The sequence below is a fragment of the Nerophis lumbriciformis genome, linkage group LG19 (genome assembly GCF_033978685.3).
Source record: "Nerophis lumbriciformis linkage group LG19, RoL_Nlum_v2.1, whole genome shotgun sequence".
Taxonomy (NCBI): Eukaryota; Metazoa; Chordata; class Actinopteri; order Syngnathiformes; family Syngnathidae; genus Nerophis; species Nerophis lumbriciformis.
The window spans coordinates 5887197-5959285 of record NC_084566.2 but is presented as its reverse complement, the minus strand read 5'-3'; the positions used below and the strand labels follow the sequence as shown (position 1 = coordinate 5959285).

Here is a 72089-nt window from a genome sequence, read left to right as displayed (position 1 = left end):
ATGATATAAAAATCAAATTACAGGCTATTATGTAGTTCGATCATTTTCTTCGACTGCTGTATTAACATCACGTGTTTCATTTTGTGCACATGTAGCATCATCTACAAAGATACAAAGAACTGCTATTGCGACATCTAGTGGACACATTAAGAACAGCTCAAAACTTTCAGGTTCAATTTTATACTTTGCAAACTCATCCCGCAGGCCGGATAAAACCTGTTAGCGGGCCTTGTGTTTGACACCCCTGCCATAGTTCAACTAGGGGGCAGCACGGTGGTACAGGGGTTAGTACTTGTGCCTCATAATATGAAGGTGTTGGGTTCGATCCTGGGCTCTGGATCTGTGTGGAGTTTCGCCCGTGCGCAGCTGGGATAGGCTCCAGCACCCCCCCCCGCGACCCTGTAAGGGACAAGCGATAGAAAAAGGATGGATGGATATTTCAACTAAGAAGTTCTCTTTATGTATTTTTTGCTCCTGTAAAATAAAGTCGTTTCCCATAATGTTAATGAGTTTTTGAGTAATGGGTGGATAACTAACTGTGCTTGGAACGCCCCCCTTTCCATGGTGACCTTCTTGGTGTGACGTCATCTACAGAACTAGAGTCCATTTCCCGGCATACACAGTGCGGATGAAAGTCTCAAAAACTATTTTTGATCACTTAATTGCATGTTTGTGTTGCCCTGGTCCATGATTACTTCAAAATGGATATGACAGTTAACATTTTAAATACAATCGCCATTTCCGGACTTCCCTGCTCATCCGTCTCCACTTCCATATGGACACTATTTCCTCATGCTCTTTGAGCACCTTGTGGAGAACATCAGTAGAAGAGGACACAAAATAGAATACGAGCGGCTTACCTTCTTTCTCTATTGCTTTTGATCGCCAGGTCTCCTCTTCTTTCTTCGTTATTCCGCAGGTTCTGACTCATTCTTTTCTCTTGTTTTTTGGAATCACATATGGCTTAAGTCTGTCAATCAATCAATCAATCAATGTTTATTTATATAGCCCTAAATCACAAGTGTCTCAAAGGGCTACACAAGCCACAACGACATCCTGGGTACAGAGCCCACATAAGGGCAAGGAAAAACTCACCCCAGTGGAACGTCGATGTGAATGACTATGAGAAACCTTGGAGAGGACCGCATATGTGGGTAACCCCCCCCCCCCCTCTAGGGGAGACCGTGAGAGTCCAGACCATAGTGGATCCAACATAATAGTAAGAGTCCAGTCCATAGTGGGGCCAGCAGGACACCATCCCGAGCGGAGACGAGTCAGCAGAAAGTCTGAAAAATGTTTCCCAACTTCTTAACTTTTGACCAAAGTCACAATCATTCAAATTACACTTCTCTTTCTCTTGCTTGGTTCTTCACATTTTGCACGGGTCAATTTGATTGGAGAGGTCCATACTTTCCTAAAATTCCATCATTTGGAAATGTATGCAAGATGACCCCTTCTTTAGTTGTATTGCTACAGAGACAATGACATCTGGCAGACATATTTGGTCATTCCTTCAAATACTTTGAGAAAATAACATGATTCGGGATGAAGATGATACTTACTACGCAATACGAAATTGTCTCCAGTCTTTTGCAGGTGAGATCAGCCGGCTGATGCAGGCCCGCCCACATTTTGGAGCTAGAAATGGGCGATCCGAAATGTGCTGAAACTCGTTAGAAAACAAGCATTAAATCAATATTGTGTCTGTTTTGGGGGAGTTTTGCATGTAGATATCATTTTTATCCCACTTTCTCAGCGTTGCTACGCAACCTCATGTATAAGTTTATGTGTAGGGCATCTGAGTCTGAAAATGACATAATCACTGTGATAAAAAAAAAACCTTGGCCACAGTTCTGTTAGGTACTCATCTGGACTGTGGAACCATTGGCACACATGTTTGTATGTCAGAAACTGACATTTGGGCTTTATGTTTTATTGTTTTGTTTTTAATGTTTTGTATTGTGTGTTTATATGTTTAAAGGATCTTAAGGTCTGCAATAAATAAAGATTGCTTTTTAGGTCCAGAACCATTAATCATGTTGTCAGCATTAGAGGAGCCATTGAAATAGTAACTACAGTACACTGCTCATGTAAAGTGTTTAGTATAGTACGTTTATGTAAATAATACATACTGGGTAATTTGCATTCTTCTCCTCTTGGCCGAAATCTGAATTCAGTGGGCTTGTGGTTAGAGTGTCCGCCCTGAGATTGGTAGGTCGTGGGTTCAAACCCCGGCCGAGTCATACCAAAGACTATAAAAATGGGACTCATTGCCTCCCTGCTTGGCACTCAGCATCAAGGGTTGGAATTGGGGGTTAAATCAGCGTGGCCACCGCTGCTGCTCACTGCTCCCCTCACCTCCCAGGGGGTGGAACAAGGGGATGGGTCAAATGCAGAGGGTCATTTCACCACACCTAGTGTGTATGTGTGTGACTATCAGTGGTACTTTAACTTTTTTTTAACTACACTAACAGTAAAGATGAAGATTGAATATAATTGGATACAATTGGAAAATCCAGCATCGAACTGTTTTTTGTCCATGAAACAGTTATCATACACACAAGGAAAAATATGTGGATTTGTGGCCCCTTTAAATTTTAAATTGTACATACTGGTTAAAAGCTATTCAACATTGATATACCACGGTGTTAAATATAGCGTGTAATAGCATTTCAACGTATTTATCATATTTTGATCTATTTTCCCCATGTTTGCTGTTTCTTGCTATTTCAAGTCAACTCAGAAAATTCCAGGTCGTATGTCCCAAAATGGAATGGGCTCCTAAGAAAGAAGCAGAACATTGTACTGTCAGCTTACTGTAATTATCTTGGCCACCAGAGGGCCCCCAAGAGCAGTTTGAGCAGCAGGCTCCCTCTGTGACTGCATCAAATGGAGCTCCTGGTTGCTCCCTGGAGGTCAGTGCTGCTGGAGGTCCAGGTCACACTGGATGACTGAATGGATTGCACGGGTGATTCTGGCATCGGTGCTAAGCCACAACTATATATATTGTTAAGAAAATAAATAGATTTGTGTTTTTTGCAAACAAAAATATGCACAATGCAATGCAACTAACCCAAGTCAGATGAGTGAAATTATACACTTAATTAAAATGTACACTTTTAGGCTGAACTCTGAGGTAAATGCTTATGAGGTTAAAAGTTATTATCACATATCATTCGTTGTTCAATATTGACTCTGCTGACAATATTAAAATACTCAAAGTCTTTAATTTATATGCATTGCATCCGGGAAAGTATTCACAGCGCTTTACCTTTACCAAATGTTCTTATGTCACAGCCTTTGTCCTCAAAATTCTAGAAACAATACCCCATAATTAAAATATGAAAAGTTTTTTTTTTCTGCAAAATTAAAAAATTAAAAAATTAAAATACAAATAAAATTAAAAATTAAAAATTAAAAATTAAAAATTAAAAATTAAAAATTAAAAATTAAAAAAAAAAAGAAAAATTATAATAATAATTAAAACAATTTAAAAAATGTTTTTTTTTAATTCTGCAAAAATTGAAAAAAATAAAACAAAAGTAACATAAGTATTCACAGCCTTTGCTCAATACTTTGTTGATGTACTGTACCTTTGGCAGCAATTACAGCCTCAAGTTTTTTTTTTATACAATGCCATAAGCTATTTTTGGGCAGTTTTGCCCATTCCTCTTTGCAGCGCCTCTCAAGCTCCATCAGATTGGGTGGGAAGCGTTGGTTTATATTCAGGATGTCTCCGTACATTGCTGCATTCATCTCAGTCTAGTCAGGGAGGTTTAGTTAAATTTAAAGTACCCATGATTGTCACACACACACTAGGTGTGGCGAAATTATTCTCTGCATTTGACCCATCACCCTTGATCACCTCCTGGGAGGTGAGGGGAGCAGTGAGCAGCAGCGGTGGCCGCACCCGGGAATCATTTTTGGTGATTTAACCCCCAATTCCAACCCTTGATGCTGAGTGCCAAGCAGGGAGGTAATAGGTCCTATTTTTATAGTCTTTGGTATGACTCGGCCGGGGTTTGAACTCACGACCTACCGATCTCAGGGCGGACACTCTAACCATTAGGCCACTGATGACCAATAACCCAATGGTCACTCTGTCAGAGCTACAGCATTCCTCTGTGGAGATAGGAGAACCTTCCAGAAGGACAACCATCTCTGCAGCAATCCACCAATCAGGCCTGTATGCTATAGTGGCCGGACGGAAGCCATTTCTTAGTTAAAAAAAAAAAGTTTGACAAAATGCACCTGAAAGACTCTCAGACCTTGAGAAACAACATTCTCTGGTCTGATGAGACAAAGATTAACTTTTTGGCGTGAATGCCAGACATGATGTTTTGGAGGACACCAGGCAGGGCTCATCACCAGGTCAATACCATCCCTACACTGAAGCATGGTGGTGGCAGCATCATGCTGTGGGGATGTTTTTCAGCGGCAGGAACTGGGAGACTAGTCAGGATGGAAGGAAACATGAATGCAGCAATGTACAGAGACATCCTAGATGAAAATCAAAGCTTCCCACCAAAACCTGGTGGAGCTTGAGAGGTGCTGCAAAGACGAATGGGCAAAACTGCCCAAAGATAGATGTGCCAAGCTTGTGGCATCGTATTAAAAAAAAACTTGAGGCTGTAATTGCTGCCAAAGGTGCATCAACAAAGAATTGAGTAAAGGCAGTGAATATTTATGTACATGTGAATTTTCATTTTTAATAAATTGGCAAAAATTAAAAAACATACATAAAACTGTTTGCATTATTATGGGGCCATTGTCTGTAACATTTTAAGGGACAGAAATATCCATCCATCCATCCATTTTCTACCGCTTATTCCCTTTGGGGTCGCGGGGGCGCTGGAGCCTATCTCAACTACAATCGGGCGGAAGGCAGGGTACACCCTGGACAAGTCGCCACCTCATCGCAGGGCCAACACAGATAGACAGACAACATTCACACTCACATCCACACACTAGGGCCAAATTAGTGTTGCCAATCAACTTATCCCCAGGTGCATGAATTAATTTAATTTTGGAATAAGGCTGTGACATAACAAAATGTGGAAAAAGTGAATTTATGCTGGAATTTAGACGGTTTATACATTCTTTTAGCACAATGCTGTTAGTGTGTGTCCACCCCTGTTTCTGACAACGCTATTATACGCTCTTTACAAAAGCCATTCCACTGAATCAGTACACTTTGTTATAACAAAATAGATTCAATATTTATCTGTCTTTTTTCAACACTAAATTTGATAACACATATTGAAGTACTCAAATGTGTAATGGCCCATCCCAGGTGACTTAGTTAAATGTTTATACAAGATCCCTATGGCAGTGGTTCTCAAATGGGGGTACGCGTACCCCTGGGGGTACTTGAAGGTATGCCAAGGGGTACGTGAGATTTTTAAAAAATATTCTAAAAATAGCAACAATTCAAAAATCCTTTATAAATGTATTTATTGAATAATACTTCAACAAAATATGAATGTAAGTTCATAAACTGAACATCAAATCAAGTAGGCTATTCCATTCATTACAATGCAACAATGCAACAATGCAATATTCAGTGTTGACAGCTAGATTTTTTGTGGACATGTTCCATAAGATTTCTTTTTTTTGTGAAGAAATGTTTAGAATTAAGTTCATGAATCCAGATGAGTCTCTATTACAATCCCCAAAGAGGGCACTTTAAATTGATGATTACTTCTATGTGTAGAAATCTTTATTTATAGTTGAATCACTTGTTTATTTTTCAACAAGTTTTTTGTTACTTTTATATCTTTTTTTCCAAATAGTTCAAGAAAGACCACCGCAAATGAGCAATATTTTTGCACTGTTCTACAATGTACTAAATCAGAAACTGATGACATAGTGCTGTATTTTACTTCTTTATCTCTTTTTTTCAACCAAAAAGGCTTTGCTTTGATTAGGGGGTACTTAAATTTAAAAAAAATTCACAGGGGGTACATCGCTGAAAAAAGGTTGAGAACCACTGCCCTATGGCCATGATGACTCATTCAAGTAACAGGAGTGAAAATCTGGAGTGAGTTTTTAGCATAGATTTAGCAAATAAATGGAGTATAGACACATGCTTTTTAGGCTAATAGCATGTTGACATGAAACATGTTCCAGTGATTCAGTCACATTCACAATTATTATTCGGTAATAAGAACAAAGTCTGAATAATATGGCCTGTCTTATATTCAGGGACTAAAGATGTATACATGCAAACGACATCTCTGCAAATAAGTCAAAGCTTTTCTTCCTGTCGCTCATTTTTTTGCCTTTAAAATATTATGTTTAAAAACCATGTCTTCAAATGGAGCTGTCTTATATTTGGTGTCGTCTTACATTTGAGTTGTATGGTAATCATGATACAGTATTGGACAACCCACACTTATATTGAAAAAAGCATATTCTGTTTTGGTCCTAAATCAAGCATTTCAAGCATAAAACTGGCTAAATGAAGAAAAATCCACAGTATTGGTATTGGCCACTAGATAACACCAAACCACTCAGAGTGTGCTGTTAGGTATTGTGGCCACTGATGGGCTCAGCCTCAGGCAGCATGACTTTATTGGGTTAAAAGAGTGTAAGGCTGACCAAAGGGATGTAAGGATTATGTCATGACTCAAGGGCTCTCAAATTGTTGCAAAAGCTAAGTCTAGCTTTGAAAATATTAGATTTGTAATTAATGATTCCTACACCGATTCTGTTCATAGATTTTATGGACAGAATTTCTAGGCGCAGTCAAGGCGTTGAGGGGATCCGGTTTGGTGGCTGCAGGATTAGGTCTCTGATTTTTGCAGATGATGTGGTCCTGATGGCTTCATCTGGCCAGGACCTTCAGCTCTCACTGGATCGGTTCGCAGCCGAGCGTGAAGCGACTGGGATGAGAATCAGCACCTCCAAGTCCGAGTCCATGGTTCTCGCCCGGAAAAGGGTGGAGTGCCATCTCCGAGTGGGGGAGGAGACCCTGCCCCAAGTGGAAGAGTTCAAGTACCTAGGAGTCTTGTTCATGAGTGAGGGAAGAGTGGATCGTGAGATCGACAGGCGGATCGGTGCGGCGTCTTCAGGAATGCGGACGCTGTATCGATCCGTTGTGGTGAAGAAGGAGCTGAGCCGGAAGGCAAAGCTCTCAATTTACCGGTCGATCTATGTTCCCATCCTCACCTATGGTCATGAGCTTTGGGTTATGACCGAAAGGACAAGATCACGGGTACAAGCGGCCGACATGAGTTTCCTCCGCCGGGTGGTGGGGCTCTCCCTTAGAGATAGGGTGAGAAGCTCTGCCATCCGGGGGGAGCTCAAACTAAAGGGCGAGGAAAGTCTGGGCTTCCCTGCTTAGGCTGCTGCCCCTGCGACCCGACCTCGGATAAGCGGAAGAAGATGGATGGATGGATGGATTCCTACTTTGCGGAAATTAATTTATCGCGGTCATGTCCAAAACCAATTAAAAGCAATAAATGAGGGACGACTGTACAATACATATTAGGGGTTTTTTACTTACAATACAAGACCGATATTGGAACCTTGAGTGTTGGCGAATAAGCCGGAGTTCTTAGAACGCAAATTTCTGGCCGGGACATATGGTACAATACAATCAGCAAGATAGGATGGAGCTGAGCCGTTTACTATTTCATACGTACGTAGTAAAACCTTAAAGTCGCATCTTAAGTGCACAGGAAGCCAGTGCAGGTGAGCCAGTATAGATCAGTATGATCAAACTTTCTTGTTTTTGTTTATGTTTGGTGTTAAGTTCTGTATGTGATGGTTATATCCACACTATGTTGCTTTAACCAGACCAACATCAAGCTTCTTGTATATCAAGCTGTAGTTCTGCCCACTCTGCTCTACCAGGCTGATAGTTGGACCACCTACAGCAGACACCTGAAGGCTCTGGAGCAGTACCACCAGCGATGTCTCCGCAAGATCCTCAGGATCAGCTGGGAAGATAGGCGTACCAACATTAGTGTTCTGAAGGAAGCTAACATGCCCAGTATCACTACAACTGTCATTCGACACCAGCTGCGATGGACAGGCCATGTAATTCGCATGCCAGACAGTCGCTTTCCAAAACAGATGTTGTACGGACAACTGACGGAAGGACAACGCACCCAAGGGGGGCAGAAGAAGCGGTATAAAGATAACCTCAAAATCCACCTGAGGAAATACTGCTTCAACCTCAACACCTGGGAGGAGGCTGCCCACCAGAGGGTTTTGTGGAGCAGGATGGTCCATGAAGGCACAGCCCAATTAGAAAAGGACCTCCACCGTGCCGCGGAAACCAAGAGGCAACAAAGAAAGGAGAGATCCACTACCAAAACAGCTCCTCAGACCACCACCACAACCACCACGACAATCACGCACATATGCCCCCACTGCAATAGAGTCTGTGGATCACGGCTTGGCCTCTACAGCCACCTGAGGACTCACAGATGACCAGACTCACCAACAGGAGGACTATCATACTCGCTTCGAGTGATCACCAATGATGATGTTGCTTTAACCAGGTTATTAAACGTGTTGCTCGGAAAATAAAATCAATCAATTCCTTTATTGTCATTGTCATAATAACACTTAAGTCATACATGTCAACGAGATTTTGTTTGAGCTTTGTCCAGCGGCATAGAAACTGCAATGATGTGCAGGTTGACAATAGTTTACATTTTAGCATTGTCAGTAAGATCGCGATGAGAGGGACGTGGGGGTGGGAACAGTCAGATGTCTGATGGGTGTTACGTTGATGTTGCAGCAATGCAATGTCCAGAGCACAATTATTGAGGTGGTGAAGAGTGAGGTAATAAGATGGTCCGGGGCAGCAAAGGGGCAGGCTGTTCATTTAGCAGTCTCACAGCCTGGGGATACAGACTGTGAGACATTCTGGTGGTCCTGGCGCAAATCGATCTATACCTCCTTCCAGAGGGTAGCAGGTTGAAGAGGCCATGTGCTGGGTGGTATCTGTCCTTCAGGATATTGTGTACTCGCTTTAGGCAGCGAGTTGTGTACATGGCACTCATCTCTGGGAGTATCGTCCTTATAATTTCCCCCGCCGCTTTAACCACTCGCCTGTTGGTTCGCTTTAGTGCAGCTAGCAAACCACACTAAAAATCCGTAAGTGAGGACACTGCTGATGGCACAGTTGTAAAAGTTTACCATTGATTTCTGCGGAATGTTTGCGCATTTTAGTTTCCTCAAAAAAAAAAGACGTTGTTGGGCCTTTCCAACTGTAGAAGCAGTGTTAATGTCCCAGCCTAGATCTTCTGTTATGTTCACCCCTAAGAATTTGAAATGCTTGACCCTTTCTACGAGATTGTTATTAATTAAAAGTGGAGGGTGTTTGTTCTGCCCTTTCCTGCGGAAGTCTACAATTAGTTCTTTGGTTTTGTTAGTGTTAAGAACCAAGTTATTGTTAGCACACCATGAAGCCAGCTGTTGGACCTCTGCATTGTATGCTGTCTCATCATTATTACTGATGAGCCCAAAAGACCGACTTCCTTAAGCAAGCTGAAGTGTCCCAATATGGGATGAATTATTTATACTTCCTAAAACTAAATAGCAACTCCTTCAGACAATTGTGCTCATGCCTTGTGTGAAAGACCAAGTGTGCCATTAAGTGTTAGTGTCCCACCGTCCTCACTGCACAGCCATGCATGGTGCACTTGCTGCTACACGTGCCCAGCAGCACGTTTTACTGTTTACGCCTCGCCTTGAGAAATGATTGACCAGATGGTCCCAATGTCTCACTCAGCATGTGTGGTGGCGGGCCCTCTAAAACTGTGACTCCTTTGTGTGACATCACTGTCGCCCACGCAAAAAGCGTGCCTGTTTTTAAGACGACTGCAGAGTGATGCTGCAAGTCTAAATGCGGACTGAATAATATTTGAGGATGTGCCGTAGGCAGTGGGTGTAGCCTACGTGTCTTTGTTTTGGGGTGTGTGTGTGTGTGTGTGTGTGTGTGTGTGTGTGTGTGTGTGTGTGTGTGTGTGTGTGTGTGTGTGTGTGCGTGCATTTTGGTGTGGTCTACGCAAGGCAACATGCCAGCACTGCTCTGCATCACACTCAGCAAGTACAAACAGCAGGCTCCTAAAGAGAGGACGAGGAGGAGGAGACAATCATTTCTCATTGAACACAGCAGAATTTTAAGATTCCGAGCCGTGTTGTTTTGTGGTTCCTTTCACCTCAGAATGCAAGAAGCGTGGCCACAATCCAGTCATTGTTTCAACTTTACACAAAAAATACCATACTGTCTAGTGTTTTAAGCATCAAACACTGTGTTTACCCAGTGTGTGTGTGTGTGTGTGTGTGTGTGTGTGTGCTCGTATTTCTACCCTTCTTGAAACATCAACAAGGAAAAGTGCCTTCCATATGAGGACCGGTGAACAAGTTAGGACCGAAAATATGGTCCCAATACGAAAAACCATTGTATCTATTAGAGAATGTCTCATTTGACAGATTTCCTGGTGGTGAAATCTATCAAAATTAGGGTGGTCCCAAAAAGGAGGGATTTTTCAAATTGACCCTGTGTCGCTTTTAAAAGTGCTCCCCCTCTGGTCAACATATGAAATAACAAGTGTGTGTAAGACATTGAAATTCGCCCCCTTTGGCCAAAATTTATGAAAAAAAATTAAATAAATATGTATATAGAGCCCTGAGATGAGGTGGCGACTTGTCCAGGGTGTACCCCGCCTTCCGCCCGATTGTAGCTGAGATAGGCTCCAGCGCCCCGCGCGACCCCAAAGGGAATAAGCGGTAGAAAATGGATGGATGGATGTATATAGAGACATACTGTAATAACTTGAAGTAAACAATGAATATTAAAAACCAATTACAAACAAAAAAATTCAAAACAAGTAAATTAACTAAAAGCAGTCTTTTTCTCACAATGTGTCGACTTTTTTCTTATAAAATTGGGAACAATTTCTCGTATTCCTTCGGTTTCTGTATTATTGCAATATTTTCTCGTAAAATGATGACTTTTTTTATGTAAAATGATTACTTTTTAATGCAAAATGGTGACATTTGTCTTATGAAATTCTGACTTTTATCACAATATTGCAAATTTGTTGTTGTTCTTGTAAAAGAGTGACATTTTCTGAGTAAAATTATGACAAAAGTCATAATTCTACCAAGTAAAACTCTTGATTATTACTATAATATTGGAAAAATTAAAACATGTTCTCATAAAACTGTGACTTTTGTCAAGTAAAATTACGACTCTTTTCATAAAATTGCCAACATTTTAAGTTTTTCTTGTGAAATTGCGACTGTTATTGAATAAAATTCCAACCTTTATCATAATATTACGCACATTTTCAGCTTTTCTTGTATCATTTTGACTTGCGTTGAGTAAAATGACGACATTTATTATGATACTGCCAAAATTCAAAGTTTTTCTTGTGAAATTGTGACCTTTTTCTTGTGAAATTCCAACTCATTTTTCACAACAAGCTTTTTTATATGTGCATACAAATACAATACAAATCTTTATACATCTAGAAAGGGTGGTCCTAAAGAGGGAGGCATTTTACGCCGGTCTCAAGAAGGTAACAAATACAAGAATGTGTGTGTGTGTGTGTGTGTGTGTGTGGAGGCTGTCCAAAACTAGGTCAGACACTGAGTGACTGGAGAGAAGGAGCCAAGGGAATACAAAGCAATGAGATTCAAAGCACAAATTGCAAGATGAGTTAGTGTTGAGAAACATGGCAAGAAAAATAAGGCACTGTTATAAATATGTCATTAAATTCCAATTGCAGGCCTCCCGACACAAGGTTATTTGTAGCAATAACAACATTATTATTATTATCATTATTAGTACTATTTTTCCAGTGAGTTGCAAATACAGACATTATATCTCCATGGGGGGTTCATGGTGTGGCAGTGAAGCCACACAGCACTACAACGCCCCCATGTGGTGTTTAGTCAACATTGCACTACAACGCCCTCATGTGGTGTTTAGTCAACATTGCACTCATCACACTGAACACATAAAGATGTTTTTTAAAATAGTGACACTCCCTCCCAATGATGCCTTTTGCACTGTGCACCAGAAAAGGCTGAAAGGTAAAGAACACATTGCTACTGTGAATAATAATAATTATAATAATAATAATGAGCAGAGGATTTAATACAACCAGGAAGACTCGAGCACACAAGTCACCTGGGATAAATTCCATTCACCCTGGCTGGATTTTAGATAAAACTGTTAGCAATTTTTAAACAAATAAATGTTCTTGTATGACATTCTGACAATAAAATTGCATTTGTGTCCAAATTATTATTTTTTCTGAATTTAAAATATTCAAGTAATAAATGGTGAAAAATCATCATACATCCAAATTTGAAATTGTGATTAATCAGATTTTAAAAATGTAATTATTTGACAGCCCTAATTTATAGTCTATTTTTATCTAGGATTTAATATGTAAAACACAGAAAGAAACCACAGAAAAGGTAGAATGAACCAATTTCATGAACCTATGATGATTGTAATCTACATTTAACACACTTCCTTGTGGTTATGATGTTAGTTTATTTGGAACATGCATACTGTCACGATCAGCTTTGCCGGAGTAGGACGCCAACGCAGGCATGATACATACAATTACAATATGATACATTTCCAGTTTCTCATTTCAACATGTCCGAAAAGGGGTAGGAAGAAGCAGAGATTATTTGATCCTATCCCTTTTCGTATCATAGCAATTTCTAACACATTTGTTTGTACTCAATCTGCAGCACAACAAATAATAAACATGTGAATGAGTAAGTAAATACATAAATAAAGTAAATAGTTAAGTGAGTTATGAGTCACATGTGTTGTCACATGTGAGGTTCAAGATGTTTGTCAGGATTCTTCTTCCTTGTACTTTGTAAACACTTTGAACAGTTTCTTAAAGTGGATCATATTAGTATTGATTTATTTGCTTAATATATTCCATAATTTAAATCCCCATACTGATATATTAAAGGTTTTAAGTGTTGGACGTGCATACAGAAGTTTGTTTCTCTAAGGTTATATTTTTCCTCTTTTGTTGAGAAAAAGAGTTGTACATTCTTGGGTAGCAGATTATAGTTTGCTTTGTACATAATTTTAGTTGTTTGCAAATGCACCAAGTCATTGAATTTAATATTTTTCATTCAATGAATAAATGGTTTGAGTGTTATCTATAACCAACATTATGTATCATTGGAACTGACCGAATATTTGTAGTTATTTCCCCACATACATACATACATACATACATATATATATATATATATTTATATATATATAGTAATTTCTGGTCCGGAACATATTTTATGTATTCATTGTAGACATATTTATTGCCACCTTATGTTGCATATTTTTTTTTACATGAGATTTCCAGTTAATTTTATTATCTATTAGTGCTCCAAAAAATGTGATTTCTTTGACCCTTTCAATGTCTACTCCGTCTATTTGTATTTGTGTTTGAATTTCTTACCAAATAATATTATTTTAGTTTTACTGAGATTGAAAGATAGTCTGTTTTTGTCAAACCATCTATTTAATTTATTCTGTTATTATTTGTATTATCTTCTGTGTTTTTCTCTCCTTGACAAATCACAGTCGGGTCATCTGAAAATACTACTAACTTTAGGTCCTTTGTAACTTTACAAATGTGGTTTGAATAGAAATTGAACAATTTAGTCCCAGTATTGATTCTTTCGGTGCGCCTCAAGATATATTCAGCTCTGTAGATGTGTGAATGCCTAGTTTCACTAATTGCTTCATGTTAGTTCAGTAGCTTCTCGTCCAGTTCAAGACCAATTCTCTGATGCCATGAGATTCTAATTAGATGAGTGGTCCCCAACCATTGGTTCGAAAACCGGTACTGATCAGTGACACATTTGGTACCAGGCCGCACAGAAACATTAAATAATTTATTTAAAAAAAACAAATTTTCTCCAACTTAACTTCCGCCTGTCCTACTGGACACAGTGATAAGCTTGTTCATACATGTATAATAAAACTCTTGATAGGAAATCGCCATTTGTAATATTTGTTATGTTTTTTTACTTTGGACAATGCACATTAATGAACATATAAAATGTAAATGTGCCAGATAGTTTTTGTTCATCTGCAGGTTAATGGTGTATTCAACAAAGTCAATAAAAAGTTAAGTTAGACAGCACCAACATCAGCCAGAAACAGTACAATAAAATACACAAACTCTGATGTAATAATAATAAATAAAATAGAGACCCATTTAAAACAATAGGTTTCTATATGACCTCAGGACAGATTAAGAATAAAGTGAAAGTTAGACAGGACCCCAATAACAATGTCGCTACAGCTTGTTTATTATACACGTTATGGAACGTAAATTAAATTGTTGACGGTTTTTGAATGCATTTTAAAGCGATTTAGTGATAGAATTGATTGCTTCCATTAGCTGCATTGCTAGCCACCAAGAACGAGACGATTTTTAATATGTTAGAAAATGGAAAAAAAAACCATTTTGTTTTCTTGTCTCTCATCATGATTGTGAACGATAGGCAACATTCCAAAAAAAAAGTACAGTTCCCCTTCAACACAGCCATTCATTCATAAATACTTCAAACACATTGTAATAACATTGGTTTAGTTAATTTTTAACATGCTTGAAAAGGTTACAATGGGGTACATCACATACAATTGCACATTTCAACATGTCTAAAAGGAGCTTAGTCTTTGCCATATATTAGCAATTACTGATTTGCTCACTTCCTGTGTTTAATATGTACCAGATCACAATTTGTAATTGTAAGAGAAAATATTAAAACAAGTGTTATTGTAAATAAACTAGGTAGCTTAAATCAGTAATAAAATAATTGCAATGGAAAATGAAAAATATATATATTTTTGTAATTAAAATATAACAGTATAAGTTATTTGTCTTTTAATTAACTAACAACAATTAATGGAGTAAAAGTTGACAGAAATACATCCATCCAGCCATTTTTCTACCGCTTGTCCCCCTCGGGGGTTGCTGGAGCCTATCCCAGCTGCATTCGCACGCAAGGCGGGGTACACCCAGGACAAGTGGCCAACGCATCGCCAACACAGATAGACAACATTCACACACTAGGGCCAATTTAGTGTTGACAATCAACCTATCCTCAGGTGCATGTCTTTGGAGGTGGGAGGAACCCACAAATACCCCAAGCCCAGGGATCGTGCAATAATAGATTAGTACAGGATATATGATAAACATAAATTGGTTAAAAGCAAAAAAAGAACAGAATAAATAGTCAGTTCATGAATAAACTGGACATAAACATTGATAATAAAAAGTACAAGGCATTGTTGTGATGAAAGGCCATGTGTTATGTACTGGGAGGGAGTTGACGGCACAGACCACAAGGGGTAGTAACGCTCTATGTATTTATTATATATATATATATACACTCTATATATATAATAATCAAACAATACTATATTAAATCAACTAGAGAATTGAGTGTGACCAAAATCCAAGACTGTGTATGGTGTGAGACTATGTGTAGGAATTAATGAGTGTTACCAGGAGTGTTGAGCGAGAGGTGAGGGAGTCAAGGGGAGAAAGGCCGGCTCGAATGTCCGTGAGGCAGGCAGGAAGTCGGGGGCTAAGCGGGGCGTAGAAGGTCCGTGTCCAAGCTGGAGGTTGAGAATCCAAAAGGGGCAGCCAGAGAACCACAAGGGAACAACAGGGAGACGAGACGCACAGCTCGTCATGTGGAACGAAGGAAGACTACTAGAAGGACAACAATGGAAGACACAGGACCAATCAAACATGACGGGAGAGAGAGAGCAAGGCTGCATAGAGCTCGCATATCACTTACGGTACTCCAACAGATGAATTACGTTCTGGTGCCGGATATCAGGTTGAGCAAGCTTTTGAAGGCAGGACCTCTCATTAGCGGCAGGTGCGTTGCGTGCCGGTGATTGATTGCAGCTGCTGGCTGCAGCAGGACGGACACGCGCCTGGCGCGTTCCTGGAAGTGTATTCCTGGAGGTGCGCTCTACAGATGAGTGCGCATTTGCATGCGCCCGGGCCGTGACACCAAGTGTTAAAATGTCTTTATCTTTGTGAACTAGCTGTTGAATTCAAAGGCCAGGCAGTTATCAGAAGATCAACCTTTATTTATTGAAACTGCTTGCATACAAAATATATTGCACTATAACCAGACATGTAAACCCAGACACCTGAAATGCTAGTAGTATTTACAAAGGGAAAGAAACAAAAATGCCCAAAAGTGCTCACAAGATTTACAGCTTTTTAGACTACCCTGGTTAAAGTATGTACACATTTTCTATGCATCTGTTTTTTTTTTCTTCCTGACGCTCTGGTGTTAAAACAGACAACAAATGTGTCTAGTTTACTTCTGTTGCATTAATACATTGTGGAATGAGAGTAGAAGAACCATTTGCTGCAGCGACAAAAAGTCAACGTTGCGTCCTGCGCTGATTGCACATGAAACATGTGGTTAAATGCAACCTTGTGACAGAGGTGCATGGTCATATTTCAACACCAAATCATGTCATTATGCATCCGTTTTCTTAAAAATCATCTTTTAACATCGTCCACCCCAATGTTTACACGTTATCTCATGTTTGTAGATCAGTCATTTCTTCACATCTGAGACATTTTTTTTTTTAATCTAACCCAAAACTATCGAAATCGGCTTGCAGTGAGTCGCGGGTAAAAAAATGGACTCCCTAGAAATGTTGAAGGTACACTTAGTAGGTTGACACCATTGGCATACATTCATACAAACTAGCCTTTAGAGAACCGTTTTTAGTCCTACTGTCAATTGAATCTTTCAACCTTTTTGTACAAAATCGACTCCTTAAAACTGCAATGCATCGATAGGTGATAAAAGTCATATCCAGTTTACTTCATGGTGGTCCTGTGAAAACATTTGTTTTTATTAGGAAGTGGACAGCCATTGGACTTCCAATTCATGCTGCTACCTTTAGTTAAGTGGCATCATTTATGTACAATTGTTATGCAAAAACCTATCAATAGGAAATGACAGCTTTTGTTAAACTTCCAAGCTTAAACTGCTTTGAAAGTATCACCATTACTTTCAGTTTCTTCAGTTGACCGTGGTAACATGTACTCATCCTCAATATTGAATGCTATAAAACTCCTTTCTTTAAATTGAATCAATTTCCACAGATACTTCCCTCCAGTTCTTTACGATAAATGGGCAGCATGCAACAGTTTCCTCGCCGTCTCCTTAACATATTTTTTTCTTTGTAACTATGGTACAAACCTTTTTTGCAACACCATTTGTTAGTATTATCAACTAAAACAAAACAATGCACACAAATCTATTCAACTCATTCTGTTGCAGTAAAGCTGACATCAGGTTTTAAAAAGTGTATCATATATTAAGGCTGGAGTCCAACCGTACAGTAAATCAGTTGCAGCATAGCGACTTAAACCGTTCTCCTGGGTGTGAAAGAAGTGTTGGTAATGTCACTGTTATTGTGAACCGCAGTATTATTCCCCAGTGCTGGCTTGCTAGATCTAGATGTGGACAGCTATTCATCTATTAGAAAACTGGAGGAATATCTTTGTTACATTATTGATTCAGTTAAACACTATGTAATATTGGAATGGAAACCCAAGACATTTTTGGGAAATGAGTGGTTTGTATCGAGCAATTTTTTAACACAATAAGATTCTCAGTCATCCAGATCACGTTAATACACAAAGGTTGAATGGAGGCAACTAGACTTTTCTTGTTTGTTGGACAATCCACCTTTCATATTTACAGTATGTCCCCGGTGGGTAGTCGCAATAGTGTTGTGTCCTCCTTGAAACAGAGGTGGTTGTTTATTGTCTGCTTATATCTCTCCCCCAAAGATTGCTTGTATCCACACTACCGTGGAATGAGACAAATGGTTTTGCTACCAGCCAGGCCAATGACCTACTGGTAAGAAGGACGACCATTTGCCAGCCACGTTGTCAACACTATTGTGACACCATATCTAAAATTGAGAACTGAACAAGTAAGAAAAGTCCAATTGCCATATTGCTACAATTCCTGACAATATTTGAGTATTTAGCTGACTGGGAACGAGCGGAAACATTTGCTTGTCAAAGCCATAGTCACAAGTCACAAAGGGTTGACACCGGCTGGAATATTTGAGATTTTTAAGTCTGATCGATGGTAAATGGACTGCAACAATTGACAGTCTTTGGAACATTTTTTTTCAGTTTTTCCCCTATATTCTAACACACTTTTAAACATTTCACTATCAATGTCACTCAACCCTGCTATGGAGGATACTTTTTACAGCAAGTTTATTATCAAGAGATCTAGCATTCAACTGATATCAAACAGCAAAAAAGAGAGAAAATTAGGATAAGTGCACATTTGAAACAATATTACAAATATTTTTTCCTCAAACAAAAAAATGACATCATTATATACAGTATGCCACCCCCCTCTCTCTCTCTCTCTCTTGAAACAACACAATTTATTTGATGTTCTATGGATAGTAAAAAGGTTATTTCTACTAGAATCGCTTTTGGATGCTTTGCAGAAAAGGCTAATTGTAAAAATGCAGCTAGGCTGCGGTTAGAATGTAAAGGACTAGGGAGAAATAAACCACCATTATTCCATACTTCTGACAAAATAAGCACAGTGGCAAGGAAATACTGGCCTCAGAAAAAAAGCACTGCGAGTATTGAAATACATACCATGAGACCAGACACTAAGACTTGTGGGAGGAGAAAACCAGAAACTAGTGTTGCAAAGTTCTAAATATAAAATACCAAGCAGTCAGGTGCTTGTGAAAGAGCCAAACAATAGCATAAATCCAAGGCACAGAGATAGAAACATCCTATTAAAAGCCTCAGGAGCTGTGAATCTGACTCAACATTACAGGGGGCCGATAATGATGTTCCTCTTTTCCGACTTAGACAAGTTGTTACAATGTGGGAAACTCGTGTGAAACAATGTCAAAGCGTCATATCATACGGTCCATTCATTTGGACGTGAGCTTAGACAGTTGTAGATGCCTCTGAACGCTGTTTTAAACAATGGGCCATTTGTGACATCACAGATTGACGGATGTACTAATGTGAGCATTTCTAGTTCATGCTCTCTGCTCTGCTCTTTAACGCTGATGTCTGGAGCCTCCAGCGTTAGTCCTTCTCATTTTATGCTAACTCGCCTGCTCTGATGTCTTTAAAATATATACATCCATATTTATTTGTACCCAACATTTTACACGGGACTGTTTTGTCAACATGGTGCACTAAGTACAAGTTGGATAAGCCCCTAAACTCCAATGAAAGACAGCAACATTGTGACATTACTATTTTATAAAATATTATTTTTACCAACGTGCAGCATGTAGAGTAGGGTAAATGCTGTGTTTCTTTTATTATCTCTGAGTGGGCAGGTGTACCTAATGCTGTGACTGGCAAATCTATATATTGTTTATGAAGTTTACTTCTGAGCGTGACTTTAAAAAACATAGTGGTATTGTTCATCTTCAAGATATACAGTGTACATTTTGATGAGATAAATGATACTGGAAAGGATAGGGCATCGGACACAAAATATGGGTTATAAATGTGACTGTGAAGAATGATTTATGCAAAATGTATACCAAAGCATATTTGATAATATCTAGACCACAAGGAGGTGTGTTAAATGTACAGTAGAATGTTCATTGGTCCCCTTTAAGGATCCAAATGAGTTTATGCTGTGGCTTGAATCGGTTTAGTTAACTTTACGGTTAAACGTGCGCACACACATTCGCACACCAGGATTTGTTACATATGATATCAGAAGGAACATAGTAACTGACGGCTGAATAGCATCAGCCACCATGTCAAACAGAAAAAGTGGCATCCAAATTGATCGTTAATGATTGACGCCATAAGCATGTTGACACAATTTGTTCGACGTAATGACTGGTTGTAATTTACAATTCTAATGAACTATGTACACACATAAGATTCTAAACAGTTAAGCTAAATGTAAAATGAAGAATCAAAACAGGAATTCATGCCACTTTCATGATTGTGACAACTGTGCCGTGGACTTATGTTGGCTCATACACATTGGGAGACTGATTTGATCTACAAAAACAGGCCAACTGAACACACTTTTTGTTGGAATTGGGGACAAAACAATATGTGTGTGACTCTTGATGAGAGCCCCCAAAAAATACCTACTCCAACCTAAATCACAGAATGAGGGGTGGTTTATTCAACAAGGCTAATAGGACTAAGAACAGATCCTGGAGGTTAAGTCTAAAATATCTCCTGCTTTAACTCAGTAAAAGTTTTTTTCTACCCTGACATTATGAAATCCATGATTTGTTATGTTGGATTTCAGCCCTCTGATTTTCCCCAACACTGAAGTTCACAACTTCAGCTGTGTGCTGTTAACTGTTGTCCACAGAGAACAGAGGCCTACTGGTCTAAGCAGGGAAAATTAGTTGGGAAGTGTTCATGTTGCCCTGCCTAACAAAAGGAGCCTCACGTAAAATCACGCTCAGGTGGTGGAGCAAAGACAAGTGTGTGGATTAGATGTCCAACACTGGGTCTTAAACACACTCTTACCCTGCTGCAGGATGACAATCTGACAAAGAGTCATTTTGTTAGTATGTGTGTCACTTATTACAATTCTTTGCAAGTTTAATACAGTACAAGCAATTACAGAAGCTGAAATTGATGTGTCAAGTAAGATATTGCCCATACTTTACCACCTAACTCTTCCAGGGTTGAGGACAGAAGCCCCTTCCCTTGATCCCCAACATGTCAAACAGACTGCCCTCATTGTGCCCTAACCACATGGAAAATGTTCGAGTAAGTTGAAGTACAAGTACTAAACTTCAAGAAGCGGAGACAGTGAAGGCTCGCATGCACAGCGTCACCATCTTGCTTAATGCGCTAGTAAAGGAGAAGCGGTGCATTTAACTGAATGTTAGATGTGTTTTGATAGAAGGTTTGCTGGTCGGGAGGCTTCATTGTTTTCTCACTGCAAGAGAAAAACATCCATATTGTCCCGGACCAGCCCTCGACACTGCACTGACACTGTAGTGTGCAGTTCGCTGACAAAGGAGACCAGCAGCAGTCTTCACTACAATAAGCCTCCTATGATGGAATGGAACCTTCTGTCTAAAAAAAAAAAAGTGTGTTTAGGGGAGGGAGGAAGTAACTGTGGATGGTTAAAGACCGGTTGTGTTTTGTGTTATTGATGTGTTTGTGTGAGAGCATGTGTGTTCTTTCTGAGTATATGTGTCAAAGAGAGAAAGTCCTCCAGTGGCGTATCTACGACACTCCATTCACCAGTGGGGGAGCGTCCTGTTTCTCCTTCTTCATCCCTCGGTCTCTGATGGGCCGGTGGTGATTGCGTGGCGGGCCCTCACCGCTGGCACTGATGCCACCCTGTGATGAAGATGACCCTCCTCTCCCTCCTGAGGAATGCTGCACGCTGCGTTCATTGTTCCCATCCACACGAATCTGTGAGGGGAAGTAGGTTGTTTTTATATTCTGATTTTTTGCTTTGAACATTAAAACTTGGTATAGTCACCATTTACTGTACCTCACAAAAGTGACTAAACGCCTCACATTTTAGTAACCATTTATAATATATTTAAAGGACAATATTAAAGGTGCCATATGTAATAATTTCATGTAAAGTCATCATTAAATGGCTCTGATATGTCAAAAGGCATTACTAAATCAAGTCATTTTCGAATACCTTTATTACTGATAACGGTAATTCAGCCGGGATATGCTCATTTCAAAATTAGATTTACAGCCCCGAAATCTTGTTATTGTTTTCATTTGGATGCCCCGCCCTCCACCTTTTGACCAATTAGAAAGTCTGTGAGTGTATCACATCCAGGTTGCGAGTTACACACCGCCACCTTCGTCTGGCTACTGCCACTGGTAAAGTTACTAAACATGTCAGACCTTAGTAAATCTAAAAGGCGCCATTACAATTCTCAACTTATTCATGACAAAGCCAGGAACAAAACAAGGATTTGTAACGGGGATGCCTTTGAAAGATGGAGACATTGAGACTATGGTCTTGTCTAACGAAGCTATTATGTTTGTGCAACGAATGCTGAGTGTGATGCTCAGCTTCAAGTGTAATGCTTAGTTAGCATGCTAGCCCGGTATGACACATCGACATATAGGCTAACAGGGGATATATATGCCTGTTAGCCTGTATGTCGATGTGTCATACAACTGACGGGGCAAAATATATTTTCGACAAATACAATAGTGTCAGTGCCTATTTCGTTGTCAATATGCTGATACGCTGAGGAAATGCGTTCCAAACATTAGCACGACTAATTGCGGTTTCTGGCACTGTATGTGCATCAGGCACATATGGTGTGGTACTTGCTTGGCACAATATAATGCATTACATGTAAGGATTTTCTACTTTGTGTATTAACATGGTAATAGGCTATATGATTTATGCGTAACGTGGTTTATGCGTAACGTGGGTTGGCTCATAGAATTGCACTCTGCACTGAAAGATGGTGATGTGCGTACATGGAAGAGAATGCAGTGCGTCAGGTTGGATGCAATATAGAGTTATGCTGAACGAAATGTGGCGGTAATTTTACTGTTGGCCTTGGCTTGCCATCAAAATAGGCCTATGCGATATATAATATATTATATATTATCATCTCCCCCCAAAATGGATTAACTCGCTGGAATAAAAAAAGACAATATAACATACATCCATAAACGTGGATGCATATGAAAAAGTGCAATATATTTATCTGTACAGTAACCTATTTATTTATATATGCACGTTATTGCTTTTTTATTCTGCACTACCATGAGCTGATGTAACGAAATTCCGTTCTTATCTGTACTGTAAAGTTAAAATTTGAATGACAATAAAAACGAAGTCTAAGTCTAAGTCTAAGTCTATATAATTATTTCGATGTTGGTCCGTGCAGTCAAACTAGATATTTTAGCAGGATAAGGCCAACAATCTGTCCTGACTCCTGACGAAAATATTGCTGCGTAACTTTACAAATACACGTAGCTAATCGACATCAGTAAAATGTGGCATAATTACTTAGTAAACCATCTTGTAAGAAGCATAAACAAGAGAAACCAACAGTGTAGTACTCGTCAATTGCCATTTGAAGTTCCTTGGAGTAGGATTCCGATTCGGATTCGGCTGCGTATCTGGCAACCTAAGTCATGGAGAGTGGGAGTACAAAATTTTGACCGTGATTGCAGTAACATTTCTGGCCACATTATTACATATGGCACCTTTAAATAAAGTGAACTTGAATTTAAGTATAGCAGTATAGATTTGCTGTCTTCTGAACATATCGTTTGAATACGGTAAAAAAAAATTCTAGTGTCCTTTAATTTTAGAAGAGTAAATAGCAGCAATGTTTGTCATTTATTGGTTCATCTCTATTTGGGCTTAACTTGATTTACAATTCAACTTGAATAGCACTACCTTTGAGGCACAAGTTAAAGTGCGTAAATTGGAACAGACTACTAAGTGTAGCCATAAATGACATGCTGTCTATCACACAAGGGGACGGTTAATAAGTGGCTCATATTCCAATTGACTGTTGAGGAAAAGCGAAACCTTCAGTGTCACTCACAAAGACAAACGCCTGAACCCCTTTAATATGTCAGCCAGTTGTATTTAAAGCTGAAATAATCCCAAATGACACATCACATTCAGGCAATGACATAAAAAATAAAATAAAAAAATAAAAAAAAAGTACAAAGTTGACAACACATAGTAATATAAATTAATATAGTGCAAAAGGTAATGTATAGTATGTAATGCATGATTGTCCAGTTTTGCCTGAAAGGGAGTGGGAAGAAGATAATTTATTTAATCCCACCCCCAGTTCTCCATTCAGTGATTATTCACATGAGTTTCACTGTTACTTTGTTCAAGGATTATAATACAAATGTTGTATCATAGTGGCATTACCACAGGTAACAATAATTATTACACTGCAACAATAATTTGTATCAACAATGTAGGAATAAAGAATATACCAACAATGGTAATAGACAAAATACCAACAATGGTAATAGACAACATAGCAATAATGGTAAGGAAACATTGAGAACATGTTAATAACACTTTGAGACAGAGTACAACAGCAGGTCAAATTAAAGACCCTCATCTCTATATTTGAACTAGACCCGATGTTTGTATAATAGTTTAAATCGATTAATAGTTTGGCATTGCTTGTGTTGTAAGTCCAGTTTGTTCCATAGTTTTACTCCGCATACAGACACACAAAAATATTTATGAGTGGTTTGAGCTCTGGGCAATGAGAAATATCCAAAGCCTCTCAAGTTATGAGCCATTGTGACACTGCTGACTGCACTGACTTGTAAATTATGTGTTGTGGTATTGTTGACCCAATTTAAGTTATTGGAGCAACAATCGAGATAGCAGCTTCCACATGTGCACTTTTGGCCCATGTAGGAAAAAAACAAACCTTCAAACTATCTGACAGTAAATGCAGTTATCAATCTTTTTATACAGCATATCCTGAAATAGAAGACAGCAGTACTTTAAAGGGGATGTTTGCAACATTTACAAAGATGTCTAGAGGGCGCCAACTTTCCAATGTATTTCACACAGTATAATCCACCCTCTTCCGGCTTCTCTTACGTAATGATGTAACTACGTACGTACATATGTACATACGTAACACATGCACGTAAATTAGCTCTGGGTGTTGTTGGCTAATAATAGCAATTTAGATAGTTAGCTCTCTGAGCTGCCACCTTAACGTGGTAGAGGAGTTTGCGTGTCCCAATGATCCTAGGAGCTATGTTGTCCGGGGGCTTTATGCCCCCTGGTAGGGTCTCCCAAGACAAACTGGTCCTAGGTGAGGGACCATACAAAGAGCAGCTCGAAGACCTCCATGAAAGATAAAAACAAAGGACCCAGATTTCCCTCGCCCGGACGCGGGTCACCGGGGCCCCCCTCTGGAGCCAGGCCCGGAGGTGGGGCACGATGGCGAGCGCCTGGTGGCCGGGCCTGTCCCCATGGGGCCCGGCCGGGCACAGCCCGAAGAGGCAACGTGGGTCCCCCCTCCAATGGGCTCACCACCCATAGCAGGGGTCATAGAGGTCGGGTGCGATGTGAGCTGGGCGGCAGCCGAAGGCAGGGCACTTGGCGGTCCGATCCTCGGCTACAGAAGCTAGCTCTTGGGACGTGGAACGTCACCTCGCTGGGGGGGAAGGAGCCTGAGCTAGTGCGCAAGGTGGAGAAGTTCCGGCTAGATATAGTCGGACTCACTTCGACGCACAGCAAGGGCTCTGGAACCAGTTCTCTCGAGAGGGGCTGGACTCTCTTCCACTCTGGCGTTGCCGGCAGTGAGAGGCGACGGGCTGGGGTGGCAATTCTTGTTTCCCCCCGGCTCAGAGCCTGTACATTGGAGTTCAACCCGGTGGACGAGAGGGTAGCTTCCCTCCGCCTTCGGGTGGGGGAACGGGTCCTGACTGTGGTTTGCGCTTACGCGCCAAACCGCAGCTCAGAGTACCCACCCTTTTTGGATTCACTCGAGGGAGTACTTGAGAGTGCTCCCCCGGGTGATTCCCTCGTTCTACTGGGGGACTTCAATGCTCATGTTGGCAGCGACAGTGAAACCTGGAGAGGCGTGATTGGGAAGAATGGCTGCCCGGATCTGAACCCGAGCGGTGTTTTGTTATTGGACTTTTGTGCCCGTCACAGATTGTCCATAACGAACACCATGTTCAAACATAAGGGTGTCCATATGTGCACTTGGCACCAGGACACCCTAGGCCGCAGTTCCATGATCGACTTTGTAGTTGTGTCATCGGATTTGCGGCCTCATGTTTTGGACACTCGGGTGAAGAGAGGGGCGGAGCTTTCTACCGATCACCACCTGGTGGTGAGTTGGCTGCGATGGTGGGGGAGGATGCCGGACAGACCTGGCAGGCCCAAACGCATTGTGAGGGTTTGCTGGGAACGTCTGGCAGAGTCTCCTGTCAGAGAGAGTTTCAATTCCCACCTCCGGAAGAACTTTGAACATGTCACGAGGGAGGTGCTGGACATTGAGTCCGAATGGACCATGTTCCGCGCCTCTATTGTCGAGGCGGCTGATTGGAGCTGTGGCCGCAAGGTAGTTGGTGCTTGTCGTGGCGGTAATCCTAGAACCCGTTGGTGGACACCGGCGGTGAGGGATGCCGTCAAATTGAAGAAGGAGTCCTATCGGGTTCTTTTGGCTCATAGGACTCCTGAGGCAGCGGACAGGTACCGACAGGCCAAGCGGTGTGCGGCTTCAGCGGTCGTAGAGGCAAAAACTCGGACATGGGAGGAGTTCGGGGAAGCCATGGAAAACGACTTCCGGACGGCTTCGAAGCAATTCTGGACCACCATCCGCCGCCTCAGGAAGGGGAAGCAGTGCACTATCAACACCGTGTATGGCGGGGATGGTGTTCTGCTGACCTCGACTGCGGATGTTGTGGATCGGTGGAGGGAATACTTCGAAGACCTCCTCAATCCCACCAACACGTCTTCCTATGAGGAAGCAGTGCCTGGGGAGTCTGTGGTGGGCTCTCCTATTTCTGGGGATGAGGTTGCTGAGGTAGTTAAAAAGCTCCTCGGTGGCAAGGCCCCAGGGGTAGATGAGAACCGCCCGGAGTTCCTTAAGGCTCTGGATGCTGTGGGGCTGTCTTGGTTGACAAGACTCTGCAGCATCGCGTGGACATCGGGGGCGGTACCTCTGGATTGGCAGACCGGGGTGGTGGTTCCTCTCTTTAAGAAGGGGAACCGGAGGGTGTGTTCCAACTATCGTGGGATCACATTCCTCAGCCTTCCCGGTAAGGTCTATTCAGGTGTACTGGAGAGGAGGCTACGCCGGATAGTCGAACCTCGGATTCAGGAGGAACAGTGTGGTTTTCGTCCTGGTCGTGGAACTGTGGACCAGCTCTATACTCTCGGCAGGGTCCTTGAGGGTGCATGGGAGTTTGCCCAACCAGTCTACATGTGCTTTGTGGACTTGGAGAAGGCATTCGACCGTGTACCCCGGGAAGTCCTGTGGGGAGTGCTCAGAGAGTATGGGGTAACGGACTGTCTTATTGTGGCAGTTCGCTCCCTGTATAATCAGTGTCAGAGCTTGGTCCGCATTGCCGGCAGTAAGTCGGACACGTTTCCAGTGAGGGTTGGACTCCGCCAAGGCTGCCCTTTGTCACCAATTCTGTTCATAACCTTTATGGACAGAATTTCTAGGCGCAGTCAGGGCGTTGAGGGCATCTGGTTTGGTGGCTGCAGGATTAGGTCACTGCTATTTGCAGATGATGTGGTCCTGATGGCTTCCTCCGGCCAAGATCTTCAGCTCTCACTGGATCGGTTCGCAGCCGAGTGTGAAGCGACTGGGATGGGAATCAGCACCTCCAAGTCCGAGTCCATGGTTCTCTCCCGGAAAAGGGTGGAGTGCCATCTACGGGTTGGGGAGGAGATCTTGCCCCAAGTGGAGGAGTTCAAGTACCTCGGAGTCTTGTTCACGAGTGGGGGAAGAGTGGATCGTGAAATCGACAGGCGGATCGGTGCGGCGTCTTCAGTAATGCGGACGCTGTATCGATCCGTTGTGGTGAAGAAGGAGCTGAGCCGGAAGGCAAAGCTCTCGATTTACCGGTCGATCTACGTTCCCATCCTCACCTATGGTCATGAGCTTTGGGTTACGACCGAAAGGACAAGATCACGAGTACAAGCGGCCGAAATGAGTTTCCTCCGCCGAGTGGCGGGGCTCTCCCTTAGAGATAGGGTGAGAAGCTCTGTCATTTGGGGGGAGCTCAAAGAAAAGCCGCTGCTCCTCCACATCGAGAGGAGCCAGATGAGGTGGTTCGGGCATCTGGTCAGGATGCCACCCGAACGCCTCCCTAGGAAGGTGTTTCGGGCACGTCCGACCGGTAGGAGGCCACGGGGAAGACCCAGGACACGCTGGGAAGACTATCTCTCCCGGCTGGCCTGGGAACGCCTCGGGATCCCCCGGGAGGAGCTGGACGAAGTGGCTGGGGAGAGGGAAGTCTGGGCTTCCCTGCTTAAGCTGCTGCCCCCGCGACCCGACCTCGGATAAGCGGAAGAAGATGGATGGATGGATGGAAGAACGGAACTGCCGAAACCAAATGTGACGACGTAAGCAATATGCACGGGGTTGTCTGGAGCAGAGGCAGCATGACCGCGAAGTGGACGTACTTTAATGTATCCAAGATATACCGGTGGACAGCAATCTTCAAAATTTAAGATTACATTGGCGGCTTTTAAAGGGGAACATTATCACCAGACCTATGTAAGCGTCAATATATACCTTGATGTTGCAGAAAAAAGACCATATATTTTTTTAACCGATTTCCGAACTCTAAATGGGTGAATTTTGGCGAATTAAACGCCTTTCTATTATTCGCTCTCGGAGCGATGACGTCACGTTGTGACGTCACATCGGGAAGCAATCCGCCATTTTCTCAAACACCGAGTCAAATCAGCTCTGTTATTTTCCGTTTTTTCGACAGTTTTCCGTACCTTCGAGACATCATGCCTCGTCGGTGTGTTGTCGGAGGGTGTAACAACACGAACAGGGACGGATTCAAGTTGCACCAGTAGCCCAAAGATGCGAAAGTGGCAAGAAATTGGACGTTTGTTCCGCACACTTTACCGACGAAAGCTATGCTACGACAGAGATGGCAAGAATGTGTGGATATCCTGCGACACTCAAAGCAGATGCATTTCCAACGATAAAGTCAAAGAAATCTGCCGCCAGACCCCCATTGAATCTGCCGGAGTGTGTGAGCAATTCAGGGACAAAGGACCTCGGTAGCACGGCAAGCAATGGCGGCAGTTTGTTCCCGCAGACGAGCGAGCTAAACCCCCTGGATGTCTAGGCTCACACCGTCCCTTATGCCACCGAAGATGATCAAGAGAAGAATATCGACCCTAGCTTCCCTGGCCTGCTGTCATCAACTCCAAAACTGGACAGATCAGCTTTCAGGAAAAGAGCGCGGATGAGGGTATGTCTACAGAATATATTAATTGATGAAAATTGGGCTGTCTGCACTCTCAAAGTGCATGTTGTTGCCAAATGTATTTCATATGCTGTAAACCTAGTTCATAGTTGTTAGTTTCCTTTAATGCCAAACAAACACATACCAATCGTTGGTTAGAAGGCGATCGCCGAATTCGTCCTCGGTTTCTCCCGTGTCGCTGGCTGTCGTGTCGTTTTCGTCGGTTTCGCTTGCATACGGTTCAAACAGATATGGCTCAATAGCTTCAGTTTCTTCTTCAATTTCGTTTTCGCTACCTGCCTCCACACTACAACCATCCGTTTCAATACATGCGTAATCTGTTGAATCGCTTAAGCCGCTGAAATCCGAGTCTGAATCCGAGCTAATGTCGCTATAGCTTGCTGTTCTATGCACCATGTTTGTTTGAGTTGGCATCACTATGTGACGTCACAGGAAAATGGACGGGTGTATATAACAATGGTTAAAATCAGGCACTTTGAAGCTTTTTTTAAGGATATTGCGTGATGGGTAAAATTTTGAAAAAAACTTCGAAAAATAAAATAAGCCACTGGGAACTGATTTTTAATGGTTTTAACCCTTCTGAAATTGTGATAATGTTCCCCTTTAAACAAAGAAGGCTCCAAAGCAGTGAAACAAGTGTGACGTCAGGCTCTCTGCAGCTCTCTTTTTGTTGCGGACATGGCGCGACAGACGTAAAGTGTCTCTAAACTCGAGTACAGTCTCCAATAACCCCAGAAATAGATGCTAGATTTGTTGCCAGTCTTTTTTTTTAAAGTGACTAAAAGAATTGGAGAAATCTCTAAAAAAAAAAAAAAGAGAAAACTCAACAAAGTACATTGTACAATAAGCAGCAACAATTGAAAAATAGAGCAAAACAATGTTATGTAAGAAAAATAAATGTAGAGTTAAAAATTCACAAATTTGTTTTAAATGTATGTACACATTATGCATCATAGCAAATTAATGTGAAGATGTCATATTGACCACAACCCTAACCATGCCCCCACCGCCAATATAGGGGAAACTCTGAACATGTTTAGCCTCGTCTTCCAGTGATAATACAATTTAAGAAAAGCACTTTATTTGCCAAAATGGAGGATTACTGTCTTAGAGCAGCGCCTCCACACAATGTATGGATATTAGTTACTTAGCCAACTCTGTAGCAGCTAATTCTTCTGGTCCAACAAAAATAGGAATCAACATTTAAAAATGTGTGTGATTCCGGGAGAGTCGGAATGTAATGTGCCCGTCGATGCCCAACTCCAGGTATTGTAGAGCCAAAGATTGTGCAAAAACTAGTCACTGTCAACTCAGTTTAAGTGCTATGTAATTGACTTTGAGAGCAAAATAACTTTGAGCATACACAATGTCGAACAACTACATAACTTCCATGAATTATTAAAGCACTTTACCTGAAGGGTGTCTTCCTGTGCTCTCGTCTTGGGGTCTCTGCTATGACGAGGCCTAGGGTCACTCCACTGTACATCGTCACCTAACCGAGACAGCCAAAGACAACACATCATACAACGCTGTTTTGAACGTCTTGAGAAGCTGCCAAAAGCACAAAAAATGAAAATATAACTTAGACATAATAATCATTCACTTTTATATCCGCCTCTTCCTCTTCCCCCTCGTCCTCGAGGTCCCCCTCCACCTCCTCTCCTCCTCCCGTCCGTCCGTCTGGGCAAGGTTCCACCTCCTGTCATCAGCTCCTCAGTGGGAGCCAATGACCAATCGCTAAGCTCGTCTCTATGGTCTGACTCTGTCTCTGAAGCATTGGATGCCTCGGAGTTGGTGCCTGGTGGACAAGGCACACAAATAAAAAAACATTTAAACTGACTGTTTTTTATTTAGTTCATACTGCAAAAAAATATTTAGGAGTCCAAATAAGGGTCGTCAATGCTTAAGTAGTAATGTCACTGCACCTGAAGCAAACGCTGCACCCCCTCCTCTTCGACCTCGGCTGCCTCTGCCTCCTCCTCCTCCATAGGGCTTCCCTCCTGCTCCTCTTCCAAGGCCTGTGCCGTTATCAAACACGTAGCTTTTGTCTTTAGGATTTCGTGGGCCCGTCCCTCCAACACTGCCCCCGCCTCCTATCTGTCTCAGCTGCTCGTCGATCTGAAGACGCTCCAGACGAAGCTGGTCCACCTCCTGTGGGCATAGAGTTTCAAAAAACAAGCTGTAGTTTTGTTCCATTCAATCAGAAAACTTAAAAAGGTTATTAGATTTTTGATAAATGAGATCATCAACCTTTTTGGTCAAACCACTGTAGGGCATTTCTGGTGTACCTTAAGATAGTTGAGATGATAGTCCAGCAGTACCGTTGCATTTGAGATGCTTTCCTTGGTCCCCACAAATACAAACGGCACCAATCCCTAGGAAGAAAATTAAAATTGAAAAAATGTTGTCTCCACCCACCTGTCACCATGATGCGACAAAATGCTTAAAATAGCTAGAAAAAATTGCATAAAAAGTAATTTTAGTCACATATCGCTTAATAAAGTGAAATAAATTGTGTATATTAATGTACGATGCGCGAGTACATTTGTAAACGTGTTCAGTAAGTTCTTCAAACTGTAATGGTGATACCATTTGGGACAATCAAATAACCTACCATCTTTTTTCCGTAACCTAAATGTGGTGTCAGCATGTACAAAATGACAAAATGCATAATAAAAAGTTGCAAGGTGTCATCAGGTTGTGTTGAGTTGTGTGTTTCTGTTTTTACCCTAAGTTAAATGTGTACACAATAGAATGACACCTTCCAGAAATTGCAGCTTACAAATGTCAAATGAAGTGAGACATGGGTGTTAAATACTGTACAGTACTCTTTCAGTAGATTACACTTTGTATATTATGTACTTACAGTAGTTCCCAAGACATCACTTTTTGACAATGGGTCGCTGTCCCGAATTGACGTGTCATTGACAACCACAAAATTTACCAGCTTCCTCTTTTATTTCTCTCCTTTTAATTGTGAGCTGCAACCACTGGAATTGGTCTATCTACCCCAGCTATGTAACAGACTATATTAACGGTGGTAAGGTCCATATCTGCTCATTGACCACTTTTTGCAATTTGAGTGCAACATCCCGGTACTAGCAGCACAGAGCATTTTGCCTTAGTTCTCACTGAAAATACATATATACACTCAAAAGTCAAGTGCAAGTACAGAAGTGTGTGATTTAAGACTGAATGGACAACAATCACTACAAAAGTAAAACTGGCCTTTAGTAATATTTTACTTCCAACACCAGTCACCATTATTTTTTTATATGAAAATTATTGTCTTATCATGTAAAGTGGAACAACTAGGCAACATGTGCAATGTTTCTTTCTGAATCACCTCATCTCCTCCTGATGATGCTGCAGCTGCTGCTGCTGCCGCTGCCACCGTTACCGATGTCGCTGAGGGCTTTTTGTCATTCTCTGGCTCAATACGAACCCGCACCACACCCGATTTATCAACCACTTCTTGGATCAGTTTTCCACTCTTCCCAATCACCTTTCCTAAAAGAAAAAAAGGACGATACTATCAGTCAACATGAACTGTAATAACTTAAATCAATGGATCCCAAACTTTTTTTTGCCAATCTTCCTATTGTCACATAAAAATGGCACGCACGCTCAGTCGCTCACACAATCAGTTCGAAACATGCTATGCCAATCGATGCTAGCGTGTCTGATCGCTCATCTATCAAACTCATTGCCATTTTACTTTTCTGGCATGAGTATTTGTTCCCTTTGCCTTGACTGGCACTCTGCCTCAGCTTGGCGGAAGCTAGCCAGCGAGCTGGAGTTATCAGAATAGCTTCTGGTCTTTGATCAGCTCTCCTTCTGAGTCATAGTTGGAAACCTCTGCTCTCTGATAAAGCTGAACACTGAATGTATGCTGTTTGACGTGAAGCAAGACTGTCTGTAAAATAAGGCCATGTCCGCACAAACACGGATACTTTCGAAACGCATACTTATCTCTGTGTCACAAGCAAACACATAATTGTGTCCTTAAAAGCACACACTTTTGCAAATGCTGGCCAAGGAGAATAACTTTTAAAACTCTGTCCTCAGCGTATGCGTGTACCCGGCTTAAACAGAGACTTGTACTCATCTGATGACATTTCCAAAGCTCAATATATAAAAAACAACACTGCCTTGCTGGCTTTAAACACACTAATTGGACTTTTCGTATGTTTGAACGTAAACATGCTGCTTTTTTCACTCTACATTGATGAAACGACAACTCAAAATGAGCTTTGAAAGAAGCTGGAACACTCCCGCCAGCTCCAATGACAGTCAGTTATTTTGGATACAATCGGTGTCGGACCTCCAGCTGATGGACTTTGACAAGCAAGACTTTTTTCTTTGTGTCATAAAAAAAATGCAACATTAACTCATGTTTTTAATCCTTATTTAATAACAGATCATGATGTAAACTTACATGTGTTGGTTCCATTTGAACCAAAAACATTCATGAAGTCTGGTTCTTTTATGAATTTATTATGGGTCGACTGAAAATATGACCAAATCTGCTGGGTTAAAAGTATACATACAGCAACATACATTGTCAATTTTGGTGATGTAGAAAAGTTACAATCAAATCAAATTAGCTTCATGGCATGGCCTCTTAACTTTATGTGAGTGATTATGATTGACGACACCTGTTGACTTCTCTGAGCCCATTTAAATAGGGCTCATGTGATGCAGTCACTAGACTCAGTTACAAACGCGACAATGGGAAAGTAAAAGGAACTCAGCACAGATCTGAAAAACATATCATTGACTTGAACAAGTCAGGAAAGTCACTTGGAGCCATTTCAAAGCAGCTTAAGGTATAAAGTGCATGCCTCAGTTTTGTCACTGCCACGATCAGGAAGAAAACACAAGCTATCACCTGCTGCTGAGAGAAAATTGGTCAGGATGATCAAGAGTCAACCGAGAACCACCAAAAAGCAGGTCTGCAATGAATTGGAAGCTGCTGGAACACAAGTGTTAGTGTCCACAGTCAAGCGTGTTTTGCATCGCCATGGACTGAGAGGCTACCATGCAAGGAGGAAGCCCTTGCTCCAGAAGCGACACCTTAAGGCTCGTCTAAAGTTTGCTGCTGATTACATGGACAAAGATAAGACCTTCTGGAGAAAAGTTCTATGTTCAGATGAAACAAAAATTAAGCTGTTTGGCCACAATACCCAGCAATATGTTTGGAAGAGAAAAGGTGAGGCCTTTAATCCCAGAAACACCAATCCTACTGTCAAGCATGGTGGTGGTAGTATTATGCTCTGGGCCTGTTTTGCTGCCAATGGGACTGGTGCTTTACAGAGAGTAAATGGGACAATGAAAAAGGAGGATTGCCTCTAAATTCTTCAGGACAATCTAAAATTATCAGCCCGGAGGTTGGGTCTTGGGCGCAGTGGGGTGTTCCAACAGGACAATGACCCCAAACACACGTCAAAAGTGGTAAAGGAATGGCTAAATCAGGCTAGAATTAAGGTATTAGAATGACCTTCTCAAAGTCCTGACTTAAGCCCCATTGAGAACATGTGGACAATGCTGAAGAAACAAGTCAATGTCATACAACACATTTAGCTGAACTGCACCAATTTTGTCAAGAGGAGTGGTCAAAAATTCAACCAGAAGCTTGTGGATGGTTACCAAAAGTGCCTTATTACAATAAAACTTGCCAAGGGACATGTAACCAAATATTAACATTGCTGTATGTACACTTTTGACCCAGCATATTTGGTCACATTTTCAGTAGACTCATAATAAATTCATAAAAGAACCAAACTTCATGAATGTTTTTTGTGACCAACAAGTATGTGCTCCAATCACTCTATCACAAAAAAATAAGAGTTGTAGAAATTATTGGAAACTATGACATTATGTTCTTTACAAGTGTATGTAAACTTTTGACCACGTCTGTATACATGTATATATATATACACATACATACTGTATATGCGCACGCACGCAAGCACGTGTGAAAAGCAGTGGACCAGCACTGACCCCTGCCGTACCCAAACATTGTTGTTTCGTGATGTTGACTTAATGTTCTGTATCCTAACCACAGTGATCTTGCAGATATGTATGATTCAATCAATTTCAGAGTGCATGGGTAAACATTAAAACTAGACAGTTTAGTCAACAGTATCTGGTGGTTAATTATGTCAAACGCTTTTCTAACATCGATAAAAACAGCACCAATGACACCGCCTGCATCCAGCTCTGAGTTGATGTTTTCCGTCTCAGTAGAGTGATGTTTTCTAATGCCAAATTGAATCCTGTTCAGGGTAAATGAACTGTTAAGATTATCTACAATTTGCTCTGCTATCAATTTCTTCATTACTTTGGAGAATGCTGGAAGTATGCTTATTGGTCTGTAGTTGCTGGTTATTGCAACATTACCTGATGTAATGACAGAGCACTTCCAGGGTTCAGGGAAGGAACTTTCTATTATGGATTCATTTATAATAGTAGTTTAGGGTGCCATGAAAGTTTATTTGTGGTATTCTATAAATAAATACAAAATGCATCTTTGGCTTTAAAGCTTTTGAGACTACACAGCTTTATCAACTTGTAACCGGCGACATTACGCACAAATTAAAGGGTTTGTCGATGTTCATTGGCATTGGTTGATGGGTTTGAGGGCAGTTGCTTCGAGTCAGATCTTCAACTCAGTCTATGAAATAATGGTTCAAAGTTGTTGCAAAGTCCCTTGGATCATGGATGACTTTCTCCTCTAGCTGGAGCTGCCTAATTTCTCCATGCACTATACTATTTCTCGTCAGTTCTTCAATATTTGTCCAAATCTCTTTACTATTTTCTTTTTGCAGTACTAATTATGTTAATAAAAGTTTGCTTTTCCAAGTTAAATTTCCTTTACCACTTTATTTCTAAAATAATTAAATGCATGTCTTATTATTCACCTTTTTCATTTTAAGTAATATTTTAAGAGCATGAGCTCTTTTTTTCAGTTATGTCCGTATGTTTTCATTTAGACACGGGAGTTGATTCTTTTTGATGGTTTTGCTTTAGTTTTTCTGGTAAATGAAGACACTGTGTCTTGGATAACAGTCATGAATTAATTACAATGATCATGATTATGGGTGAGATAGTTAACCATATTGATATTGTTTAGTGCCTGTGTCAAATTTGGGATCTCCCTCCTTGGTAATGTAGCTATGTTACTTCTGTGATCTAGGTGCCACGTTACTAAAAAAATAGTCCCTCTCTTACAAAAACAATGTAAGTAATACTTAATATGCAGGTTATGACATGTAAATGAAGTATTGTTGGTGTTTTTGGGATTTTTTTTGTAATGACTCCAACCCTATTGGCTACATTGTTAGCTGTCTAGTACTTTTACAAATTGACCTGCAACAAAAGAGAAAAACATATGTGTTTTTGTTTCAAATAAAGCTTGCGAATGATAGGCCAAATTTCAAAAAGGTATAGTTCCCTTTTAAGTACTTAAACCTCGATAGATTCTCTTTCAAAACGGCAACTAGTGACTTTTTCTGGTCAAATTGGACACTTTTGGAGACTAAGATGAAAAAATGTATCGCTCTTCTTAACGAGTAGCTTGTGCTAATTTTGTCAGTGGAGTCATTTTCTTACCGACTAAGTTCCGTGGAACTTTGATGACATCCTCAGAGAACTCTAGGAAACTCCTGGCCATACGAACAGCCTCCTGGTCCTGAGATAAACACAAAGCATGGAACACTTTCTCTCACATCTTTATCCACAATTTTAATGTTTTCACAATTTTATACAGTGCCTTGCTTTTGGTAACTGGACCCCAATACAGACTCAGTAAAAAAAAGAATTTTCACATTTACACAGAACAATAAGACAATTTTAGCTTGCTATTTTGATTTACATTCCTCAAGATACATTACACTCCTGTAGATAGATATGTCGTTAATGTGGGTGTCAAGATCATGATGTGGATCATCTATGTCTGCAGTTTTTCAGTAATGTTAAACTACAGAATTTGAGCGATATTACATATAATGAAGTAGCTATAGATAAGACTGGCTACACATATCTATAACTGGGTCATCTATTAGTTAAGCTACCATACCTCTCCGTAAATATGGAAGGTGCACGTCTCTTCATCCAGGTCTATATTAGTGACTCCAGGGACTTTACGAGCTTGCTGAATGTTGGCCCCATGAGTCCCAATGGCAAGCCCCATCAGATCGTCACGAACTGCAAATTGTTCATGGAACCGTGATGCCAGCTGCCTGGAACTCTGCAAACATGTAATTGTTCTACTTTTAATAGGCAGCGATAACAAAATCCTTTGGCTCATGCATGTACTGTACCTCCAGTTGTCTGTTTGCCTCCTCATTCCTCAGCATGAGGGACAGTTTGGTGCGGAGGCTTCTGAAGTGCATGTCGCTCATCATGTTGGCCCGCTTTGCCGTGACCTCATTCACTGACTATTAGAACAAATAAAAGCAAATCTGATTTTAATAGTCTCCTTTCATTTATCAATAGGTGTAAGGCTTGATAAATATGAGGTTTTCTAAATACAAAATGCCAGAGATATGGGTTGCTACCACAAAAATATATATACTTTTAACAAAGTAAAATTTCACAAACCAAGATGACTAGCTGTTTCTTCTCTGAGTCGTAGGTGACACTGAACGCTCTCACAGCCTTTTTGAAGTCTTTGTGCACAGATTCCTTGGAGCACCTGTTCATAAGAAGTTAAGTATGATATGACTTTGATTCTTGTGCACACATCTAGCGAGCAAAAATGTGAATCAGGTTATTTTAAAGTTTAAACACTAAAACACTAAAATAATTGTACTAAAGAGAGCTTTCCATTTAGATGTTGTCCAATTATTAATCCATCCATCCATTTTCTACCGCTTATTCCCTTTGGGGTCGCGGGGGGCGCTGGAGCCTATCTCAGCTACAATTGGGCGGAAGGCGGGGTACACCCTGGACAAGTCGCCACCTCATCGCAGCAATTATTAATCTATTAATGTAAATTTTAGATAAAAAACATGGTTTATAACACAGGGAAAACTTACATCTGCCGTAGATCGTCAGGAACATCCAGTCTGATCTTGAGGAAGGTATTTTTGGTGGCTAGTTTGTTTGGATTGATAGGCCGTAACCTTTCCAGTGTCACAATCTCATTTAACGTTGCGTCACATGCAGCATACTCTATGACATAAAACTGCAGACACAGAAAACAACAAAACACTGTCAGGTCACCATGATGCCATGTGAAATAAACAGGAACCTGATAAATGCAGAATGCCTATATGAACCACTGTATGTCCATGTTTAATCAACATAAACACTCCCATTACTAGTGCGCATACTAGGGGTGTAACGGTACACAAAAATTTTGGTTCGGTACGTACCTCGGTTTAGAGGTCACTGTTCGGTTCATTTTCAGTACAGGAAGAAAACAACATAATATACATTTTTTGGTTATTTATTTACCAAATTTGTAAACAATGGCTTTATCCTTTTAGCATTGGGAATACTATAATAATTCTGCCCACGTTAATCAACATTAAACTGCCTCAAGTTGTTGCTCAGATTAAATAAAATGACAAAACTTTTCTTTTACATATAAAAAGTGCAACATCAAGCAGCTTCAAGTCAACGCATCATGCTTAATTTATTACAGCATTTGGGAAGCCTGTAGTTGATTTTTATTATGTAAATTTTATATTTTTATCAACATGTGATAGCAGGGACCCAGCCATTCAAAACTAGGCTGCTGCATTACTAATGATTAATGTAACTATAGCTGAAAAAATAGTACAATAGCAATAGGAGAGACTATTCATCCCTGAACACCATGGAGTTCATGTAGGCTTTATGATGCAGGTACCGGTACATCATTATATCAACTATCAGAGACAGAAACTCTTCATTTAACATAATGTCCTTTTTTGCTGCTTCAACACAGCTCAATCAACACAGAAAAAGGTAAAGTGAAATAATAGACAGACAGGGCTTTGCTGTCCGTAACACACACACACACACGCACGCACGCACACACACGCACGCACACACACACCGCAAAATGAGCTAACGTTATGCTAAAAGCGAATTAGCCTTCACCTCAAGCCAGGACTGCGAGCGAGCTGAAGCTGCCGTTTATGTTTCTAGAACGTCAACAGGATCATAGTGATGTTACTAGTAGTTGACTGGGAGGTGTTTATTATAATTTGGGGAGAGTCCGCTGCCTGATGCTTACCTGCTAAACGCTAAGCATTGACTACATGCGCTCTGAATACGCACTGCTGATTGGCTTTTACCGCTCTGTTTGTAACCAATCAGATGGTTGTGTGGGTGGGAATGCTGGGTGCTGTGTAGAGTCCTGACAGAGACAGGCAGAAGGAAGCGGAGCAGCTTGTTAAGACTTTAGCTTAGGCGGCTACTTTATATGTTCGTGTGGAAACTCGTTCGGTACACCTCCGAACCGAACCGAACCCCCATACCGAAACGGTTCAATACAAATACACGTACCGTTACACCCCTGGCGCATACAAGGTGATTGATACACCTCAATTGTAGACTAAATATATGACTACAGATGAACATGAAAAATTTCAATATTTGGGCTTAAAAAGATCGAAGACTATATTTACACTGCAGGCCAAAGTGGACTTATAAGATTTTTTTCCAGTTGACTGTTTAGATTACAAGTAAAATGTCATCTTTATCAGACTCCAGTATAAACGTGCACAGACCCCAATGTAGCCCTGATGTCACAGTTCGATAAAATGAACACAAAAAGGAAGTTGACTGGAACAACAAGTGATCCAGAAAAACAACAGAAGAAGAAGAGCAACGTACACAGATATGTTTGCCTGCTCCATAGAGAACCAATAAAATGTGTAACATGTCTTTGGACATTTAAAAATAGAAGGGAATTATTGACCCCGACAAACTTGATTTGACGACATCGTTCTTCATTGTATTCTTCTTCTGTTGTTGCGGGTCACTCAATTTACAGAAAAGAGACACTGCGCATGTGCAATCTACCCTTATTTTCAAACATTGAATAGGCAATAGAGAAAACAGTTTTCCACTTAATTGCCCTTTTCTATTTCAAACATCAATGAAATCGTATAATGGATCTGTTTTCCGCTTTTTGTTTTATTATCAAAACTAAAAAACGGGGAAAATAGATTTTTATGTTAAATTGTTTTATTATCCAAACGAAAAACAGATGGCCGCAACGTACACTGACCAAAAACAACTGCAGGAGGAGGAAGAAACTAATTTCAAAAAGTAAAATTATTTTCTTTTAGTCGTTTCTTTTGCACACAAATAATGTGGCCGGGGACCAAAGATGACGTAAAAGTGGCAAAAATTATGCATTGCTGTTTACACTGCAGTCACATTTGAAAATGGATTCGGACTACCTACAGATGTGTCCCAAATCTGATGCGAAAATATCATACTTAAAGCACTTTGGAGCGTTTGGAGTGGCAAAACATATCCAATCTATGTCACTTGAGGGCAAAAAAAATCAGATATGACATTTGTTTGTGCCTATATGGTTATTTTAAAAGGTTTGCTTTAAATCCGACTTTGAAAAATGGGGAAAAAGTCCTAATGTAAAAAGAAAAACTTGATAACAGAAATGTTTAAAGACTTGTTTTGAAACCACAAAGATTTGTTTCTAAAATACCAGTGATGGACATTAGATCAAGTTGTGAAGTTGGCACGTTGCGTAAATCGTAAATAAAAACAAAATACAATGATTTGCAAATCCTTATCAACCTACACTATATTGCCAAAAGTATTTGGCCACCCCTCCAAATGATCAGAATCAGGTGTCCTAATCACTTGGCCCGGCCACAGGTCTACAAAATCAAGCACTTAGGCATGGAGACTGTTTCTACAAACATTTGTGAAAGAATGGGCTGTGCTGAGGAGCTCAGTGATTTCCAGCGTGCTACTGTCATAGGATGCCACCTGTGCAACACATCCATCCGTGAAATTTCCTCGCTCCTAAATATTCCAAAGTCAACTGTCGGCTTTATTATAAGAAAATGGAAGAGTTTGGGAACAACAGCAACTCAGCCACCAAGTGGTAGGCCACGTAATCTGACAGAAGTGGAGGTGGAGGAGGAATTATGGTGTGGGGTTGTTTTTCCAGGAGTTGGGCTTGGCCCCTTAGTTCCAGTGAAAGGAACTTTGAATGTTCCAGGATACCAAAACATTTTGGACAATTCCATGCTCCCAACCTTGTGGGAACAGTTTGGAGCGGGCCCCTTCCTCTTCCAACATGACTGTACACCAGTGCACAAAGCAAGGTCCATAAAGACATGGACGACAGAGTCTGGTGTGGATGAACTTGACTGGCCTGCACAGAGTCCTGATCTGAACCCGATGAGATGAATTAGAACGGAGACTGAGAGCCAGGCCTCAGTGTGTGACCTCACCAATGCGCTTTTGGAAGAATGGTCGAAAATTCCTATAAACACACTCCGCAACCTTGTGGACAGCCTTCCCAGAAGAGTTGAAGCTGTAATAACTGCAAAAGGTGGACCAAAATCATATTGAACCCTATGGGTTAGGAATGGGATGGCACTTCAAGTTCAGATGTGAGTCAAGGCAGGTGGCCAAATACTTTTGGCAATATAGTGTATATTCAATTGAATACACTGCAAAGACAAGATACTTAACGTTTGAACTGGTAAACGTAGTTATTTTTTGCAAATATTAGCGCGTTTGGAATTTGATACCTGCAACAAGTTTCAAAAAAGCTGGCGCAAGTGGCAAAAAAGACTGAGAAAGTTGAGGAATGCTCATCACACACTTATTTGGAACATCCCACAAGTGAACAGGCTAATTTGGAACAGGTGGGTGCCATGATTGGGTATAAAAGCAGCTTCCATGAAATGCTCAGTCATTCACAAACAAGGATGGAGCAAGTGTCACCACTTTGTGAACTAATGCTTGAGCAAATTGTCAAACAGTGTAAGAAGAACCCTTCTCAACGAGCTATTGCAAGGAATTTAGGGATTTCACTATCTACGGTCCGTAATATCATCAAAAGGTTCAGAGAATCTGCAGAAATCACTGCACGTAAGCGGCAAGGCCGTGACCTTCGATCCCTCAGGCAGTACTGCATCAAAAACCGACATCAGTGTGTAAAGGATATCACCACATGGGCTCAGGAACACTACAGAAAACCACTGTCAGTAAGTACAGTTGGTCGCTACATCTGTAACTGCAAGTTAAAATCTACTATGCAAAGCGAAAGTCATTTATCAACAACACACAGAAACGCTGCCGGCTTTGCTGGGCCGAAGCTCATCTAAGATGGACAGATGCAAAGTGGAAAAGTGTTCTGTGGTTTGACGAGTCCACATTTCAGATTGTTTTTGTAAACTGTGGACGTCCTGTCCTCCGAACCAAAGAGGAAAATAACCATCCGGACTGTTATAGGCGTAGAGTTCAAAAGCCAGCATCAGTGATGGTATGGAGGTGTATTAGTGCCCAAGGCATGGGTAACTTACACATCTGTGAAGGCGCCATTAATGCTGAAAGGTACATACAGGTTTTGGAGCAACATATGTTGCTTTCCAATCAACGTTATCATGGACGCTCCTGCTTGTTTCAGCAAGACAATGCCAAGCCACGTATTACAACAGCGTGGCTTCATAGTAAAAGAGTGCGGGTATTAGACTGGCCTGCCTGTAGTCCAGACCTGTCTCCCATTGAAAATGTGTGGCGCATTATAAAGCGTAAAATATGACAACGGAGACCCCAGACTGTTGATCAATTTAAGCTGTACATCAAGCAAGAATGGGAAATAATTCCACCTGACAAGCTTCAAAAATTAGTCTCCTCAGTTCCCAAACGTTTACTGAGTGTTGTTAAAAGAAACATTTTAACACAGTGGTAAAAATGCCCCTGTGCCAACTTGTGTTGCTGCCATTAAATTCCTAGTTAATGAGTATCTGCAAAAATGTTTTAGTTTCACAGTTCAAACAATAAATATCTTGTCTTTGCAGTCTATTCAATTGAATATAAGTTGAAAAAGATTTGCAAATCATTGTATTCTGTTTTTATTTACGATTTACACAATGTGCCAACTTCACTGAATTTGGGTTTTGTAAAATCCCCGATTTTTTCACAAAAAATTCAATTTACGATTTTTTGCCCTACTTTTTAACGAAACCATTCAATACAAGTGACATGAATAAGTCAAAACAAGTTTTTATTTCATTGGATCAAAAACTAGTAGTTTGAAATGACACTGTACATACTGCATCTTACCCTTAGCAAAAATGTTCTTATGTATTTATTATTATTTATTATTTTTGTCCTACTCTCTTCAGTGGTCCTTGAAAAAATTGTAAAAACACCTGTCTTCTTTCTTCTGAGGAAAGATTGATCACTCAGAGAAACTAAGAGAGCACAGCTTGTAGGTTCAATGTGCACAATTGAATAACTCAGTTGTTCAGACAGTAATGTATTTATATAAGTTTAGGGTAGTTTCTTAATGCGGAAATATGTTTATGTCTCTTGTTTTCATGTTAGCATTTAAGCTAGCGAACTGGCGCCTGTCAATCCGTGAGTTTATACAAGCGCCAGTATTAATTTCGGTTTCTTGATAATTTTAATTTAAAACTGTAATATTAACCGTCGGGAGTTTTACCTCTTGTGAAAGAGGTTGATGTCTCTTGTATTCATGTTAGCATTTAACCTAGAAAGTGCGAGCTAGCTTCTCCAATAAATACCATACCGTACCAAATTTATTGATAAATGAGCAGTGTCACCAGTGTCAGTTTATCAAAGTGTGATCAATCATGGTTTTACGATAATACATTTTTTTTTATTACTAATTAAAACAGTAAAACTAACCGTGGGGAGTTTTACCACAGTTTATCGTTAAATCCCTAGTTTGTCTCAATCATTGTATCGTCTTAATTCTAACTTATCTTTAATGACAAAGTTCCTGTTATAATAGCACTAACAACACCGAATATTTCATTATGAAAAATCCCAACAGATATAAAATGACAACTTGAATTGCTTGGGTCTAGTTCCCTGGACAAGTCCAACTTATCCATGAATGGCCACAAATTTTTGGTGCACAATAATTTTCACAAAACAAAATTGTACATATAGGCCAGGCACGCCCACAAGGCTGTTGAAAAAGGTAACTCAGGGCTGAAGGCTTTGTGACTGTAGGCCAGTGCTTCTCAAAATATTTTCTATTATACCTCAGCATAACATTGTAAGCTTATTAACATTAAAGTAAACAACACAAAGGTTTTTCCTCGCCTCCCACCGTGGCTACAGTGAAGCCAAGTGCTACATACATTCTGGTACGGCAAAAAAAGCATGTTCCCCAAGGTCACACGTGCCCCCCCTGACAACGCAACATGCCCCCCCAGGGGGGCCCGCCCCACTATTTGAGAAGGACTGCTGTCGGCTATAATATATAATAAAATAAACTGAAAGCGATGCAGAAGCAGAGAAAAGGATGTAAGCACAAACTGGTAGTTTGGCTTGAGTCTTACCTCTCCTTTGACCATGCGAACTTTGGCCAGCCACCATCCACATGGCTCCTTGTCATTCGCCCTGGAATACACCTGCCAAAACCCACACAGCAAATATTACACATCATAAAAACATTACAAGATGCCAAAAAAATTCACATGACAATACAATAAAGTCCATTAGGAAATGATTGTTAGCGAGCAAGAAATTACTGTGATGTCCAACCTCAACCTCATCGCTCTCATTTATCTCTTTGCAGAACCCTGTTGGAGGAGGAAATCGTACATCCTGGAATGGGATCTGGCGCTCCGGCTGCCAGCTTGGATGAAAGCACACATTCATTTAGTCACTGGCTGCAGTAAAAGTTACACTTCACATTGAGCTGTACTGCAGTTTGCTTGACAACTTTGTATTACTCACTTGTTTTCAAATGCTACTGTGACTGATCCTTCATCAACATCCTTCACAAAAGCCTAAAATAAGCACAAAAGTCAAATTAAGAGATTATTTTAATACACATTAACACACTTGTCAAACTACCAGTTCTCCTTAAAAGTCTGTTGTGTTTATGTGGACCTCACAGAACTAATGAACTCCGTCGGAACATTTTAACTCACTCTCAGGTTGTAAACACTTGACATCTGTAAATACAAAATGTTAAAAGTAGGACATGCCATGCCCTGGAGGACATCGAATAATACTGCTGTGCCTCTAGGTAGCACTATCTTGGCAAGCTAACAGTATGTAATAGAAGCAATGAAGTGAAAGGTGAAGGGAAGCGATTCAAATTCCCCAGATTGCAGATTGGCTAAAATGACAAATTGATTGACTTTACCAATATATTGGCCTATGTAAAGTATATAAAACATTGATCTTTGTCAAGCAATAAGTGAAAAGGGAAGTTTATCAGAGTATAATCTGACCATGTAAGAATCCCAAAGTGTGTTGAAGTATACACTAAAATTAGATACATAGGGAGAGTCAGTGACAAAGAATGAGCAAATTAGTTGAAAATTATTTTAATTGTGTGCAACTGATTGATCGATGAATTTCACTTTGAAGCACCTGAGGCAAAATGGAGTGCACTACTTGGCATCAGAAGCGCTGTAAATTCAGTCTCAGAAGAGCAACTTGGCGTCAGCAAGGAGCTTCATCCAGAAATCCACCATCCTAGCCACTGACGTTGTGTTCTTGGGCAAGACACCTCACCCACCTGCTCCTAGTGCCACCCACACTGGTTTAAATGTAGCTTAAACATGTAGATAATGGGTTTCACTATGTAAAGCGCTTTGAGTCTCTAGAGAAAAAGGTTTTATAACAATAATTCACTTCACTTCACATGACAACACTCTTTCTGTACTTTGCTCAATATGACACTAGCATATGAAAAGTGTGGAATGACCACCTGACATCATCACCAAATTTTTATAACTGGCCATGTTGTGTCAGCAGTTTGATAGCTCGCTAAAGATAACGACTAAGTTTCTAGGTTAACAACACCAATCCCTCCTGCTCTGTTTTCTTATTCTCTGGCAGACTTGGTGCATATAAGTGCCATGCCGCCATGTGGGGCGGCATGGCGTAGTGGGTAGAGCAACCGTGCCAGAAACCTGAGGGTTGCAGGTTCGCTCCCCGCCTCTTACCATCCAAAAAATCGCTGCCGTTGTGTCCTTGGGCGGGACACTTCACCCTTTGCCCCCGGTGCCACTCACACCGGTGAATTGAATGATGAATGATAGGTGGTGGTCGGAGGGGCCGTTGGCGCAAATTGCAGCCACGCTTCCGTCAGTCTACCCCAGGGCAGCTGTGGCTATGAAAGTAGCTTACCACCACCAGGTGTGAATGAATGATGGGTTCTACATGTAAAGCGAGTTTGGGTACTTAGAAAAGCGCTATATAAATCCCAGTTATTAAGTGTGTTAAAAGCAGAGGTATGATGCGTACGATGTCTTCCAAACAGACACAAGACAGAGTTCTACATAAATGGCCATGCATTCGGGAAGCTATAAAAAGCGATTATCACCCATTCTGCTCCATATACAGGATTGCAATTACCAAAGGCAGCTATACTACAAACACTTTTCATCGCATGCCAACACTTCTCGCCACCCAGGGAACCAGGTCCAGCGGGTGTGTGCAACTGACGAAAAATAGATGCATAGAGTTAAGTAATGTGAAAAAGCTGTATTGTTAATACTAATGGAAAAAGATGCATCTTTAATTATATGTATAATGTGTCTTTAGCATATTTGTTATCCTAGTTCTTTACAAATTACATTAGGATGTAGGGCTGCACAATTGTGGCCAAAATAAGAATCACAATTATTTTTATCATTATACATATCACAATTATTAATGGAAATTAATTATCTTAGATAAAACAGGTCAGCTATCGACTTGTGGTGGTTGGGTCCCAGAGGTGTGGGGAAGTTGATGTCATCATGTAATTGGTAATCAAATGATAAAAAAACATAAAAAATGTAAAAAGGCTAGACTAACGTCATACATATAGTTAAATACACATCTCTGTGTTTTGATCATTATTAGTACGAATATTTCAACTTTTTTCTCATTACATGATGCCTTTTGCTCTATTCATCCATTTGTGATGTTTTTCTTTCAGAGCTATGCAAGAAAAAAAGCCACATTACATGGGTTGCCCGCACATCATCAATTGGACACCCTTGCTTGACGTAGCTGTCTGGGCCGGCGAGAAGTATTGGCACTCGACTGAAAAGTGTCTTCAGACTATTTAGCAAGATGACTTGCCGTAAATGCTGCGAGTGCGACTCCAAGGAGACAGAGCAGCGTGTTGTTCAGGCGCCCAGACCTGTCGCTATTTAACAACAGCAATGCAGTCTTGGGTCGCTTAATGCAAACCGAGCCAGAATCCACAGAAGTCGGGGCAGTAAAACCAGGCGACGGGCTGCATCAAAAGTTTGCTAATATCGGCCAGCAAGGTGGTCAGCATTGTCATTGTACTTACTGCCCATACACCGTGGCCTCTGCCTCGGGGAGGCGTCGCTTCATGGAGCTTCAAGACGAGCCACTGTTGCTTTGCTGCTGCAGAGTGCTGTGAGAGTGCTTGATTTGATATGCAGCGGAGCCTGCTTTTAAAATGTTAATATCGCCGCTGATCATCTTCATTTAATCTGCCACGCCAAAATCCTCACCGTTATCAAAATTCGACTACCTGTGCAGCCCTATACTGATGTCACATTCACAGAATCCCAAACCCGCCTCCATGTCTTTATACTACAAAAGAGAATAGGAATACCTTATTAGGATAGATGATTGTGAAGTGAAGTGAAGTGAATTATATTTATATAACGCTTTTTCTCTAGTGATTCAAAGCGCTTTACATAGTTAAACCCATTATCTAAGTTACATTTAAACCAGTGTGGGTGGCACTGGGAGCAGGTGGGTAAAGTGTCTTGCCCAAGGACACAACAGCAGTGACTAGGATGGCAGAAGCGGGCATCGAACCTGGAACCCTCAAGTTGCTGGCACGGCCGCTCTACCAACCGAGCTATACCGCCCCGACTTGTATTGTGTAGATTACAACTCTGTCGTAACTATGCAAAAAAGTAAGTAATATGCCTCTAGAAGTGGTCCAGAAGATGTTTCAGATACAAACCAATAGATGTACTCAAAAGCAAAGGCACTAACAAGTGAAACAATGGTGTACTGTATATCATAAAAAAGGAGTTAATCTATTAAATAAATTTGAATTAGGAATGAAAATATGCAACATATATATATAAAAAAAAAAAGAAAAACAATTTGTTATTCATATGAAACATGTATGTTTTGTACTGTTCACATTTGTTCTAAATAAAGAAAAAATGTAGTAAGAAGAGTACCGGTAGGCAAATTAAACTAATGCTTTAGTCGACACCGTTTTATTCAAAGGAACATGTTATTTCGTTCTTGTCTTTCTTTATGTTTGTCTTTATGGGAATATGTGTGCACAATGTTGTATATTAATGCATGTATTTGACTAAAATAAACCCACTAAACTAATGTAAGGGTCAAAAATGCATGCAGAGAACGAACGATGTGTACATGCTGGCAAGTCCGCTGTTCTAACTAACAAATTGAAAGACTACTACTATCGACCAAAATACTGTTCATGATTTTACTTCCCTCTTTTCACTAGGCTTTTTTAGAATGTCAGCAAGCTCTCACCACCCATGGACATTGTTAGAGTTATCACAAAAATTACACATTGTTTGCAATCAATGATAGGTATTATTTCTAATTACACAGCTTGATGTAACATTTAGAACAAGCAGCATGTATGTGGACCAATGGATGATCAAACTGTGTGCTTTTGTAACGGATGCCAACTAGTGGGGCTGTGCAAACCTCACTTAGACGCCTTGAAGAGGAACTGCACTTTTGTTGGAATTTTGCCTCCATCCATCCATCTATTTGCTACAGCTTGTCCCACTCGAGGTCGTGGTAGGGTGCTGGAGCCTATCCCAGCTAGACTCGGGTGGAAGGCGGGGCACACCCTGGACAAGTCGCCACCACATCGCAGGTCCAACACAGATAGACAACATTCACACTCACATTCACACACTAGGGCCAATTTAGTGTTGCCAATTAACCTATCCCCAGGTGCATGTATTTGCCTATCATTCACAATCATTATAAGAGACAAGTACACAGTTTTTTTTAAGATTCTAAAGATTAAAAAAAGCGGGGGGAAAAAAATGCTTACAAGTGAGACTTAAGTGTGTAAATGTGGAGCTTGGAGCCAAGCTACACCGATATAAATGGAGTGCTTCTGCAGTAGCAAACAATGTTATTATCGATGGAGAAGCTTTTGTATCTGGCGAGGAGGACAAGAAACTACATCACAACAAAACGACTAAATGTTTGCACTAACACACCCTGCAGTGATAAAAACTTTTTTCCACCTACCGGTACTTAAAATCAATTAAAAAAGTCCCCATCTAGCTTGACCAAATGGACAACTGTCCATCTTGCTTGTTTGTACAACTACATACACTGTTGAACTAGCTGTATACAAACATGAAATGTGGGCTAACAGATTGGTGTCCTATCCCATTTAGTTGGGTATCACAAACTCTGCTGACACAGAATCTAGCTTGCCACTTGCTAATGTCTCTGTGGGCAAGGCGATGTGTTACTATGCTAGAAAAATCGTTTCTCAGTGTTCGCTCTTACAATAGCAATGTTGCCACAGCTTGGTTATTTTATACAGGTTATGGACCATAAATTAAGTTTTTGGATGTTTTTTAGAGTGAATTAGAGGAATAATTGCTCCCATTAGTAGCATTGCTAGCCACTTAGAACAAGCTGATCATTACGGAGTCCCTAAAGGGACATGGAGGGAAACAAATGTTTTGCGAGATCTCGCAATACTTTATGGGAGATCTCGCAAAAGGTTTTTTTCCTATGTCAGTGAACCGGAAGTAAAACAGACACAACGATGGAGGAGCGGGAGCATGCCCATCATCTGTGCTCTGTTGTGGGACCATAATACGTCAGTTAACCATGGAGGACGATTTGGAGCAGTTCTTAGTGTCTCGAGAGGTCGCAAAAGACCTCTCTAGATGGATGATGGGTAGGCCCCTCCATCGCTTTGTCTGTTTCACTTCCGGTTCACCATCACTGTGTCTGTTTTACTTCCGGTTCACTGACATAGGAATACAACCTTTTGAGAGATCTCGCAAAACATTTTTTTCCCTCCATGTCCCTTTTGGGGCTCTGTAGTTTATTACTAATTTGAATGCCTCTCGCAAGGGTTGTGAATGATAAGCAAAATTCCCCTTTGAGGGAAGTGCTAGACAATGATTCGACAGCTAGTGGTGTTTAGCTCATTGACTAGCACTGCTCAATAGCTCTAACTCGGCGCAGATTAGTAGACCCTGGCTGGACTGTGCAGGACGACCACTGTAACACTCTTATATAAATTAATTTTCAACAGTTGTACGTCGGTCAAATTCATCACTCATGTAGCTGTCACTTTGACAGGTGCTACTTTAAACCAAACGCCCAGGCAACCTCGCAAAATTAAAAAAAAAAAATGGCAACCATTGAACAAATAAACCGATGATTCTTAATAGAGCCTACCCATCATCTGTCTAGAGCAGTCCCAAAAGACTTCTAAACGGATGATGGGTAGGCTCCTCCATCGCTTTGTCTGTTTCACTTCCGGTTCACTGACATAGGAAAAAAAACTTTTGCGACATCTCGCAAAAAGTATTGCGAGATATCGCAAAACATTTTTTTCTCTCCATGTCCCTTTAGGGGCTCCGTAGATTATTACTAATTTGAATGCAAAAAAAACATGTGTTCTTGTCTCTCGCAAGGGTCGTGAATGATAAGCAAAATTTGTAGACCAGGAGTAGGGAACCTATGGCTCTAGAGCCAGATGTGTCTCTTTTGATGACTGCATCTGGCTCTCAGAAAAATCTTAGCTGACATTGCTTAACACAATAAGTAATGAATAATTCCGCTGGTAATCATAGTGTTAAAAATAACGTTCAAAATATAAAATATTCTCATGAATTTTAATCCATCCATCCATTTTCTACCGCACCTGTTCAAGAAGTCGCATTAATGGTAAGAAGTATTGTATTTATTATTGGTTAGATTCAGAATAACAATGTTATTAAAAATAATAAGAGACTAATTATACTCTAAAAATGTTGGTCTTACTTAAAAATGCACGCATTTAGTTGTATTCAGTGTTAAAAAATATTATATGGCTCTCACTGAAATACATTTTAAAATATTTGACTTTCATGGCTATCTCTGCCAAAAAGGTTCCCGACCCCTGTGCGAGACAATGATTGACAGCTAGTGGTGTTTAGCTCATTGACTAGCACTGCTCAAATAGCTTTAACTCGGCGCACATTAGTAGACCCTGGCTGGACTGTGCAGGATGACCACTGTTACACTCTTATACAAATTAATTTTAAACAGTTGTACGTCGGTCAATTTCATCACTCGTGTAGCTGTCACCTTATTGGCAGGTGCTACTTTAAACCAAACACCCTAGCAACCTCGTAAAATCTTAAAAAAAAAAAGGCAACCATTGGACAAATAAACCGATGATTCTTAATAGAGCCTACCCATCATTTGTCTAGAGCAGTGGTTCTTAACATGGGTTCGATCGAACCCTAAGGGTTCGGTGAGTCGGGCTCAGGGGTTCGGCGGAGGTCAAGACACACCCGACTCATGACTCATCGTGTAAATAAAAACTTCTCTCTATCGGCGTATTACGGATACGGCAACAGCAGAAGTCACACTGATTTGCAGGTGTGTCATTTGTTGTGAGTTTATGCACTGTGTTGGTTTTGTTCTTTGAACAAGGTGATGTTCATGCACGGTTCATTTTGTGCACCAGTAATAAAACATGGTAACACTTTAGTATGGGGAACATATTCACCATTAATTAGTTGCTTATTAACATGCAAATTAGTAACATATTGGCTCTTAACTAGTGATTATTAAGTACTTATTAATGCCTTATTCGGCATGGCCTTATTATAACCCTAAACCTCTAACCCTAACCAAATAACTCTAAATTAAGTCTTTATTACTTAGAATATGTTCCTCTAGTGTCAAAAAAACTCTAAATTAATAAATAAATGATAAATGGGTTATACTTGTATAGCGCTTTTCTACCTTCAAGGTACTCAAAGCGCTTTGACAGTATTTCCACATTTACCCATTCACACACATATTCACACACTGATGGCGGGAGCTGCCATGCAAGGCGCTAACCAGCAGCCATCAGGAGCAAGGGGTGAAGTGTCTTGCCCAAGGACACAACGGACGTGACTAGGATGGTAGAAGGTGGGGATTGAACCCCAGTAACCAGCAACCCTCCGATTGCTGGCACGGCCACTCTACCAACTTCGCCACGCCGTCCCCAAATTAAGTCTTTGTTACTTAGAATATGTTCCCCATACTAAAGTGTTACCAAAAACATATAACTTTGTCTTGAATTTGAATTTTTTTTTCACTAAAGAAGGGTTTGGTAAACGCGCATATGAAACTGGTGGGGTTCGGTACCTCCAACAAGGTGAAGAACCACTGGTCTAGAGCAGTCCCAAAAGACCTCTCTAGATGGATGATGGGTAGGCTCCTCCATCGCTTTGTCTGTTTCACTTTCAGTTCACTGACAAAGGAAAAAAACTTTTTGCGAGTTCTCGCAAAAAGTATTGCGAGATCTCGCAAAACATTTTTTTCTCTCCATGTCTTTTTAGGGGCTCCGTAGATTATTACTAATTTGAATGCACAAAAAAAACATGTGTTTTTGTCTCGCAAAATTCCTCTTTGAGGGAAGTGCTAGACAATGATTTGACAGCTAGTGGTGTTTAGCTCATTGACTAGCACTGCTCAAATAGCTGTAACTCGGCGCAGATTAGTAGACCCTGACAGGACTGTGCAGGATGACCACTGTTACACTCTTATATAAATTAATTTTAAACAGTTGTACGTCGGTCACATTCATCACTCGTGTAGCTGTCACCTTATTGACAGGTGCTACTTTAAACCAAACACCCTAGCAACCTCGTAAAATCTTAAAACATGACAACCATTGGACAAATAAACCGATGATTCTTAATAGAGCCTACCCATCATTTGTCTAGAGCAGTGGTTTTTAACCTGGATTCAATCGAACCCTAGGGGTTCGGTGAGTCGGGCTCAGGGGTTTGGCGGAGGTCAAGACACACCGGACTCATCGTGTAAATAAAAACTTCTCCCTATCGGCGTATTACGGATTCGGCAACAGCAGAAGTCACACTGATTTGCAGGTGTGTCATTTGTTGTGAGTTTATGCACTGTGTTGGTTTTGTTCTTTGAACAAGGTGATGTTCATGCACGGTTCATTTTGTGCACCAGTAATAGAACATGGTAACACTTTAGTATGGGGAACATATTCACCATTAATTAGTTACTTATTAACATGCAAATTAGTAACATATTGGCTCTTAACTAGTAATTATTAAGTACTTATTAATGCCTAATTCGGCATGGCCTTATTATAACCCTAACCCTCTAACCCTAACCAAATAACTCTAAATTAAGTCTTTATTACTTAGAATATGTTCCCCTAGTGTCCAAAAAACTCTAAATTAAGTCTTTGTTACTTAGAATATGTTCCCCATCCTAAAGTGTTACCAAAAACATATAACTTTGTCTTGAATTTGAATTTTTTTTTCCACGAAAGAAGGGTTTGGTAAACGCGCATATAATACTGGTGGGGTTCGGTACCTCCAACAAGGTTAAGAACCACTGGTCTAGAGCAGTCCCAAAAGACCTCTCTAGACGGATGATGGGTAGGCTCCTCCATCGCTTTGTCTGTTTCACTTTCAGTTCACTGACATAGGAAAAAAACCTTTTGCGAGTTCTTGCAAAACATTTTTTTCTCTCCATGTTCTTTTAGGGGCTCCGTAGATTATTACTAATTTGAATGCACAAAAAAAACATGTGTTCTTGTCTCGCAAAATTTCCCTTTGAGGGAAGTGCTAGACAATGATTTGACAGCTAGTGGTGTTTAGCTCATTGACTAGCACTGCTCAAATAGCTCTAACTCGGCGCAGATTAGTAGACCCTGGCTGGACTGTGCAGGATGACCACTGTTACACTCTTATATAAATTAATTTTAAACAGTTGTACGTCGGTCAAATTCATCACTCGTGTAGCTGTCACTTTGACAGGTGCTACTTTAAACCAAACACCCTGGCAACCTCGTAAAATCTTTAAAAGATGGCAACCATTGGACAAATAAACCGATGATTCTTAATAGAGCCTACCCATCATTTGTCAAGAGCAGTGGTTCTTAACCTGGGTTCGATCGAACCCTAGGGGTTCGGTGAGTCGGGCTCAGGGGTTCGGCGGCGGTCAAGACACACCGGACTCATCGTGTAAATAAAAACTTCTCCCTATCGGCGTATTACGGATTCGGCAACAGCAGAAGTCACACTGATTTGCAGGTGTGTCATTTGTTGTGAGTTTATGCACTGTGTTGGTTTTGTTCTTTGAACAAGGTGATGTCCATGCACGGTTCATTTTGTGCACCAGTAATAAAACATGGTAACACTTTAGTATGGGGAACATATTCACCATTAATTAGTTGCTTATTAACATGCAAATTAGTAACATATTGGCTCTTAACTAGTGATTATTAACTACTTATTAATGCCTTATTCGGCATGGCCTTATTATAACCCTAACCCTCTAACCCTAACCCTAACCAAATAACTCTAAATTAAGTCTTTATTACTTAGAATATGTTCCCCTAGTGTCCAAAGAACTCTAAATTAAGTCTTTGTTACTTAGAATATGTTCCCCATACTAAAGTGTTACCAAAAACATATAACTTTGTGTTGAATTTGAATTTTTTTTTCACTAAAGAAGGGTTTGGTAAACGCGCATATAATACTGGTGGGGTTCGGTACCTCCAACAAGGTTAAGAACCACTGGTCTAGAGCAGTCCCAAAAGACCTCTCTAGACGGATGATGGGTAGGCTCCTCCATCGCTTTTTCTGTTTCACTTTCATATAATACTGGTGGGGTTCGGTACCTCCAACAAGGTTAAGAACCACTGGTCTAGAGCAGTCCCAAAAGACCTCTCTAGACGGATGATGGGTAGGCTCCTCCATCGCTTTGTCTGTTTCACTTCCAGTTCACTGACATAGGAAAAAAAACATTTGCGAGTTCTCACAAAAAGTATTGCGAGATCTCGCAAAACATTTTTTTCTCTCCATGTCCCTTTAGGGGCTCCGTAGATTATTACTAATTTGAATGCACAAAAAAAACGTGTTCTTGTCTCGCAAAATTTCCCTTTGAGGGAAGTGCTAGACAATAGAGATGCGCGGTTTGCGGACACAACCGCGGAGTCCGCGGATTATCCGCGGATCGGGCGGATGAAATTAAAAAAAATAAGATTTTATCCGCTCGCGGGTCGGGTCGGGCGGATTAATTAGATATTTTTTTATTTATTTTTTTTTTTGTTTGTTTTTTGCGGGTGGCAGTTAAAACAATTGGGAAATATATATACATAGTTAAATGTTGTTACCCACATACGAAAAACGAGCAGGCACCTGCAGCATATGCCACAACAGAAGAAAAAAAAAGAAAAGAGATGGACACTTTTACGGAGCGGAGAAGGGACGCCTCGCCGGGGTCCGGGACCGAGGCCCCTTCCCCCGAGAGGGCCCCACCGGGAGCCGTAGCTGAGGCGATCCGCGAGAAGGGCCCGACGCAAGTCCAGGGTCACTACCGCGCCCACCGCACCGACACCCCGCCTCGTCCGCTTTCGCCGCGGCCGGCGTCACGCGCAGCAGGTAAGCAGCTTACCTGCCCGTCACCCCCGTGGCCGGGGGCTCGTAACATGGGTCACTCCGCGCGCTCCGCCCGCGCAGCTTACCTGCTTGCCACCCCTGTTGCCGGGGGCGCGTAACAGGGGTCACTCCGCGCACAGTGCGCTCACGAAAGGGGTGGGGCTCACCCTGGTTGATATAGAGAGCAGGACGGTGGCCATGGAATTTCATTTAAGGTTTGTGATAAACCATCAAACTCATTCGTTAAAAGGACTCTATAGTAATATAAAGCGAAATTTTCTGGACATTATCATGCAAGAAAAGTTTATTTTTGGGATCGCGATCACCGCGTAATGATTTTTAAAGGTTGCATTACATTATTAACTGTCCCATGTGATCAGCCAGTGCGATTGGAAGTCCATGCTCAATTATTGCCTCCGTAAATAAAACTTCGGCATTTATCACATCCAAAGAATCTGTTTGGGCGACGAAAAACGTTGAAAGTTTTCCACTTGTATCGCTAGCAACGGCATTAGACTTGTGTTTTTTTGTCCCAACGTGGTCTTTTACATCGCTAATTCCTCCGTGTCCGATCGAAAAATTTTGTCTGCACAAGGTGCAATTCGCGTAGTTTTCACCCTTTTTTTTTTTTTTTTTTAATTAATATTAGATATATAACAACGGGCGGATGGCGGGCGGATGCAGTTTTGATCAAACGTTACATCGGGTGGATGGCGGATGGATGACGACTTTCTGACGCGGTTGCGGATGAGATAAATTGCCTATCCGCGCATCTCTACTAGACAATGATTTGACACCTAGTGGTGTTTAGCTCATTGACTAGCACTGCTCAAATAGCTCTAACTCGGCGCAGATTAGTAGACCCTGGCTGGACTGTGCAGGATGACCACTGTTACACTCTTATATAAATTAATTTTAAACAGTTGTACGTCGGTCAAATTCATCACTGGTGTAGCTTTTGACAGGTGCTACTTTAAACCAAACACCCTGGCAACCTCGTAAAATCTATAAAAGATGGCAACCATTGGACAAATACACTGATGATTCTTAATAGAAAAATAGTGAGGGGAAAAAAAACATTTTAACCGGTAACATTACAAATGAATGCTTAATAATCGACGACTGCTGCACTGATATTGAATTACATTGTGTGCAACTTAACAACCAACATCAATATTAATAATATTATTGCATCGGCACAGAAAAGAGAGCGTTTTATTGTCAGCAAAGACAAGTCTTAGCTTTGTTTACAGCTTTTCTGTCCGGGTGTAAAAGCGACACGCAGGCCCCAAGACACCGAACAGGTACCACAATGCTACTACAACGGGGCCATTCCACGCCAGATAACTAGACATGTGTGCAACCGTGTATCGACCGACTTGCAAAAAAAAAAAAAAATCGCCAACTTACCTTATAAAAGGCACCACTTGTCCCCCTTACTTCCACTAGTAATTCGTCCATGACGCAAGTTACCACAGCTCGCTAGCTAGCTAACCACCGTTAGCGATACGAGTAGCTAGCTAGCTAGCTGGCTAGCCTGACGCTAGCCAAGTCAGACTGTTGTTCGATGCGAGAGGAGGGGAACAAATTGATATTTGGGACGGTAAAAAAAATATATATTCCCCGTGCTCCAAAATTGTTGAATCAATGTTGTTGAATGCAAATGTGCCGATTTAGATTGAAGACGATGTATCAAAGGTGAAGCATTTAGAGCACGGCAAGGTTAGCTTGTCTAGGTAATGTTGTGTGATTAGCGGCGAAGGCAGCTACTGCTGCTTGCATCTATGTGACGTCTCTGCTTTCTTCCTCTACTTGGCTCCGTGGCTCATCACACTCACGGCAGCCTGGTGCTGCTGTCCACAGGTTACACACCGCAGTGTCCGATCCACCCACATTTATATATATATATATATATATATATATATATATATATATATATATATATATATATATATATATATATACAGGTAAAAGCCAGTAAATTAGAATATTTTGAAAAACTTGATTTATTTCAGTAATTGCATTCAAGAGGTGTAACTTGTACATTATATTTATTCATTGCACACAGACTGATGCATTCAAATGTTTATTTCATTTAATTTTGATGATTTGAAGTGGCAACAAATGAAAATCCAAAATTCCGTGTGTCACAAAATTAGAATATTACTTAAGGCTAATACAAAAAAGGGATATTTAGAAATGTTGGCCAACTGAAAAGTATGAAAATGAAAAATATGAGCATGTACAATACTCAATACTTGGTTGGAGCTCCTTTTGCCTCAATTACTGCGTTAATGCGGCGTGGCATGGAGTCGATGAGTTTCTGGCACTGCTCAGGTGTTATGAGAGCCCAGGTTGCTCTGATAGTGGCCTTCAACTCTTCTGCGTTTTTGGGTCTGGCATTCTGCATCTTCCTTTTCACAATACCCCACAGATTTTCTATGGGGCTAAGGTCAGGGGAGTTGGCGGGCCTATTTAGAACAGAAATACCATGGTCCGGGTAGATTTTGCGCTGTGTGCAGGCGCCAAGTCCTGTTGGAACTTGAAATCTCCATCTCCATAGAGCAGGTCAGCAGCAGGAAGCATGAAGTGCTCTAAAACTTGCTGGTAGACGGCTGCGTTGACCCTGGATCTCAGGAAACAGAGTGGACCGACACCAGCAGATGACATGGCACCCCAAACCATCACCCAACCATGCAAATTTTGCATTTCCTTTGGAAATCGAGGTCCCAGAGTCTGGAGGAAGACAGGAGAGGCACAGGATCCACGTTGCCTGAAGTGTAGTGTAAAGTTTCCACCATCAGTGATGGTTTGGGGTGCCATGTCATCTGCTGGTGTCGGTCCACTCTGTTTCCTGAGATCCAGGGTCAACGCAGCCGTCTACCAGCAAGTTTTAGAGCACTTCATGCTTCCTGCTGCTGACCTGCTCTATGGAGATGGAGATTTCAAGTTCCAACAGGACTTGGCGCCTGCACACAGCGCAAAATCTACCCGTGCCTGGTTTACGGACCATGGTATTTCTGTTCTAAATTGGCCCGCCAACTCCCCTGACCTTAGCCCCATAGAAAATCTGTGGGGTATTGTGAAAAGGAAGATGCAGAATGCCAGACCCAAAAACGCAGAAGAGTTGAAGGCCACTATCAGAGCAACCTGGGCTCTCATAACACCTGAGCAGTGCCAGAAACTCATCGACTCCATGCCACGCCGCATTAACGCAGTAATTGGGGCAAAAGGAGCTCCAACCAAGTATTGAGTATTGTACATGCTCATATTTTTCATTTTCATACTTTTCAGTTGGCCAACATTTCTAAAAATCCCTTTTTTGTATTAGCCTTAAGTAATATTCTAATTTTGTGACACACGGAATTTTGGATTTTCATTTGTTGCCACTTCAAATCATCAAAATTAAATGAAATAAACATTTGAATGCATCAGTCTGTGTGCAATGAATAAATATAATGTACAAGTTACACCTTTTGAATGCAATTACTGAAATAAATCAAGTTTTTCAAAATATTCTAATTTACTGGCTTTTACCTGTATATACAATTATCTGAGATAGGCTCCGGCACACCCGCGACCCCGAAAGGGACAAGCGGTAGGAAATGGATGGATGGATAGATGCCATTGTCAACATTTTATGATGAGTTTCGGATTGTGGAAGTCCTAATTATATCATGCACAAGCCCCCCTCAAAAAACATTTTAAAATGAGGCATGTGGTCGAAGACTTGTATTCTTATTTTTGGTGCAGAATACATTTGTGAAATGAGAACACCTGGAAATGTCCCCCAGACAGTGATCCCCAACCACCGGTCCAGGTACCGGCGCCGGTACCGGGCCGCATAGAGACATTAAATAGTTTATAACGACCGCATTTCCTCATACTTGACACATACTTGCCAACTAGGGCTGTGAATCTTTGGATGTCCCACGATTCGATTCAATATCGATTCTTGCGGTCACGCGATTCGATTATAAATCAATTTTTTCGATTCAACGCGATTCTCGATTCAAAAACGATTTTTTTTCCCGATTCAAAACGATTCTCTATTCATTCAATACATAGGATTTCAGCAGGATCTACCCCAGTCTGCTGACATGCAAGCAGAGTAGTAGATTTTTGATTGATTGAACTGATTGCAATAATGTAAATTTGTTTTAACTATTAAATGAACCAAAAATATGACTTATTTTATCTTTGTGAAAATATTAGACACAGTGTGTTGTCAAGCTTATGAGATGTGATGCAAGTGTAAGCCACTGTGTCACTATTGTTCTTTTTTTTTTTTTTTTATAAATATCTAATGATAAAGTCAATGAGGGATTTTTAATCACTGCTATGTTGAAATTGTAACTAATTTTGATACTGTTGTTGATAATATTCATTTTTGTTTCACTACTTTTGTATTGTTCTGTGTCGTGTTTGTGTCTCCTCTCAATTGCTCTGTTTATTGCAGTTCTGAGTGTTGCTGGGTCAGGTTTGGTTTTGCAATTAGATTGCATTCTTATGGTATTGCTGTGTATTGTTTTGTTGGATTGATTAATTTAAAAAAACAATTTAAAAAAAATGAGAATCGATTCTGAATCGCACACTGGGAGAATCCCGATTCGAATTCAAATCGATTTTTTCCCACACCCCTTTTGCCAACCCTCACGATTTTCCCGGGAGACTCCCGAATTTCAGTGCCCCTCCCGAAAATCTCCAGGGGCAACCATTCTCCCGAATTTCTCCCGATTTCCACCCGGACAACAATATTGGGGGCGTGCCTTAAAGGCACTGCCTTTAGCGTCCTCTCTCACCTGAAAAGTAGACTATTATATATGTCTCCGTTATCCATAGGTTTATCTATAACCCATAAAGTAGGCAGGCACGGAGCTATTTCTCAGCGTGTGTTTATTCCAGCCGGCACGTTAATACACTGACACACAACATCCGGATTCCCATCATGCATTGCTTCAAAAGTACAGCAAGTAGTAATGTCCAAAAGCATAACAGAGACGAAGCAGAAGAACGAAGAAGAGACATGGCGATGACGAGTAAGAAGAAAAAGTACGCTTGCAAGTTCCAAAATGATTGGAAAAAATAATTTCAATTCATCCAGGACAGCTCGAAGGGGAAGGGTATGCTATTTTGTAGATCAGACTTCTCTATTGAACACGGTGGCCGAACGGATATACTCAGTCATGAACGGATTATTTATACAGTATGTATATATATATGTATATATATATATATATATATATAAGAAGTACTTGAAAATATATACACCCCCTGCTACCCCCCCACCTCAACCGCTGCTGCTCACTGCTCCCCTCACCTCCCAGGGGGTGATCAAGCGGAAGAAGATGGATGGATGGATGGATGACTTCAAACCCCGGCCGAGTCATACCAAAGACTATAAAAATGGGACCCATTACCTCCCTGCTTGACACTCAGCATCAAGGTTTGGAATTGGGGGTTAAATCACTGATCCCCTCACCTCCCAGGGGGAGATCAAAGGGTGATTGGTCAAATGCAGAGGATAATTTCACCACACCTACTGTGTGTGTGACAATCATTGGTACTTAAACTTTAACTTTAACTTTAACTTTGGCCAGTCCCACCACACACATCAATAAGCTTGATCATAGATGTATTATAAAACTCCTGATAAGAAGTCGCCATTTGCTATATTTGTTACATGGGACAATGCACATTAATAAACATATAAAATCTGAAGGTGCCAAATCATAGCCAAAAGCTAGGATCCGTCTGCAGTCCGCAGCAGGTTGATGACCTAAGATCAGGGCAGATCAGGAACAAAGTGACCATAGTAGTTAAACTGCTTAAGGCAGATGGAGACGTGCTAAATTGTTGCAAATAATAATTGTGCTGAATGTAGAAAATACACATCTTCTTTGGCCTAGTAAGTTAAAGTATTATTGCACATCGTCCTATCACACAAGTAGTTAGCAATAACGGCGGTATTTACGGATGGAAAATTGGACATAAAAAGCTAGCATTAGTGTATTTATGTATGAAATATTGCACAAAATGTGAATACATACGTTTTAGAATGGAAATAGTAATCCACAGAAATCTATTGGAACTAATGTCAAGTATTTCTAGCTTTCTTACACTGTATATCCATGCTCTTGTCCTTAAATGTGATGTATCACCCATAACCCATCAGAAACTAAAGCCAAAAAAAAGCCCATTACCAGCAAAAATGAGCAAAAAACAAAAGTCTATAGACAGCTTTTTTGTAAAAAGTCCAGGGGCTCCCACTAATTGAATGTTATGGTGAGTTTTTCATGTATTCATTTTTCATGCACTCATTAGCTGTAATTATCTGCCACACGTGGAAGGCCGGTCCGTGAAAATAATACCTACATTAAACCGGTCCCTGGTGCAAAAAAGGTTGGGACCCCTGCTCCAGAGCATCCCACCTTGGGAAAGAAAAGACCTCCAGTGGGGGGGGGGGGGGGGGGGTTCAGCACCGAAGAAAGCAACCACTGTTTGCACATGACGTATCCTTTCCAGCAGGTAACTCCCATCATGTTAATGATTGACATTGTCTTTACATTATCAAAGTTACACCAGTGGTGCAGACGATTATAGTCCTATTGAGGGACACACTAGTATGCCAAATCAGGTTAAAAATGGCAGTATGACAAAGCAGTGACCTGTTTCCACCCTCAAAAAAGCCTGAAATCGGCAGCTTGGCAACATTTCGGGTCCTTCAAAAATGAGCAGGAAGTCATTGAAGATGATGGCTCACCCATTTGCAAAAATACCATAAGAAAGTTGCGACTAAATGGTGGAATATGTCCATTATGGTGCAGATTTTCACACCAAAGTAAAGTTAAGACATAATAACTGAGTTAAATTATGTTAGTGGCAAGTTACTTCACGAAGTATTGTGTTGGTAAAGAGTTGAATTTAAAGTTATCAGTTGTCACTTATAATAAGAAGCTTATCGTTGAGTCAGTTCAGTGTAAACAAACAACAGTTATTGCAGTCAGTGGCCATTTATGTTAGATTGCTTCTTCTTGTCTGTGTTGAATAAACTACAGGCATTGTATGTTAATATAGCAAGTGTAAAACACTAACATAACATCAGCAACTGGTAGAGTAGCAGCACAATACCATGGGATCTAAATATGTGCATTCCACTTATTGTTAACACAACTAGATAGATTATTAATAATGAATAAATAGGCATGGATGAACATTGATGACAACACTTGACTTTATTAATCTTATTATAATAGTACAAGTATTGATTAATTTATGTGTGTATTATCAATACTTGTATATTATTGTGTGTTGTTTTGTAGTGTTAAGTTATTCTTTGATTATTTGTATTTCCAACGGTAATAAATAACACATCAAAATCCGCAAGGAATGTTTATGTGATTTTATTAGTTTTTAATTATTTGAATTTTTATGGTGAAATTAATTAAAGAATAATAATCATGAAACCATGATTATTACTAGGACTTTAGCGTATACAATCAGAATCTATCATCTTGCATCCCTAGTTTTTAGCTCCCTTCCCTGAAAACCAAAAATCTTCCTTTTTCTACCTTACTCTTGTTTAGAAACACAGTTCATACCGACCAAGTTGTCATGAATGGACTTTCTAAAGTTGAGACTTCAAAAATCAAAAGATCTTGTGAAGTTCTCGTATTTGACCGTTTGGGAGATTCATTACGGGCATAAAAATAAAACTAGGGAAACTTAAAAACACACCATCCTCATGAATATAGCACTTCCACATCTTGTAGAAGAAAAGTACAGCATTTTAAAGATACTTTAAAGGTTTGGTCTAAAAAGTTGGAAATGTACGATCGGGCCCCTTTCAATGTAACTGGATCAATTTTTTTTGAGTAATAATTTACTGATGACATATTTCCCTTCATGTCTCTGATGGTCTATTACTCCATGTCGTCAGAATTGCTCATCTGCACAATCCATTAATGGACACACAATCTGCCAAAGAGAAAAAAAAAAAGGCACAAACCACATGTTTGGAAGGAAAAACAAGGAAACTAATGGTGGGAAATGTAGAAGGCAACTTAAGTATTTACTGACACAATAAGTGGGAAAGAAAAAGGCTATAGAATATGATGGTGGGGGTATTCATAAAAAACCGACATGCAACTCCTGTGTGAAAAAGGTTAATGCAGTAAATACTCAATCAAGTCCATATTGTATAAATAGCCAAAACAGACATGTAAAATACTTTTGTACATAGGGAACATCTCATTTAAAAGAATTACATATGTTTGAGTATTCGAAGGAAAGTACATTTTTCTCTTCAATTCACCAGGAAGACCATTCAAACACTGTATAATAGGGACCAATCAAATTGTCACTAAGGCCCCGTTTACACTAAGCCGGATAAGGTTATAAATCACACCTAACCTTATCCTTGTCCACACACAACAATGCCACCGTTTAAGACCCTCGCCCCCCTCAGTCCGCCGGCGCAACGCGACCTAGTACCGTATTTTTCGGACTATAAGTTGCAGTTTTTTTCATAGTTTGGCCGGGCTCCAGTGCGACTTATATATGTTTTTTTCCTTTTTTATTATGCATTTTCGGCAGGTGCGACTTATACTCCGGTGCGACTTATACTCCGAAAAATACGGTACGCATGTGCGGAAAATGCACACGTCATAGTCACCTCCAGTGTTGCTTTGTGTGCAAGTTCTTAAATGTAACATATCTGAACAATATCCAGTGTTGTGGTATTTCAATTAACTGGAATCCAGTGCGCTGTGGGGCCCTATTGTAGTGAATCACACCTGAGCCATCATAAATTAATCAAATCTTTATTAGACATGTAAACAATGTGATAAAGAACAGTTTACATCAATCAAACTAAGGATCTAGATATCTGGTCTGGACACTCACTCTTTTGCCTTCACCTTCATTGTCCATTCGTTTTTGGTGACTTTATATACTCTGGACCTAGACGTTGAGTCCGCGACATACATGGTGCACAATAACTGTTACGGTCTGCTTTGCCAGTCCAAATGCATTCGCTGTTCTCCATAGTTTTCCCTCGTCTTCCCTCGACGGCCAGGTAATACAAAGCACACGCTACCTTTTTTTTTTTTATCACATTCTCGTTGTCTCTCCTTCGACAAATGGACAAAGTTTTTCGCTCAGTAGAATCACAGCTGACATTCGAAAGTTCTCTTGCCGTCTGAGAAGTGATGTGTCCGAAATAGCTGCAATTGCTTTCTCTTACGGTATTCATGTGTGTTTTACACAAGCGTCTGTACATGTAGAAGAAGGAGAAACATGGGCATGTCTAGATGACTCGCCTCCATATTTCCAGTGGTTAGCTCCGAGCTTCGAAACCGCTTTATTATGAAGCTGGCTGACCAAGGGTGACCATTACATACAACAGAAATTACTGTCAATTAATTTAGCGAATGGTATGATAGTTTGAAAAGACTCAATTATATTTTTAACCTGTTTTCTTCTCCTTTTAAAGAAGGAACTAGAATGAGTGCAACACTAACTAAAATGACTAATTCTGCCAGCATATTTGAACACAGCATTCATGAACACCTCTGAAACATCATGAACGTCGTTTTGTAATGTGAACTTCATTTTCCTATATTTAGAAGTTGGAACCTAATTATCTTATTTGGCAAGGAAATTACAAGTTGTAGAAATACTCCTTACAGTAATATATGCAGTACATTGTGTTTAGCACGAGATTGTTTTTAACAGTCTTTCTTTGTCAAATATGTCTTCAAACACATGGACTCGTCTTTAAAACCCAAAAACAAGTACTCCTTTCCCACTAGTGATGGGATCGGCAGTTCTTTTGACTGTACTGAATCACTATAATCAGTTCCTTAAATTGAGTCGTTCAAAAAATTCGTTCAACGAATCCCCCCCCCCCCCAAAAAAAATAAGAGGGGGGGTGCGTAGTACAGTACAGTGCAGACATTCGCGGGAGAAGCAGAAAATAGGGTGAACGCGAGTCCCTACACAGCTCTGTGCATGCAGTACACCAGGCAGTGAGTGACTGACACAGTGCCACAGTCAGCACAGTTCAGTACGTGAACCTGAATCACTTCTGCAGCAGCAGTTCTGTGTGCAGGTCGGCGAATCATGAGTCAGTCAGTAACAGCTTCCCCAGCGGCAGATCTCGGTGTGTGTCAGTTCGCGAACGACACAAGCCCTCAGCACCCAATGAACGACGCGCACAGTGACTGAACGAGAGCCTCAATGTGACGTCCTCCTCCGTGACACAGTCAGTTCTCTGTGTCAGTAGGTTCGCGAGTCCTGATTCTGTCGTTCACTGAGTGATTCATGTCGTTAATCCGCGGTGAACGAATCGTTCGCTCAGTCCCTCCCCCCGCCCCCATGATGAGTAGCTGGCTGCGTCATTCGCCGACGTCGAGGGTTCAGTGAGTCACAGAATGCGCCAGTTCCACTCATACCGGCATGGTCCCGGCGGAGCTCAACTGAACTGAGAAAGGATCGAATCAGTTCATGAAGTGATTCGGCTCAGTACGTTCACTCAAAAGATTCGTTCTTTTGAACGAATCGTTCGTGAACGACACAACATTATTTCCCACTAGAGGCCTGGATCAATCAGAGGCAATGACTGTATCCACACAAGTTTGTCTGCAATATACGTATACATATATATTGAAGCTCTGCAAATGTAAGTACAGTGTTTTCAGTGGTTTCATCAAAATCCCCAGTCTGGGACAATTATGCAAGAGTAGAGCACATGTTCTCTTGACAAGCAAGAAAAAAAGGACATTTCAATTCAACTATTTTTTGCGCTTTCATGCCTCTTTCAAGCTTAAAATAAACTCCCAATGTAGAATTTTGTAAAAAATATTTTCATTTCAGACTTTACATCATGTCTACATGAAATGGTATTTTGTGAAGCAGTTTTTGTTTTTAAAGGGGAAATGCACTTTCTTTTGGAATTTTGCCTATTGTTCACAATCATTGTGGATCTATTTTTTTTAATGCTTTTTAACTCGTAAATAAATGTAAATGAATGTCTACTTACAGCAGAGCCAATGGGAGGTCCTCTATTCCGCCCATAAAACCCAATAAAAAAACATCCAAAAGCGGCAACAATACTCCATTTACTTTTCGTGACTTGAATATTAACCAAGTATTAGTGATATTGTTATCATAAGCGCTAAAATAAACTAACGTTTTATAGCGGCGCCATGATCACCAGCTCGTGTACCAATGTTGACATGATCAACTGATGAGCTGCTTCCTCATTTCCTTGCTCGTCAAACTATATTGTAGAATCTGTAGAAGCATAAATCATGCCTCTCACCTGAATAGTAAAAAGACGAGGCCGTATTTCGACAAGTTGGGACACTTTGACAGCCCATTTAGACACGGAAATGGCGAGAACGGCACGAAAAGAAGTTTTCTTCACTACGATTATGAGTCCTTCTTCATCTAAACGGGAATATATGAACATCCCCTCAGTCAGCAGACCTCGTACAGTAATTGATGTTTTATTATGTTTCTTGGCTCTCATAAAGTCTGCAGTGAGCAGTAATCAGTGATGTAGTTGAAAAAAAAAGCGAATGTTGTGATGCGTTTTTGAAATTAATGCGCCCTGTATGTTTAAAATGTACAAAATACGTAAATAAGAACCGTTATTATAAATGTGCCCGTTACTACATTACATATATATACTTACATCATGTATATACAACCTTAAGGGAGGTGTTTGGATGTTTTTTAAGGGCTTTATTGGCAGATTAGGGCGGCTCCATTGTAAGCGGACTTTTGATCACATTTATTTACTATTTACAATACATTAAAAAAACAAAAGAACATCCGTCGTCATGTCGTTCATAATGATTGTGAATGATAGGCAAAATTCCCCAAAAAAAGTGCAGTTCACCGTTAAGTTGCTGTGAGTTTCGCCCTTGGTTTTGGCTCCTCTGTGCATGGCTGCAGATGATCATTTCTGTCATGTGCCTGGCCCTGCATTTTTTTTAACGATGCTTCTAGTTGTGGATTTATCTTTTGAATGGTGGCTCACACTCTTCTTCACTTTCCACACTGTTATATACTGTCTTGCATGTGTGGTCAGGTTCTTAGTAGTGATATAGACCAACAACAATAGGCTGCTTCTAAGGAAGACATAGAAGATGTGATTATGATCATCGTCTACCCACTGTCTGCATAACTGTGTGTGTGTCAGTTTTACAGTGTTGCAAGGAAAAACAACAATTTCCTCACAGTGGATTTATTCATTTGGACAAATCATCTTTTTTAAACCAGGTAAAGTGTAATTCTTTATCCAGCTTAGGTTAATTTAATTGCAGTAGACGATTACAAAGAGCATTTATCTGTCTTTCACTTCAGCAGCAAATAAAGAAACCAGGTCGTACGTAATGAATATGTTTAATTACATGACACACTTCTATCATCCATTCACCCATTATGAATTTGAAAAATAATAATAACAATTCTGAAAGAGTCATTAAGTTATTATGCTCTGGATTCCTTGGACTTAACTCCTCCCTAAATCAGATTTACTTTTACAATGAATTCCTGAATCTGTACTCTATAAGCATTATAAAACAAGAATAAACAAAGCATTACCACAAAAAAATATATATTTTCACAGCCATTTTGCTTCAGTTTTGTATTCATAAACCACATAGCCAGTGATTTTGCAGATGTGAGTTTTAAAGAATAGAGGCAGCAGTAAGTTCTCTACAAATGCCTCTCTCATGTATACAAATGTAAGAAATGATTGAAGCCATCAGGCTGTCAGCTGGGAGGGCTGACACAAATGCTCACTCAGCTGCTTTCTCTCTATGCATTCCGTAGCACTGCTCAAAAGTAGGCTTCAGTATGGACAGTTAATGGGCCTCATTAGGGTATGCTAGGCACAGTCAGGTTTACGGATTAGCTTGTCAGCCAGCAACAGTGACTTGTGTTCCCTTTACCCACAACTTCCTGTGGGAGTGATTTCAGTGTCAAGTGTATGACTTGTATTTTATATTATACATGACACAATTCCCATAACCTTGTCTATAGCGGCCACAGTTCCACACGTAAGACAGTTCATAAACAAACGTTAGTACAGAATATGGATTTCATATGGCTGACATTGAGGGGCTTTGTTATAGTATACAAGGCAAAACTGGAGAAGCCACTATGTCAGGGGGATAGAGCTGGAAGGATACAGTATGTTTACATCACAATTTGTTACAAAACAGAAGACTGCATCTACCCTGTCTTAAATGCATCAAAATTACCAACAGAATTAATAACTGACTCCTTGTCTGACAATATAGAGATGGTTTCTTTCTGGTTGTCGTTGTTCACAGGGTGGTATAGATATTTACTGTACTGTGTCCTAGATATGCACTTGTTTCCTATGTAGTGAGTTCACAGTGATTTTAGGCAAGTCAGTATACTGAAACTTCTATGCTACTCTCCCCAGATTCGGTCACTAAAAATCATAAGATGTGCATTTTTAAGGCAGGAGTATATAACAGTGGACAGTAGAACAGTGGAAATACTGATCAAAATAAATTAAAACACTTGGGGTTTAAGACCATTGTTATAAATTACCAATATGTTGCCAGTGTATTGTCCTGTGTGCATAAATTATACCAAGGCCTATACTGTACATACATAGGTAAGCAAAATCAGACTTCTGTAACTTACATCTACGGTAGCTTTCATTCAAACCTCGTCTTTTATCCAATTTCCTCAAGATAATGACGACATCCATAGCCAGTTTCCTCACTTCCAGTTTCAGTTGTAATCATCACCTTGCACTGTTTCCCACATTATCCTTCTCCTCCCCTTCCTAGACATTATACTATCAGATATATACTATCATCATAATACAGTCATCACACAAGATAATCACATTGAATTATTTACATTATTTATAATCCAGGGTGTGGAGGGGGGCGCCTGATGTAAGTGTCAAAAAGACAGCCAAAAGAGTTTGATATGAGAATAAATCTAAAGTTAAAATATAGGGTAGAAATGCATCCATTTGCAGGAAATGTAGTCTTGATTTTCAAAATTTTCTTTCAAGGCTTGCATGTCTACATTAAAACATTCTTCTTCATACTGCATTAATATATGCTACTTTTAAACTTTCATGCAGAGAAGGAAATCACAACTAAAAAAAAATCACAAATTTTTTCATACGGTGTTGATGTGGATGTGGGCGTGTGGCACCGAATGGAGATAAGCGTCTCGACAGACGTCACAATATTTGAACAATGATGACGAAAACTGTTGTCTCTGTCGTGTCCGTGTGTCGAAAATTGTTATGCGCTTATTTTTGTATTTGATTTTGTGCGTGGCATAGAATTGCTATGCGCAGAGGACGCTTAAACAGTGCACAATTGCACAAGCGCGCACCTTAGAGAGAACGTTGGTCACACGGCTGCGCTAGCATCACAGCTAACGTTAGCCATGCTGCTACCTCTCTGCTCGGGGAGGACGTATACGTATGTGACGTATGACGTGACAGTATGTGACGTATGATGTGACAGTATGTGACGTATGACGTGACAGTATGTGACGTATGTCGTGACAGTATGTGACGTGTGTAAGAAGGTGCGCTTGCTTGTCTGTGAGAAGCACAGACACAGAAAAGAGTAAGAAGAGCCTGTCGTGTAATGCCAGCAGCTAAAAGCAACTGCTTGAGAATTGTGGATGTGTTGAAGGTGTGCTGGAAAATGCGGAACGGAAATTACAGAGCAGCAGAAAAGTGGAATGTATTATTTAAATCGGTGCGTAGGAAAACACGGACCTGAGTTTTTTTTTAAACTGGATCTGGATCGGTATTTTCCCATGCCTTGCCGATACGCAATTTTTTGGCAAATATCGGCAGCCGATCCGATCCAAATATCGGATCGGGACATCCCTACTGCATATGTCAGCAGACTAATTAGGAGCTTTTCTTTGTTTACTTACTACTAAAAGACAAGTTGTCTAGTATGTTCACTATTTTATTTAAGGACTTAACTGCAATAAGAAACATATGTTTAATGTACCCCAAGATTTTTTGTTAAAATAAAGCCATTAATGTATTTTTTTTGGTCCCTTTAATTTAGAAAAGCACCGAAAAGTACCAAAATTATTTTAGTACCGGTACCAAAATGTTGAAAAGAGAAACTGGAAATTGTGATGTATCATGTTGTATGCTTGCATGTTTGAAATAAACTCAAACTCAACTCAACTCAAAATATTGGTATCGTTACAACACTAGTTTGAACTTAATCTGTCAGTAGACTCGCTATGGATGCGCTTAAAAGTACAACAATGATGGCAGGGGAATGATGCCGTCAAAGTGGAGTTACGTTAATAACACCCGCCCACAAAATGGCACATCCTGAAGAGGTGGTCAGAAAGTGGCTTGAAGATGGTCTGCAAAACATGATTTCTGCAAAGTTTTGACCCAAAAACCACCATGACATGTAGTGTAGACCACCAGGAAATGTTTTAAATGTAGAAAAAAAAATCATAATATGAAACCTTTAAGTTGTAAGCAACATTTTGAGATGAAGGCATTCCCTGCCATTAGTAGGCGGAGCAAATGTCACAGTGTACCCCAGAACAGTGGTCCCCAACCTTTTTGTAACGTTTGAAAATTTGTCCCACGGCTATTATTGTATTTTTTGTCATAAAAAAATACAATAATGTGTTCTTACGGACTGTATCCCTGCAGACTGTATTGATATATAATGTAGGAACCAGAATATTAATAACAGAAAGAAACAACCCTTTTGTGCAAATGAGTGTGAATGAGTGTAAATGGGGGAGGGAGGTTTTTTGGGTTGGTGCACTAATTGTAAGTGTATCTTGTGTTTTTTATGTTGATTTAATTAAAAAAAAAAAAAAAAAATACAAAAACAAATACATTTAAAAAAAAATTTTTTTTTCATTTCTTGTGCAGTACCAATCAATCCACAAACCGGTACCGGTGGTTGAGGACCACTGCCCCAGAAGATCCCCTGATCTGGTCTTACTTGCTAGCATTAGCTCATAGCAGTGCTTCTCAATTGTTTATTGTTACGCCCCCCTAGAAAGAAAAAAATACTTTGCCATCCCCGACTCTCCACCGTGACTAAAAATAGTAACATTTGTCTAAAAAAATGTTATAAGTATATCTCTGCATAACATTGTAAGTATATTAACATTAAAGGAAACGACACACCGGTCTTTCCTGGTCTCCCACCGTGGT

The 72089-nt window shown here is 40.5% G+C and overlaps 1 protein-coding gene across 1 annotated transcript; it reads right to left on the bottom strand.

Annotated features, from left to right (window-relative positions):
• Positions 1 to 16102: 16102 nt before the first annotated feature.
• fmr1 (fragile X messenger ribonucleoprotein 1) lies at positions 16103 to 57700 on the bottom strand. Its single transcript, XM_061979653.2, has 15 exons — positions 57269 to 57700; positions 44946 to 44998; positions 44751 to 44844; positions 44546 to 44617; positions 38066 to 38214; positions 37629 to 37722; positions 37349 to 37465; positions 37105 to 37275; positions 36639 to 36717; positions 32371 to 32534; positions 31313 to 31399; positions 30950 to 31175; positions 30628 to 30822; positions 30437 to 30516; positions 16103 to 21476 (listed from the first exon to the last, which is right to left on the bottom strand). The coding sequence occupies exons 1-15, from the start codon at positions 57317 to 57319 to the stop codon at positions 21285 to 21287; spliced, it is 1824 nt and encodes a 607-aa protein (XP_061835637.1). The 5' UTR covers positions 57320 to 57700; the 3' UTR covers positions 16103 to 21284.
• Between the last annotated feature and the right edge of the window lie 14389 nt (positions 57701 to 72089).

Bases quoted from the DNA above. Each gene is read 5' to 3' on its own strand.
- fmr1 (XM_061979653.2), bottom strand. From the start codon at position 57,319: ATGGACGAATTACTAGTGGAAGTAAGGGGGACAAGTGGTGCCTTTTAT. The intron at 31,400-32,370 runs GTGATTCAGAAA...TTTTCTTCCTAG, and splicing joins CATCATCAGGAGGAGATGAG to GGATTGGTGCCGTTTGTATT. The intron at 30,517-30,627 runs GTGAATGATTAT...TGTCTCGGTTAG, and splicing joins AGGAAGAGGCGGATATAAAA to GTGACGATGTACAGTGGAGT.